Source organism: Rhopalosiphum maidis, chromosome 1 (assembly GCF_003676215.2).
Source record: "Rhopalosiphum maidis isolate BTI-1 chromosome 1, ASM367621v3, whole genome shotgun sequence".
In the NCBI taxonomy this organism is placed as follows: Eukaryota; Metazoa; Arthropoda; class Insecta; order Hemiptera; family Aphididae; genus Rhopalosiphum; species Rhopalosiphum maidis.
In genome coordinates this window covers 58,523,313-58,595,401 of record NC_040877.1, presented here as the reverse complement: position 1 = coordinate 58,595,401, position 72,089 = coordinate 58,523,313, and the positions used below count along the sequence as shown (strand labels likewise).

The following is a 72,089-nucleotide window of genomic DNA, read 5'->3' as shown; positions in this document are numbered from 1 at the left end:
TATTAATTAACATTAGAAATTTAAATATTGATTAATTTTTCTTTTTTTTTTAAAATACTAATATATTATTAAATGAGTAAATATATACATTTTCATCATAATCCCGATACGTTGTAAATATATTTGTGTGTAATTGAATAGTGTTGATATAATTATGTAAGTTATGTTTATCAAAATCAAATTTAAGTGATTTTTATATATAGTTATTTATTGGACACATATCACCTCGATGCTGAGTAGTCATAGAGTATCAGAATTCAGAGTATGTAAAAATAACAATTTTAAAATATTCATAACTCACTTAAAATTTAAAATATAGTTTATAAAACTTACTTACGACCAAAGATAATGTTTTTACCTTCGAGATTAATCATAGGTCTATTCACTTTATTTTTTAAACTAACTAAATAAAATTGATTCTTTTGAATGCAAATTTGTTATGTTGTCGATTTGTAAGTCGAAGACAACACATTACTATGTAACGTCCTCTTAACACACCCATATAGTGACCTATAATGAGTATAATGTACAGCAGAGCGGTACCCACTTGTCTAACTCTTTTTTAATTGTCTAATTATTCATGTAAATAATAAAGCTTTAGCTTATCTTAAAAAAATATATCAAAATCCTGCTTATATATTTGCTTCCATTAAAAAATTTCTTCACTATTAGGCTTTTAAATTTCGGTAGGTTAAGTAGGTACCTATATAGCTATATCTATTTTTATTTGTAATATATAATATAATATATAGTGAGCCAGTCATAGTAGAATATTATGAAATAACATTATTCTGTGATACTACTTCTTGATTTTTTTCTTTTTGTCCCAAAAATCAACCGAATTAAAATAAGTTTACTTATGCATGTTATAAATGAATAATTATACTATAACTTTCCAGAACATTTCAGCTGCCTACGTGAACAAAATGAACATATATGTAAACTGTAAAGACGTGTAGTTAGCCCATCCTAACATTAATACGTTACATATATATTAACACTATAAACTCCAATTTTTCACGGTAATTTTACAAATTATATATTTGCAAAAATGTGTGAGTAACCTTTTAATATTTGGAAATTTATTATCTCCCACCGCAAAAAATAAATTAATATTCTACTTTGAACCCAAAGTGTTTACAATCAATATAATCCAATTATTTGACATAAAAATTTCAAAAATTACATAGAGAATATTATTTTGTAATAAGTTGCTATACTTTATACTTAATATTTGAGAGTAGTCTAAATTAATAATATCAATATTTGGGCCAACTTCATATGGCCCGCCTAGTTTTCACTAGGACATCAAAATTATTAATTGGTATCATATAATATAAATGATTGAACATACTTTGATCAATGACAAAATTTGAATCAAAAAACCACATTTTATATTTTACTATATTTTTAACAAACTATATATTTTTTCTACTTCGGAATAATGGTTATTTTTTTTAATTTTTACAATAATAATAATAATTGATCATTTTACTTTTTAAATTATAATAATCAAAAATGCACCATTGGAGTATAATTTATTATAGGTACATATATTATTAAAGTTATTAGTTTTCAATGTTATTATACTACAGTGAAAACTCTGTTTAAAAAACTTCTATTTAACAAAATATTTTAGGGAACCATAAAATGTTCATTCAATAACGTTTCTATCCAACAAAAAAAATGTCTATTTAACGAATTAATTTTTTCAATAACAAAATATAAAAACTATATATCTATTTATATATAGTACAGTGGTACACACTCGTCAAGAGTATAGATCGTATGCCATCGTACCTACCTCATTAAATTTTATTACCTTAGATTATTGCTATCGATGTTGGTATATACCAGACAATTTATTATAAAACCTACTATAAAATCAAATGTCACCAACTAGTCGTCGCTGGTCGTTCAACATCATCTTTTGTGTTTTTTATTTTATAAGTTAATTGATTAATACTTATTAGTTATTATACAACAATATTATATACATATAATTAAATACATATTTGCATACATTTCGTATAGTAAAAATAGATTTTTTTAACTAAAAAAAACATTATTTATTTTTAACGAATTTTTTTTTTAAAGAACCATCAAGTTTGTTAAATAGACGTTCGTCTGTAAATACTGTAATATATAATATATCCGTTCCAAATTTGTATATAGTTATTAATTATATAATTATATATATATATATTAACTAGATTAACCTATTTAACCTACGTTAAATTGACCCTTATATTGAAATTTATAACTTCAAAGACTGAACAGTGTATACTTCTATAGTATTTAACTTAGTATATACAATAGATAAAATTAATTCATTTAATAGTAGTAGTAGTAGTCCAGTATTGTTAACGTTCCTTTTATGTAGGAATCCGTTTAATTCATCATTCCTACAAAAAGAAACTCAATCTTTTCGTCATTCCTCTAAAAAGTATCCGGTTCCTTGCTTAAATTGACCTTACAAGATAAAACTTTATAAAATTATTTTATTAAATAACCTACTATTTACCAAACTTGATAAACGAAACTGTTCTTTCAAAATATGTTTCAAAACTCATTTCCGAGAAGAACAAAAGAATTACACTATTAACGTTCCTATTCGTAAAAAAATAAGGAGGTAATTCCTTCATTCATTCCTCTAAAAAGGAATCAATTCCAGTAATAATTGTTTCTTAACAACACTGAGTTGTACTATTTGTGGTATAATTATATATGTAAAACATAACAATATAAAATATAGATACGGATATATAATATATGTATATATAATTTCAATTCATATTTACCAAGGTATTATTAATTTAGCACTACTTATACTAAAATAGTGCACGTTACGTTATTATAAACGTTAAACATTACTACAAATATTCATATACATAATAAATATTATATATCAATGTCTATGATATAAACCAATTAACATTCCATGTAGGATATGGATGCATCAAACAAATGAAATCTAATACCTACATAAATTATTTATACATTATATATTATATATATATATATATATATATATAGGTTGATACGGTATGTCATAATTGGTGTGAGATTATAGCGTTTTTGAAATAAAATTATAATAATAGGTACACGTAAACACCGCGATAATTTTTCATTGATAAAACATCGACTATGTATAGTGTTTATACCTAAGTCTATAATAGGTATACCTGCATAAATTATTTTTTAAGGCGAGTCATTAAATACCGATATGAGTTTTCATGTATGTCAATACAAGTAAAATTCCTCTTTTGGGAGATAAAAAAAAAACTAAGAATAAAAAGTTGCAATTGATCTATGTATTTACGTGGCATATTTATCGTTACGCCCCCAGATCGCGTGATGTTATATTCAAAAAATATATTATATTTTTATGGTGTACCTACATAATATTATAGTTATTATACAATAGCATATGTTATGCATTTATATATATGTATGTATATATAATATATATTATATTCAAGAACTCGTCTTAATAATATTTAGGCAAGTCTGCGATTTTAACTGTGCGAGTTACTATGTGTACCTAATACATACAATAATATATACACAAATTATATTTAATTTATTGTGTCTAAAGATTCGGATCCGCGGTTGCACGCATGTATATATACATCTGTGTCTCTCATCGCTCATCTTATATGATATCTCCTCCACCCAACCCACCTATTTATACACTTATGAAGACACGAAGTCATACTATTAATAGTGGTATATATATAATAATATATTATATGGAATACTTAATACGTTGTATATATTTCAAAATAAATATCAACTTCAGTTTCATATTTAAATATCATAATATAGTTCCGGATGACTAAATAAAAATAAAAACCAGCTGTTTCAAATATTTCAAGGTAAGTATATCACAAAACAAAAAGAATAACATAACTATAGCAATTATATATAATTGAAGAATAACTACTATTGATATTTTGAATTACATTATTAAAAAAAAAAAAAAAAACCAAAATCAATTCGATTTTATCAAAAATATGTGTCGTAAACTTAAAGCAACGGGCATACAAAATATTCTTTTAATGAATACATTCAAAATAAATGTCAAAAAATAAAATAAAAACTGTTTATAAAAAAATAACAAAATATAATAAACTCATAATAAATGTATACTTGATAAAAATATAATAAAGATAGTAAATTATTAAAAATATGAGTAATAAACAATGTAGTTCAATAGATTACCTGATTATTAAATTATATTCACTAATTAATAATATTAACATATTCAATTAGATAACTAGGTAACTTAGATACCTACTAAATATAAATTAGCTACCTATGTATTTATCCTATTTACATAAGGTAACAACTAACAATACTCGTATTTTATATTAGGTGTATCGGTGTATGGTATATAAAGTAATAAAATATATAATATTCAATAACGCTTAAAATCTGTTACTGCTGTGGTATTGTAACAAATATAATAAACTGTTGTTTAAATAATTTATAGTTGTGTAATAAAATATCATATAATTGTTTTGATAGTCTAATATATATATTTTTTTTAATTGTACACAATTTTTTACAGCCATAAAACTCCTAAAGAGTATATAGCAAATAAATTAACTAAAATTCCAGATATGCATAAGTCGTAAACTAGAGATTTTACGTGATGATTTATCATTTTGCATATTTATGTACAAATAAACGTAGGAAAATCAAAAAATTACCACTCTCAATCAAGTACAGTTTGTATATAGGTATATCATCCGATTTTCCATCTAACAAAAACGGTTTATAAGCATATGATTGCATAATGAGTATCTACCTACTTAAGTGATCGAGTAACTCCTTCTGGTCGAAAAAAAAAGATCGCATACTACAGTACCGTTACACTCAGAATCTAAAAGGTTTCATACTAATACTACATATAGTATAATATTATAATATAATAAATGGCATTTTAACACTGCAGGACAATAGTGTATAGATAGTTATTATTCTCAAAAATTATCTTATTGAACGAGACACCCTGTATGCGGCCCGCTGCAGCACGTGCATTGTGATCGTCCCGGGTGTAACAGCGATATAATATTTACAATATTTTATCGCTATTACCTTCAAAGCGCGTGGGATGGGCGGTCGCAGTGCAGCGCGTACTTCGTCTTGTCGCAGCCGCGCACCTGAATCGGATAGCGAGCGACGACGCTGCTAACAGCCGCGGCTGCGGCAACATACGAATATACGATATAATATAATAATAATAATATCACCTCCGCAATAATGCGCGACCGCCTCCGCATGGCCACGGCCCACGGAGGACCGGTGCGTTGCCCACTTGGCGCCCTCCGAAAACGGCATCCGCTGCGGCACCGGCAGCCGCCGCGCACAATTCACGAGCGCATACGGAAAGCGGCCCGCGGACAAGTTGCGCAGTGTGAACGAACCTGCGCGCGGAGGTGTTTATCCCACACACGGTCACATCTGACACATGGCAAATCGCTTAAACGCGTGCAGTGCACTCCCCGTTAAATTATTATCTGCACGAATGCACCAAAGGGGTGTTTTCGGCAACCCTTTCCCATTGAAAAAAAAAACAAAAGATTATATCTACATTATTATAACAGTATTACAACAGTTGAAGTATAATCTTAAATCCTAAGGACCTATTTACTTTTAGTGTTAAACTAGATATGTTACCTACAATCTACATTTTGTTTTTTTAATAATTACCTATATTCCAGCAGTTATTTGAGAAAGTATATTTAATATTTTAAATGCTTCTCGAAAATAATTACCCACTAAAAACAACCTGGTTTTTATAAAATACATTTGCTAGCTTTTTTCATACATAAAACATTATTAAAACTGTATTAGTGATCTGTAGGTTGTGAAGTAAACTTCACACTCGCATGTGGAGAACTGCAAATCGAGATTAAAATAATTATTACATGTCAAACCCTTCCCCCTACGCTTTCTCACTCACTCTCTCTCTCTCATACACACACATACATACTTTACAAATTTCTAGATATGCTGCTAATCCGCACCATATTATTATTATTATTATTATTACCAATGTCATACCTATTATTATAATTTATATTATGATACGCATTACGCGTACTTTAATATCGTGCGGTGTGCGAAGATGATTCTGGTAGCCCGGCGGTCGTTGGTGGCGCGAACACGTTATTGTAAATATTATTATGGACGAAATCGCGCGTGTAACGACTGGTAAACGATATTATACGACGAACGTGACGCGCAGAGGTTACGCACGGCGACAGACGCCCACGTAGATTTCAACTAGTCCGTCGCGACGCGTGTTCTAGCAACGGTCTGGGCGATTGATTATAAAAAAAATATTTTACTATGAAAATTAGATGAAAAAAATAACAATATATTTTTCACGCGGATGTAGGTATTTTTATCAAAATACTTTTCAAAAACGATATTGTAGTTATACTGGCTATTCCTACAATAAGAGAAATTACCTAAGGCCACTTAACGCCTCAACTAGCAATTATATATGTTATAGAAATATTAGAAGAACAATTCGTGTTTAATATGAGTTATGTCATTTGAGCACTACCTACTGTGTATACCTGTTACTTATGCTTTTATAATATCCGCGATGTATACACGAGATAAATTCATGCGAGGCTGTGCAGTTTTTTAGACTGCAGTGTATAGTAATCAATATAATATAAAACTCAGCTTCGATAGCCTAAAAAATTGATTTTATTCGTTTATACGCATATAAAAACCCACGCACGCTACACGACCGCACATTATATATTATAATAAATATATTCCCTTTCGGCTTTCTAGCCTGCAGTTCACTGCACGCATGTAAAAAAAAATATTCCCATATTATGTTCAACGATTTTCACTGCTGTGGTTGTAGGTAACTAATTGTAGTATAATAATATAATAAGAGATTCAAATTAATAACTTACACAATATTGCACTTCCGGTAATATATACACGTTTATATATAGACATAAATATATACTAATATTATATATATTCATTATTAATTAATATAAAAGGATATAATACGTTATATATTATACATAGTGTGCATCTAGTCAAGCATACATGCAATATTAGAACGTTAATATACATAAATATATATATATATATTATATTACATACGTGACCATATAGGTATGTACGTTTAAAATATCCCTTGGATTCCAGTTATCCCATACATTAATAACTTAAATCTTCTTCGGACGTCCATTAATTTTATATGTATGATATACACCCATACAAAATGTCAATGACAGCTTATGTATATATACAACTGTGTACACAGATAGTTGTCAAAATGTATAGATTACAACGTTTTCTGAGAATAAAAATTTAAGAAAAGTAACTACATATTTTTTTTTAATATCACTGTATCACATTAAACTGTCTATGATTTATACATAATAGATTCATCTTAGTGAAACATTGGTAATTATCAATTGGTATTTAATTTAGATTAATTAGATTGTCTCTAGATTTTAGCCCTTCATATATTTGTATTACATACTATATTATATAAATAAATATAGACATATTATACTTTTACATTAAAAGCTATATCTAAATATCTAATATATATTATATTGTAGAATGCATATATTGTTTAATCGTATTGAAAAGAAACTAATAATTTGAATTGTATAACAATGCTACTAATTTATAAGTAATAATACTTGTATTTTTTTCTGCGATCAAGTTTACTAAGACATAATTTCCAATTATTTGTTAGCATAGATTTTATATTTCTGCAAATACAAAATTAAGTACGATATTATGATATTCATCTGCAGGGACACAGGGTTCTTGATAAATTTCACTGAGAACTTTTGTGTTTTGTCCATACACCTTCTTCAATAATTTTTTTTAATTGGACATTATTAACTATACATGATACTATTATAAACATAGTTATATAAAACTCGCTGAATAAAAAAAATAAGCCATCACAAATACGAAAACAGTAAAAACCTTATATTATTATAAGTGGGATTGTTCATTTACTACTAAAATCTGCTAACTAAATATAACATTATATAACAATAGTTAAGGGGCCACTACATCAGCATTTGTTTTCTCTGTCTATCTCCCACATAAAATAAAAATAAAAAATAATACTAAAAAAAAAAAGTATTAGTATTAGTATTTTATACTAAATAATACTCCGTATTTCCACAATTACGAGTCTCTGGTTCAGTTTAGGGCAAAAGCACCTATTATATATTTTATATAGAAGAGTAATATTTCCTATGCATTGGCCGGATAGATTTTTAATATTTACATTTTTTATAAATCTAAGTATGTTTTAATTTAAAATAATTCCGATTATTTTTAACCATTAATAATTTATTCAAAATTGTAAATATTAAAAATCTACCCGGTCAATGCACAGGAAATACTTTTCTTTATAAAATATATTATAGGTGCTTTTGCCCTAAACTGAACCAGAGTCGTAATCGTGGAAATACGGAGTATCTTTATTCCTATATTATATGAGAGATAGACAGAGAAAACAAATGCTGGTGTAGCGGCCCCTTAAATAAAAATGAATTTAAATCAGAATTATAATTCATTTTGTTTTGAATAATGTTTTTTTTCAATCGTAGCTTCGAATAAATAAATAAAAATTATAAAAATTATATATATAATATATTATACCTATGTTTTGAGATACTCTATACGCCTTGTATAATAGTATAGTATATGTAAAATAGTAGATTAGTCATCAGTTCATCGGATATGCAGAACGTAATATTTACTTATTTTACTCATTAATAAATCCTGAAATTAAGAATTGGCTATTTGAGAAAATAAAAATAAAAAAATTAATTTATCTGTAATTTTTCAATAAACTCATTGTATTATAAATTATAATTCATAATAATATAGTTGTATAAGTATAAAATATAAATAGTAAAAGCATTATGCAAATTTTAAAAATTAGGATAAATAATATTTTTTAATCTAAAATTATGTCAACGAGGACCGAATTTATTTTATTTAGTATATGCAATGATAAATTTAACTCATTATTTAAGTAACATTATAAGTGTCTTATATCAAATTGATCACTTTGTACACATATCCTGAATTTTAAGAAAAACGCTTAGGAAAGATAAAAATGATTATTAATTTAATAATACATTATTATTTTAAGTAGCTCAATTTGAATGTACCTAAACGTACGATATGTTGGCAATTAATACTGTACGATCTGTATACGATATACATATAGGATATAGATACACATTACACGCCCATTTTGGATCTTTAAACAAGTTATTTCTACACTATTAGTTAATTTAGTTTATTATATAAGGTGTGGACAATAGATTGAGTTTTGGTAGTTTCGTGGCATGTTCTTTTGTGTTTGTGTGTTAGGTTCATGGATTGCAAGTGTACTAAATTTCTGTATTTATAACGACTACTTACAGCAATTACTATGACATAAAATCTCATAAGACATAAGTTATCAAAGTTAACGTTGCTACATGAATTTTTATACCTACAAAAAATAATATCTTATTATTAGACGAAAATGAGGAAACAACTTACAGTACCAATGAATAAATGATGCCATACCAAAGTACTTATTATAGGTAACAATGGTACCATAGTATAATTGTGAAGAGTGTGAATAAGTAAACGATTTTTCTTAGCATATTAATATTGATTTACAGCTTTGAAAATATAGGAAATAATATATATGTAAAGTTAAGGAAAATCTGCTGATTATTAATGTTCTTTACACAATCCTGTAAATATCATGACTTATTGTTTCGTTTTTTAATAAATTAATAGACTTTTTTTTAATATCATGAGCATCTACGTGCATTTTGCAGTAGCTATATAGGTAATATAGCTACGCTGTATAACAATGGTTAGATCAACTATTCTATGTTAATTAGTATAATAAAACACACCGCATGTATACCATAATTTTATACAAATCTATTAGATTTGCCAAACATCTTCGAAATACTATATTGCTGTAATAAAATATCTTCCTACGCGCAACTAATTTAAACTATGCAATCGGGATGCCCGATTCGGGCAACCACCTGTTTGGTTTTTTAATAAATCTCGGATGTGAAAGATGACCATATGCTTAATAAAACTCACATAAAATGTTTCAAAAAGAATTAATATAAACTGATTTAAGCCTCATCGAGAACTAAACTCCGCAATCATGTATAAGAGATTGTATTATATAACTTCCGCTGCAATACTATAATAGTACTAAAATATAACTTAATAACTAACTATATAACTATTAACTAATATTAAAATTAATATCTAACACTTAATACTATAAATGTGAAAATTCTAGAACTTACAAGTTAAAAATATATCATTATACTACCTAATATTATAAAATGTAATAGATGTATTTACTATAAGTCTATAATATTAAAACAAGTATATAAAATAATGTAAAACATTCAAAATTAATATAGCATGAATATCATGACGGTTATATAGTCATTAAAAATTATAAATTATAAGTAAGAATTTATTTGTTTAAACCTGCAAATATGTCTTCGTGTTCAATGGACAATAACATAGTAAGACATTATAAGTATGTGTAATCTTAATTTATTTATTTATCAAGATATGAATGATAATATTATGTTGAATACATAATAAAGTAACTTAATAATTGAAATTTTAAATAAATTTTAACTTTGAATAAATGACTATTTTTCGTATTAACAGTATAAGTATAATTTACATTAAATTATTATTTAATATTTATTTGTTATTACTTGCGTTGTATAAAATATTATAAATATTAAATAATATATAAAATAGTATGTATTGCTATAGACATTTAAGTATAGTCAATAATTTATTTATTTATGTAACTTCTTCAATTAATAATTATGTCATACTGTTGGGAATAAAATATAGAAATTAACGAGTTAATTTATGATATAATTAAATAATAAGGTATTTAAGAAAATACAATTAGTTCATAGTTGTAAATACATGACCGATGACTCATCACATAATTTGGCCTCATATATACCGGACAAGATATTTTAAGTTTATTTTTTTTAGAGTTAAATAATGATAACACTTAGCATCCAGTCTTAAATATTAACATAATAAAGAGTGAGCTTCCTCTGGAATATTTTAAAATAAATTCAGAATGGATATTAAAAATTATTACAAAATCTATGGTTAGAAATACGTATAGTACCTAATAAACATAAAGCAAAATGTTAAATTTATGAAAAATTATTATAAAAAACTGTATCTGTATAGAAAAGTGCTGCCTACGTTAATTTAATTGTTTCGAGAATCGTTTAAATAACCACTATTTTTAATTGTAAAAATAATTAAATATTCTTTTATTATACTAGGTATTATGCTGCAGCTGCACAGGACAGTGTTGCCTGTGACAAATTAAATACCCGATTTACCGCTTCTTAAATTCTTTTAAATGTAAACTACATATATTTTTATAAAATTATTTAATCGTATGTATTATTTTGTTCAAATATAAAAAACAGATCTAAAATTATATCCAATTATTTTAATGTATATTTTATTTTCTGTAACCAATAACAACAAAAAGTATTTATTTTACGTGAGCCAACAAATTCTTGTCTCTGTGTGAGCCTTCCTTTAATGCAAAATTTAAATAATTGAGATTCGTATCCTTGGGTAAGTACCAAATTTTAAGAAACATAAATACGATAGATTTGACTGTGGATCGCTTACACAGATACACAGCACATACAAATACACACCAACAAACAGTTTTATTAAGATAGAAGATCAATTATAGACAGCTGAGTAGTAGGGATAGCTACTTTACAGTCGTAAATTCGTAATGAAATTATTAATGAGTTTTAAATTCAATGTTTGTCGTAAAAAGAATCTTTTAAGTTTTTTTTTTATTATATACGTTAAAAAATTTAAATAAACTCTGTTATATAATAACATAAGTACTCCAAATTCACGCATATTATATGTATTTATGGCTAAGAAAAAGTATAAACTATAATTTAATTTTTTATAGATTATATTTTTTTTTTTAATGAATTTACATTTTTAGAAACGACATCGCGTATTTCTGTCTATTGGTTTGATAAATACTTATTTTATTGAATACAAAAATAAACAAGACGCCATTATAATATTATAAACCAGTGATAATATGACTGTTGCAATTGTGTATGCTGCACGTATGTGTAATTATTTCAATGACCGGTCCCAAGACAAAAATTGGTTAACATAAGTATTATACTTCATACAAGTCACAGCTAGAGCAAGCATAAAAATTAGAAAATAATTCGTTCAGAACCATATTTTGTTGAAATTGAATTTTTATTTAATCATATTATTTTGTAATTATTATCCGTTTATTATAATTTATAGTAGGTAGGTACCTGTGTCGGAAACGTAATTTTATGGAAAATATTCTGCCGGAAACATACATGTTGTTGGAATTGTAATATGCTGAACAATATTATTTTGTCGGAATCAAATTTTCAGAGCAAATTATTTTCATGGAAAATATTTTGTTGGAAATATGTATTATTGGATAACTATATATACGGTTCCAAAAATACTTATTCGACAAAATATATTTTCGAATAAATACAATATAGAAAAAATATTTCCAAATATTCTGGCTAATTATTTTCTAACAAAATATAGTCCTCCGCGTCGCAAATGTTTAATATAAAGCGTATACACTAAACATACATAATATAATAGTACAAACGTAATAGGTACGATGCTAGTTAGTATGTACATGCTTAGGTACGCATAATACATTTACCTATTTATGGTATAGGGTTGCATTTTTTACCAATTCCCTTTATTATTGTGTTAACACTGCCACCGTAGCCGAACTCTGACTAGGATTTTCTATATAAGCCCATAAACGACTAATAACTTGAGCGCGTGACGCAACAGAGCGGTTTTTGACAACCCAAAGAAATTCGCTTTCTCCGTGCACGGCGGCACATCAACAATCGCTGCTGACGATGGACAGCAGTCGAATGACTGCTAAAGCCAACCTGCAACATATGAATAACTCGGAAGTGTAATTGACTGCTGAATAATAGACTTAATATACAATTTTTTGATGAGTACATAATAATAATAATATATTGTTTTGTCGTTTTGAAAGAATAGTGACAAATGCAATCTATTTAGTATAAAAAAGGATAACCGTCACATGCAAAAAACGACAAAAATTGCTGCGTGAGTATATTATATTGTGCCTATATATATTATATAAATTACAATAATGATGGTTAAATGCGTGCACCATCGTATAGGGTCTCTACAATAATGGTATAATGCAGTCAGTGCATTGACTGCATCGTGTAGGTATATTATACAATATTGGATATACTAATACCATATTATACTATATTGTACATAACTACATATTATATAATACACATACACACACACACACACATACATACATATATACATAAAGAGTATTTATTATTTATACGTGCCATCGTGAAATGCTAGACTTACATCGAAGATAAGTAAAAACAAATACTAAAGAAGGAAAAATACTTGAAAAATGAGTCAGTTAGACGACATTATATAGTATTATAATTCGAATTTCGCGTGGTACCTACACACGAAATCGGCGGCGGCGGCGAGCAGCTTTAAGAGCGTATATATTATTCCATGCAGTGGGAATATATTATAATAAAAAAAAGTAATAATAATAATGAAATTGGCGTGGCGAGGGGATCGGACTATGCGCGTGCTCTGTAGGCGTGACAATGATGTGGGCACGAACGGATTATCTCTCTCTTGTAGTCGCGCAACAAATACGAAAACAATATTATGATATAGATTTAGAAACGAGTATTTAGAGAAGGATGATTGCCTAAGGTAACACTTTTGTGTATGAAAAAACATACGTTTATTATTATTATAATTTGAAATATTAAAATATTAATATAACATAATTTTTAATTATATTATTAAAGTATTAATAACACCCTTATTACTTATAGTAAGTTATTTTCTTATCAACTTATCATTAATTTAGTCGTTGTAACGTATTAATAACTACTGTCTGTTGCTATAGCCTACAAGGAACCCATGAATTGTGAATTATATAAGTGACATAATGTACACACTATGTATATATAATGTACATATATTTTCTTACCTTGACGCGCTGCCTTCAGCTTGTAAGTCGTAATCCTCGAGAAACGGGCGATGACGATGACTCGAACGGAAATGAATAGACGAACATACGTAAACTCGTTTCGCTGGAATTTCGTCACTCTGCACTCAACATGTTAATTATTGATTAACGCACTCGTGTACTACAATGCTAAAACTGTTAGAATTAAACGGTAGGTATGATAAATGTAGTTTTTCTCTATTTCTTAAATGGTATAATGAGCGTATTTTCTTAAATAGGTACCACTAAATACAAATCCTGCTACTTAAGTACATAACCCTGTTCAATATACAGGCATACAGCTTTCATCTATTGAGGATGTCTGGTTCCACTGTCTTAATAAATTTCTTATACAATCTTTCCACCTTAACTTTAGTTTCCCCGAAAGCATTTTTCTTTGATAAATATTTCCTTGCTTATACACTTTTCGTAAAAAATATTGAATATAATTGATCATTTGAAATGGTTTTTTAAAATTTTAAGGGAGGGTCCATATCTGAATTCCTACTACTGCTCTTTGTTAATATAATTATTATAAAACTTGATTATTATATTTCACATAAAGTAACATATTACTATATAAATATTTTATATAAATATATTATTTATCAAATACTTAGATGAGTTTTAATTGTTTTAAAGTAAAAGTGTTATTAGCTATTTATTACACATATAAGTAAGTTGGTAAGCCACGCTGTATAATAGGTGGTATCAAAAATATTTAGTAGATATACAAGGACAAACACTGCGAGAGTGTGAGACATACTTCCTAAATAATATAGCATAATAGCCCCATAAGTATATACTTATTAATATTACGTGCAAATATTTGTATCGATTTTAATATCATATAAACTGTGGTGATTTTCTGTTAATGTAAAAACATTTTATCAAATATGACGTTTTATTTTTATTTTTTTATTTTATTATAAAAACCGTTATTTACAATCTATACAAGAAGCTTAATAAGTAAATGTAAATGTGATAACATTATAACAATGAGTAAATGGGGAAAATGTTCATCAATAGATATAACTTTCTATAAATCAAAAGTTCTTTTTTAAATAAAATTTGAGAGTATCCCATGGCCATTTTCTTTTAGGTCTTCTCACTTCTCAATGTTTATAAGGGATGATTCATAGAGAGATAAGCGTATTTTTTTGGAATGGAATTGTTTGTAGTGTCAAGTTTCCAATATACATTAATTTCTAGTATTTGTATGTCTTTACTTCCAATGGAGTGAATTAATTAGTCATATATCATAAGGCTCCAGCTATTTGTCAAAGGCATTTTATATACTGTATTATGACTTGTATAGGTAATTCGAATTTTTAATGTATTAGTTACTAGTTGGTGCTGGATGCGTACTTTTAACAAAACGTTTTTATTCTGTGTCGGGTTATAATGAAAGTGTATTGTATCTATAATGTAAGTATGTAACTATGTAAGTGTATTGTATCTATAATGTACGAGTATATGTATAATAAATATGTACCTTTACGTGTGTGTATTACGTCAACGTGTACACACTGGGAATGTTTATTAAACTGATACTGTTTATCGTAAAAAAAAAATTAATATTTTACGATATTTTGAACTACAAAACATTAACTATATCTATAAATATACCTATAATACCTATGTACATAAATATAATATTCATATAAGTGATATTCAAAAATAACATTTAAATTAACAGAAGTAGTAAGACTTCATAGTCTACACTATATAGGTGCCTATAATATATTATAACAAATAAATGGAAAATTTATACCTGAAGTATTGCCATTTGTAGGTTGCTTAGTCAGCTGTAGTTCAATGTATAGAAATATTATTGTGGGAATGACTCATTATATTTGGTCGTTCAATACGTAATCAACTGTACATAAATTCCGTTGTGATTTTTTAACTCATGTAAAAATAAAAATCCTATAATTAACTTAAATATTAAAAAATGTTCAGGGCTATATACAAGATGATAAACCTTGCTTGGGACATTTCATCTACTTAAGATTATAACTTACGAATAATACAAAATTGCTTGTACAAAGTACTCTTGTTACATTAAATTTAATCAACCAACAACAGTTTTCTTTCTATTTTACACAGACTGACAAATTTAGGACCCTATAGAATACCTATAGGTATGGTTAAAAATGTTGTTAATCTAGTTGAAATAACCAAAATAGGTAAATAATAATATTTTTACCAGATATAAATAACTAATTAATTCATTTGATATAAATTGAAGAAAAAAAATATGGTATAAATTTACAACATACATTTTTAAGGAATTCTTAATTCTATATTGGGTCGTTATTTAATTGTTTAATGTTTTCACTGATGAACTTTTTTCCTGTTTAGCATTTTTTTTTTTAAATTAAAATTTAGTAAGTGAGCTTCATGCTTTATATACATTTCTATCAGATCCCTTTTAATTATTCAATCAATAAAAACATATTAGGGTGGGCCGAATAAAATCGTGAACTTTATAATGATTAGTAATTTTCAATTTGTACACTTTATTTGACCCAAGAACCAACTCTGTATTACCCCAATATACCTACTGCATCATGTTGAATTTCCCACGGATAAAGGTCGACATGTTACGACGATAGCAATGTTACCGGTATTTTTCACGAATGCCATTTTTTGCGAAAGTCCGTAAACCCTTTACCCGAATTGATATTAAAAACGATAAATTATAAAGCATATAAAAATAAAGGTATAAAATATAACGTATAGTAATAATAATAATCTTATAGTGAAATAGTAGTTAATGTTTAATTATTATAGAACTATTTATATCCGTGCAGACGACAGTTCACTCCTATAGCTGCAGGAACACCCATAATATGATTATTATACGCATTATATTCTTTATCGAAAGTCATGCCTTGGATGAGTTGGACGACTGTACGTGTATCGTGTATGGATCAAGTATGAAATATAACCGACACTAACTACAGAGTCAAGCCCCGTAGTATGACGCGTTATAGTCCTATGGACAACGTGACTTATTTTAGTAACAGCAACGAGTCCCAGACGAAAATTACGTATCGCCTGTATAGAACAAATCGGTGCAGCGATAGTTATTTGAATTTTCGTTATGGGAAACTTCAAAGTTAAGATTATTGGTATAATACGTGCCTTCTACACCGACGCACCACTTATGTCTACATGCTAAACCTCAATCCACTCGAGACTTCGCAATGATAACGTCCTTGTCGTCCTTTAGAAAATCCTTCAAAGATTTCTGAGGAAATCAGCATCTGTTGTATTTTGACACACCCGGTGAAATCATCCTCATCCATTTCAGTGGACTTTACACCAGGTATCACTGCCAATTGCTAATATAGCAGCAGCCCGCAAAAGTCCAGGGCTCTACAACGTGTATACAAATCAGGCCGTTGCTTCGTTGTTGTCCATAGTTTGCAAGTGATGTTATGATTCCATCGTACTCGATCCCAGTCACAGTCATAATCGTTCGACACTTTTTCGACAACACAAAACACAGAAAACAATGATATATCGCGGACGAACCGGTGTGTCCTGCAACGTTGTTCGTTCAATATTATGTCATCAAGCCATCCTCCTCTCCACTCTTGGAATGTTGGTCCTGTCAAATTTTGTTTATAATAATAAGTCTTTTTTTAAACTTCATTATTTTTTACGTTTATTAATTAATAATTATTAATTTTTATGTGTACACGAAAAAATATCATTATTTTGTTTAATCACTTATTTCGTATTGTTAAATGTGTATATTTTATCAGAGTTTATGAATAATATTGAAATAATTCGTTAAAACGCAACTTATGAAACTTGTTCTACTGTTTGTTATAGGTGGTAGCTTATAAGTTTAACGTTTATTTACATCGAGTAGGTAGGTCACTGTAAAGGGTAAAGTGTAAATTCAAATTGGTTAATTTTTTTTAAATAAGTATAAATAGTCGTAAATTTAACAATTATTTAATTGTATTTCAATAATTGCTTCAATATTTATTTCCAATATCAATTAAAGAAAATAGTGCTAACAGGAGCATCAGTTGGAAAAAACAGAATTATCATTGTACATTCATACCTACTTTTTTTTAAATGCTTTTTTTGGCCAGTATTTCAGAGGCACTGTGAGCGTGGATAATGGATATGGAAATTAATTTTAATGTAAAGAAAAGAAGAAAAATACCGAAAGAAAGGTAGTTAGATAGAATAGAGAATGACACGAAAATAGCTGATGCGAATAAAGGTGAGATGGAAGACAGAGCACTACAGGGATGTAGAACAACGGTGGCCGACTTTAATAAATGTCACTTTATGATAGAAGGTAAGAAAAAGAAGACAGAGCACGTTTGTCTACCCTTGACCCGCTATCATCTCATAAAAAAGGTTAGGTTTTAATATTTTTAAAATATTGTAAATTTAACTTACAAAGATAATTTAATATACTACATTTTTAACTGTTCAAGCTTATTTCTTGAAAAATATTTAATTTTTAACCACTAGGTATAATTGTTAAATTTTTATAATGATAATTTGATTTCAAACATTAATAAAGAAATTGCATGTGTCTACGAATTTTTGGTATTTTTAAATTAATATTAAAGAGTATTATTGAATATTATAAAGTGGCTAACCTGTAAAATAAAATCTTATGCGAATTGATAAGTAAGATTAGTTGATAACGAAAAAAAGAATGACTATCATTATTTACTATTAAATGTTATTTACAGTTGTAGATACTATAGTTATTTGTGTTTTGTGTAGTAAATACAGTAATAACTACTAGTAAGTTGAAGTTGTATTATTTTAATTGTGTTAACATTAACCTATATAGGTTGTATTGTTGTAATATCTAATCTAATGCTTGTTTTCGTCTTTTCAATTTCAATACAATTTAGATTTTAGATTACTTGACCTCGTGCTTTCAAAATCACTTTATTGTAAAAAGCTGACTATCAATATAATTCGCGATCAAAATATTTTCAGTTTCAATCTAAAATGGTTAGTAAATTGTTGTGGTTGTTTATTTTATTTAACTTTTAGTAGTAAAACATAATTTAAATAACAGTATTTTATTGTTTAGGACGCTTTCATGATGATACAACGAAAAAAGCTAACCATATTTACTGATGCTAAAGACAATATACTGGTTAATGAACTCAAAAAGATTATTGGATGTATGTACAATTATTAATTATAGTTTTTGAGTGTTAAATGAAGTGCCTAAGTGAGAATAGTAGGAAAACCAAACATACATTTATGTGTTAATTATTTATTGATCAAATTCTTTGTTACAAAATAAATATAAATATTATAATATAAAAAGATAATAATAATATCAATAATCATTTTTGCGACTAAATGTAATGCTTAATATAGGTTGTGTTTAAAAAAAAAATCTGTATAATAGTTAATAAGAGAACTGGAAAGATATTATTGATATATATTTGCATATTTTGGTAAATAAAATGCATTTTGTACAATTTTTTACTGCGTAGAAATTCTAGCCCTATTTATGACTGTAACTATTACTCATTAACTTGATTATTAAAGCATAATAAATAACAAAAAAAAGCACAACATTTTATTAAAGCAAAAAAAGAAGAATATTTATTTTTTAAAAATGCATGATCAAAAATGAACATAAACTAGGTATAACATTTTGTTTAAATCAAACCTATTATAATTAATTTTGTTTGATGTATATTAATAATATCTAGTAATTGTTTCCAGTCTTTATTTTTTTTAAAAACACATTTTAGTTTATCTGAAATTGCAGTTGTAATATCTTCATTAGCTTCATTCAACTTCTTTTTCTATCCAAGACATTAATTATACATTTTGTCGGCGATTCTATAAATTATACATATAATTTAGTATTGTTATATAAAATTGTTAGAATACTCAGTCAGGGCCATCCCAATGATTTTCAGGGCTCGGGCAGAGTAAAATTGCGGGGCCTAAAATGTCTAAAATATCATCACTAATGCGCGCCAGTTGCATATACAGGGTGATTCTTTTATCATTGAACACTTATTATATCAAAAAATATTAACTTTTTACAATTTTTTTTTTCAAAATTTTTAGTTTTGTGCTTTTCTATAACTGTATACATCATTTTTATTTTTTTCACCCTTATATTTAAAAGTGAAATCACTATCAACTTTTGATTTCTAAATAGCAACCTATATTTAAAGTGTCATAAAATAGTAGGGCTATTTTTTTAATGAATTTTAACGTTAAAATTATTATTTTTCATTTTATCCATAACTTATAGCTACTCAGAGTTGGGTGTTTAGAAGTTTCTAGGTGTATTTCCTACAGATTATTACGGTTGTGAGGCATTGATAACTACAGGTAAAAACGAGTTTATTACATATGAGATATGAAACAAAAAGTATTATAAAATTCGAAAACCAACAAACTTTAAAAAGCTTTATCTCGCTAAAAACTTAACGAAAAATAATAATTTGAAAGTTAAAATTCATTGAAAAAAAAAAGCCCTATTAATTTAGTAAATTTAAAATATAGGTTGCCTTTTTAAAATAAAAAATTTCATACAGTTTAAGAAAAGTATGAAACAAAATATTTTGAAAAAAAATAATGAGTGTTTAACAAATATAGTACCTTACACCTACTGTCCAACAACAATATAAATAAGTAAATAAATTAATAATGCAACATGTCATAATATAATAAATATAAAATATAGTAATAGGTACAATATAAAAATGTATTAAAAATAAAAATTAACTTTTCTACTTTTTAAATCCGCGAATTGATCAATAATATCATCATATATTAATTGGTCAGCAATTTCTTTTTCTATAGAGATTATAGCTGAGTTAGTGACGTTTTCTTTTACAATTTTACATAAAAAAAAAATAATAATTAAATATTTTTTTGCTCATCAACTTGATTTTTTTTATTGTATCTATGAAGTGGGGCCTTCCCATTTGTGACGCGAGTGCCCCCTTGTCCTGCCCTAGGGACAGCCCTGTACTCCGTTGAAAATTACCTTTTCGCTGATGTAATAATATCTTGTAAAAATCTAAAGTTTGTTGAAATATACATAAGATTTTATTGAAGAGATACTTTTTTAATAGTGATGGGTCGAACCCTGATTTTTTAACTTAAACCAAACCTAGAATTATTTTAAGTTGAACTCGAACTCAATACTTTTTATCATTATTATTATAAATGGTATATGAAGTACCCGTTACAGTTTATAACTTTCTATTGCCAATTGTCTAATCATTTCTAAATAATGATAATCAATTTTTATTTTTTAAAAATAACTTTTGAAGAATTGTACAAATATTTGATCTTTGAACTATCGCGGCCAGTAAGTCTGGTTCGACAAATATTTTCAAGTTTGATTTTCGATCAGTAAAAGATGTTTGATAGTTCGGTTTGAAATTTTTTCATGACAAGTTCTAATTTTGAACTAAACCGAACATCAAGGATTTGGTTTGGTTCGGTTTGAGATTTGAACAATTCGACCCATCACTAATTTTTAAATAAGTAGTTCTTTCACTACTTTAATACCCTTAGATTTTTCTTCAAAGTCTTTATTTATGCTTTTTAATTCATTAAACTATTTTTAATAATACTGAACAGCTTATGAAAATAATAATAATCCAATATAACCGTTTAGTCCATATTCCATGTTTTTACATTTCTTATTAATTAAATTAAATATTTTTATTACTATAGCATAATAAACATAAAAATGCCACAGCTGTAATAATTGAAATAAAACCGAAAAAGCAAAAATAAATTAGTTTATTTAGAATCAGATTGACATAAAACAAATCAATGTATAAAAATGTGATTTCTATCTTTATAAAAAATAAGCTTTAAATTTCCAAGCCCTACTCGTTAGTATAATAAATAAAAAAAATTTTAAAAAAAATTTATATAAGTAAAATATTTTATATTCTAAAAAAATTATGATAATAAGAAATTTTAAATTCCCATTCCCTTTATTTATGCATAAAACATTTGTATTTCGGCTTAAAATCCCTCCATAGAAAATAATGTGTTTTCACTTGTAGAAAGAGTCATCCAAAAATTACCAAAAATATTATACCTATCTTTTCCTACAATATTACCTCAAAGATGAGTGAGTTTAAATCCTTAACATATTGATCAACAATTTGTACTACAAAAATGGTGCTAATATCATGCAATTTGTAATACAAAATTCCGATAACCCCATTATATAAACAACAAATTTTAAAAACAATTTAGACTAAAATTTATTTATTGGATTTTTTTAATTTACAACATTATTAATTGTTATTTTAGGTATCATTAAAGTAGCACCATCAAATCAACAACTTTACTACAAAGATGAAATTATGGATGGGTCAAAAACGTTGTCAGAATGTGGTTTAAATTCTAGTATTGCTAAGGCACAAAGTCCAGCTACTATTGGCTTAGCATTGAAGTAAAAACAAATAAATATTAAAACATTTGTTGATTATTAATTTTGTATGATATTTGTAGGATGGATAATGGAGAATTTGAGCCATTAGAAATGGTCCCATATTCATTGCCACCTGAATTGCCATATGTGATGAAAAACCAAGAAACTAATGGTCAAGAACCACCCATGTAAACAGCAATCACTAAATAACATGTTCCAAAATGAGTTTTTTTTTTTAATGGTATATAAACAAGTGAAAAATAGCATCTCAGCTTAAACTAAGGATTTTTTTTTATGATTGCCAATTGGTTATAGTTTTTTTTTTTTTTATTATATAACCTTATTTTATATTTTATTTATAATCAATAAACATGTCATAACTATGAAAATGGTAACATATACACTACAAATATTAAATAATTTACCAAGTCATTAAATTTGTTAATTTAAACATAATTGTTAAAAAAATTTGTGTTAAAATTTAAAGTATTCAATATAAATGTCTAAAATATAATTATTTAGTTTTTATATTATTTTCAAAAGAATAAAAAAAAAAATACCATAACTTAAACAAAAAATATTATGTACCTAAATATAATAAATGTTTAAATGTCTGTTGGTCATATGTATCATTGAGTGGAAAGCACTGAAAATTAAAAATATTTAATTATTTACAAGTTTACCTATTTAAAAAAAAAAACAATGTAAATATAAAAATTTAACTAAAACTATAATTTTTATGATTTGATATTCAAATAATATTTTAGTTTAAGAATTAGTTTTAGGTTAGGAAATTAGACATATTATTGTACCAGTTGCGTAATCTGGATTTTTTCAAGGGGGGTGGTCTGCCAGTAGCGTTTACAGTAGTTTTCCAATACATTTCTAAATTTGTTAGTATACTATAGACAAAAGTTACAGTTGAAAGGGGGTGTCCAGACACCCAAAACACCTTCCTTGGTTGTGTCACTATATTGTACAGCTGAGAGTCTCCTATACCCTGCGAGTTTCCTCAATGCTAACATTGTTGAACAGCACCGTGTACTCAATATCATAGTCATCAAAATGAGTTAATTTAAAACTCGCAATTTAATGGTGTAAATAGAAGTGTATTTATCTTTTTATGGCTATAGGCACCAAATTTGCTGCTCCTATAGTAGGTTAACGAGTTACAATATCCCTCCAAAATACTAAATATTAAATATATAGAGTATAGACAATAGTAGTGACTAGTGGACATCCATTTGAATTTTTAGACTAGGTTTTTATTTTGAATATTTTATTTAGCCCACTTTGAAAAAAATGTTAATAGATGTCCACTGAATTTTAATAAAAACCTACAATGATAATTTTTATTAATTATAAACATCAATAATAAAACAAAACTATAACCATTGTTAGGAACATTAAGTATAATATTACAATTAACAATATTTTTTATAACAAAAAACTATTTTTATAATACAAATTAAAAGGTATACAAAACAGATGTTTAACTTTAATATCTTAACTAATCTATACTATACTACATCTACACTTAACTATTTTAACTTAAAAAGCTGACAAACCAATGTGTTAAATATAGTATTATCAAAAACTGTTTTCTATACAGTTGCTTACTATATTTATAATATATCAAAATAGATAGGTATACCGTGTACCATACACAATTTACAAAAATATAAAAAAGTATGCACATTATTAATTATTTTTAATAAATATAAAATAATTAATTTTCCAATTTTTTTTTATACATTTAATGTTTTAAAACACTACAAAGTTTGCTGGCCTCCCCAAATTTTGAAGTCCTAGGCAGCTGCCTACAGTGCCTAATAGGAAATCCGCTTCTGGGTGTTAACATTTATTTAGGTTAGATAAAGGATAAAGTGAATTAAACAATGATTTTTTCAATGACATTGGTCCATCCAAAATTCTATTCTACTACCTAACATTCTTATGTAACCACTTTTATTCTTTTGTTATATATTAATTAGGTACCAATATAAATCTACTTATTATTGTAACTTTGTGACAAAATGTTTTGGGTGATTAAATCTCTGTCAAAAGATGTTAATTCTTCTTCCCCCCCACCCCCAAGTTGTGCCATTTAATGTAGCCAAATATAAATTTAAGTAAAATAAGAAATGTGGTACCTTTTAAAGTTTAACAAGTATGACTTACGAGTTAATAGTAATTGTGAATTTATATTCATACATAAATTACAAAACATAGTTTTTAACCACCCAATCATCACTGCACTCAATTAGTACAATTTTTGTAATTCAATTCAGTAGGTATTAGAAATTTGGTAACTCGTGTCTCATAGTTTCTAACAATATTTACTTTTTAATTATTGTTAATTTACATGCCTAATTATACATATACTTACCTCTCATTTAGATTATTCTTTTTAATAATAAATCTAGATTCTAGGTCTAAATATCCAACTGATAAAAAATTTGAATAATTTGTTTATAATTAGGTATTTAAAAAAAATATTTTATTTTAAAATAGCTTGTTAAAAAAAAATTATGAATATATAAATAATATTTGATATTTCATTTATAATATATCTGAGTACTGAATACAATTGTCAATAACATTATAAATAATCATAAAATATAAATTTACTGCTTTAATTAAGTATTATATAATATTATCTAGTTTGCTACTGCATTTAAAAATAGCTATCTCAATGTATTTTTCCCCATCAAGAAGCGTATTTCTTATGATAAATTAGTATAAGTTTTTTTATCCCTTTAATTATTTTTTCTTTTTTTGTGGTTGATTCAACGTTTAAGATTATGGAACAAATGCAGTTTAGTTCCCACACGATTTTTTCGATTTTTTTCTTCCAAAATAATACTTTATTTAACATATATTATATGTTTTAAAGCACTGAATAAATAAGTCTAATTCAAAAATTCTCGCAAGTCATTATTTTGGAAGTTATATCTTTCTAAAGTTTATGATTTTACGCATTTACGCATGCATGCGTGAAACGCAATAAAACTGATAAATAATAATGTTTTATTTTCGTGAATAAATCCTTCATAATAATAAAACAAATTAACAAATTATACTTTACAAAAGTTGATCAGCTCTCCCCGAAAAAAAACCCTGGCTAGGCCACTGTAATATCCCTAAGCAGTGACTACTGACTACGCGTATATCGGCACTCGTCGATACGCTCCTCCACAGAGCTTGATTTACCAAATATATGGCCCAGGACAAAATAAAACATTATAATGCTAATAAAGAATAAATATATACAAATACAATATGAATATCAAAATTATATTTAATTCTTTAAAGCACTTGTCAATAAATAAAATCAAAAAATTATAAAATACAATTGTTTGTAATAAATTATTGAAAACTTTTTTCTGGCCTTTTGTTTGGATAATACATCTATAATTTCATCAAAATCAATACTTGCCGTGATATCTCTTTCTATTGAAAATATTCCTAAGCCATCCACTTTTTCTTAACTCATTGATGACCTATAATGTATCACAAATTACATAATGAGTATCAGTAATGAAATTTTGTCTCAAGTTTTGTCGTCTGTTGTCTCTCTTCAACATTTTTTTTTTATTATTTTCTATTTGTAATCAATTTGTTTTTCTATTGTTAAATAGGATTTATTTTTGTATATTTCAAAATTTTCTCAGACATTTTGTATAAAATCAAATAGAGAATTGTATAATGGCACTATTATCGATATATTTGTTGTTGAACTTTGTATAGTTTTTAAAGTTAAATTTATTCGCTGTAATATACAATTCTAAGTAACAACCATAATCGCCATTTCTCTTGTTTTTAGTTGATTTAAAATATGCTTTGCTTCATTACGAGTATTTGTATTTTCATTCATATCATTAGAAATTTCAAAAAGAATTTTGGTAATTTCAGAATAGCCAAGGCTCAAAGCCTTAATAGCATTAGCATTCGCTGACCAACGTGTCTGTGATGATGATTTTAAAGAAAGCATTCCCTTTGATTTAATCTATCCCAACGATGAATTGATATAGAAAAAAAATTATATAATGTTTGAATAATACCGAAATATTTAATTGTATGATTACAACTTACAACAACACAAACACCTACTAAATTTAATTTTTTTCTATCTGCTCGTTTCTTAATTCTTGAACTATTGTATATTAAATTATCATTGTATTTTTGTTTTATGTATATATTTTATTAGGTAATTTGCTTTATTATTATGTCTTAAACAAAAACAATAAAAAAAAAAATGTTTGTTTCAACAAAATAATATGTTACATAGTTAGTGTTAGTCACCGGTAGGCCCAGGACAAATGTCTATTTTGTCCGTGCGTAAATATGGCCCTGCTTTTCGGCGCCGTCGCTCCGTTCGGTAAATTGAAAATATCCCTGGACTTGTTATGCAAACCACCTCATGTAGGTCACAGGGTAAAAACTAAATATGTATTAATAATCATTAATATTAATACGAAAACGTAGGAAAGCTAAGTAAACAGCGTTTCACGCATGCATGCGTAAATGCGTAAAATCGTAAACTTTGGAAAGAACTTCCAAAATAATGATTTGCGAGAATTTTTGAATTAGACTTTTGTATTCAGTGCTTTAAAACACTCATTTTGGAAAGAAAAAAATCGAAAAATCGAATGGGAACTAAACTGCATTTATACCTAAAATTTTTAGATAAAATTTAATTAGTACCTATTCAAAATGTTAGTTCAAGAAATTGTTGTCCGACCATTTACCATTTATTGATTGTTCTGTCTATATATATAAAAATGGAGCCAAAAATGTATAACAATTCATCGACTGAGAACGGCTGGGCCGATTTGGATTAAATTTTTTTTTTTAGTTGTTTGTAATTGTCAGGTTTTTGATGATTGATTTTTTTAGTTCCGGAATGTTTTTTCGAATTGAAAAAGCTACAGCAAGCATTAGCTTATAAAATTGTCCATATGACATAATTAATTGTTAAAACGTGGCCCCCGGCCAACATCAAAAAAATGGATCAACATGTAAAAACGATTTTAACGTGGGTTACTACATGGGCTTAACAACCTTATTACACTCATATAATTCCGACAGCAGTAGTGGCTGAATGGGTTAAGGTGTCATTTAAAGAGTATTAAAGGTATCAAAACATTTTTGCTGTTTTTTTTTTAAGAGTATTTTCTTTTTGGCAAAACAACGTTTGCCGAGTCAGCTAGTTACTTCTATTTATTGATTTCAAATATTTTAATTTGTTGACGGGACAATAATATCTTTATTTTACAGTATGATTAAAGATTGTAGTAAGCCGGTACTCAAGTAAACGTAGAATTCATCATAAACTTAATAATAAATTTTGATTCGTTTAGAATGAATAATTCAGATACAAAAGTGATGTTTTACGCCGATTAACTCTTAAAAACCAACACCGACGCATCGATTAAAATTGTTTAGATCCTTCGTAATAATATTATAAATTAATAATATAAAAATGTTAAAAAATTGAGGTTTTTTTTATTTTTAATCAAACACCGAATCCTAATTTAAATTTTTGTTATCATCACTATAATGTCATTATCAATGTCTGTTTTTCTTCCACAGTCACGTATCTTGTCCATGACGCAAAACAATGGCGGACAGTGCCTAAACACAAAATATTGCGACAGTGCACAGATCTGCGACTACTAATATCAATACGGTTAACAATAAGTTAAATCGAGAATTCGAGAAGACAAGAACCCATTACCCGACGGGAATTTGGTAATCCGATCCCGCGAACGCCGTACCTGTAAATCTGTTGGCCTTTGCGCAAAAACAAAAAGTCAATAATGAAACAAATTGTACTCTAGATAAGCGCAGTAGCGCAAGTAGAACAGGGCAATACCTACACTTCCACAGACCGCTGCGATGAGTTCAGACGAACGCGTCGGATCGTGTTGGCTAGCCAGCCAGCAGTGATAACGGCGCCGAACCGTCGGCGGTAGCGTTGAAGACTCCCAAGTCTCGATTATATTCAATACCTGCGACCGAACCGGTGAGTACATAATATTATTATTATCGTCGTGCCTTTTCGCGTTAATATTAAATATTAAATTGCAATATTACAATATTAGACTTGGTTGCGCGCACATCGATTTTCGCGCGCCTATTTGTTGTGTGATAATATCGCTATACGTAATATTTTCACCGGGATGCGTTTAGTATTGTGAATTTTTTTTTCTCTCTGTCACTACTCTTCTACACACATACCATCTCCCTCCAACCACCACATCAAGCTGTGTCCTTCGCCCGGGTTTCTGTGGCCCCGCGTCACCCACACTGTAGCCGTTGGAGGGAAAAATTTTCTGTTCACCTACCCGTTAGTAACAGTCGGTGTAACTTACGCATCGTAAACATTATAATTATTATTATTATTATTATTATTATATACGTAATACAATAATAATAACAGTATAACACTAAGATTGTTTATTTTGTTTTCATGCTGATATCAACATCAAGTTGTAAATTGTTATACAAATTACCAGTGGATTTTTATTTTTTAACATAACACATTTTTACCGTCTTAGACAGGTTGATAATTATTTATTTATTATTATAAATTATTTTTTTGAGAGATAATTCTCTCAATACATTACAAAGTATATTGTGATTTTAAAATATATTTCACTGATCATTTTGGAATAATTATAGTAGTAACAATATTGTAGAATCAAGTTTAAAAAACTTAATCATGTTTTTTGTTAACATTTTATTTGTATTTTAAATGTTATACAATTTTATATATTACATTTTTTTGAGTGTATGATAGGTAGTGTATATAGTATATTTATTTATTGAAATTTTATGTTATTAAATTTATATTTTGTTCAATTTTTTTTTAATGTACTTCATGATATTTTTAGGTGATATTTTATTATGTCGTGTTCAAGAATAACTGAGGTAGCAGATGAAGAACAAGAAGATGAAGAGGCTGATGATACTTTAGTAGTAGTTGTTAAGCCCGATGGTACAGTTACTATAGATCAAGAAATATTCAATAGAGTTTTGGGTAAGTCATTATACATTTATAAGTATTTTACAACTCAAGGGTAAACCATTTCATACATTACATATATCTAGTTGTTGTTTTATTTTCATGTAATATACTGTGTTTGCAGAAACCAGGTTCACTTTATCATTCATTACCCGTAATTATTTTTCAATTTTGTTTGTGGTACGTTAAAGTAGACTAATGGATCTTAAATTCCTATGACTTACAATTTTTTTACTCATGTATTTTGTGCATACTTAACACGACCTCGTTTTTTTAATGGCAACCTCTATTTTAAATATAATTTTGAATTGATCAATTTTTTCCAAGTAATTTTGATCTATCAATATATTCTAACCCCAAAATTAGTGAAATTAGAGCTAGATAATTTTAAAAATATGTATGAAATTTTATTTTTATTTTTTTAATTGTGCATATATTTTGTGCAAAATTTAGAATTTTATTCACTGAAAATAACTGTTTTTATAATATTTTTATATTAAATTATGTAATTTCTGTAATTTCATAATGTGTAATAATAAAATGAAGTAATAATTCATAAATAGTAAATAATTAATTACTTGAATAATTAGGAATGGACTGGTTCTCAGAAAATTATCGGTTCCGGTTCTTGTCCGGTACCTAAATATTCCCCTTTGATTTTTAATACCAGAACCAGCACCATCCTATTCCTATTAATAATTAATGTATAATGTATAATACGGTGTTTAGAATAAAAAAATATGTTAAACATAAAAAAAATTGAATAAATTCCGTTTCTGGAGCATACAATATATTATATATATTTAAAATTAAATAATACAAACATTTTATTTTTTCATTATTATATTTATATTAGTTGAGATATTTTATGTACTTATAATTTATACTGAATTAAAATCTTATATTATTAATTACATATTTCAATTATTTTGACTCGTAACTTATATTTTCAAAATTATTCCTGCTTCAAGTCTAGTCATATAATATAATCTTATATTGTTGAACTGTTTAGAAAATAAAAAGGAAACCATGAATATTATCCATTTTGAAAACAGCAGCAATACAGGCATTACTACCAATCCAGAAAACGGAGAGCCTGAAATCAATTTGACTGTGCAAGGTTTTTATCCTTCTATTTCTACCCAAACATTCTTATCCCAAGGTAAGATAATATAAAATTTAATCTAGATGCAAAATAATTGTCTGGGGCATGTTATAAATAAAAAACAAATATCAAATTAATTATTTACTGTGGGTTTACTGAGTATTTAAAGTTAGATAGCTGGATAAATGTACCAACATTTTGAGTAAATCACTTGAATCTTATAAACTTTAAATTCCTTTAAATTATTAGTTCAATAACTTCTGGTTCAATATTTATTTTTTACATTAGTATCCACATAGTACTATATCTAAACATAAGCATTTATATTACTATTATACTATGTTATTTTACTTTAGTTCATGTCTGAGGAAAAACAAAATACCAGTCATTAGATTTGTTTTATTATTTAAAATATTTTTATTTTAAATTAGTTCCATGTAAAGCATAATAAATAATTAAATCGGTTTAATATAATTGAATGCTAAACATTTTTTTTTAAATTAAAGGCTTCTTAAAATTATTAAAATATTTGGTCAAGATACATTTAATTATCTAGGTATTAGTAATATGCTAGATTTAATTAATTTTAACACATGTATACTATGATATAACTACATCCAAAGTAACTAATTTATTTTGATTATTTTTAGCCAATGAAAATAGTGATATGGCAACAGCTAATACTATTTATTTGGATCATTGTTACTACAAGGATTGCCCACCAAACACATCAGAGAACATTTCTGATTCTCAGAATACACTCTCTACTGGAACACAACATATTACAAGTAATCAATATAATGATTAACTTATAAGTACCTAATACATTTTAAATTTAAATTAATATTTTAGATAAATTAAAAAAATCAAATACTGTAAACAAAAATGAAGAAATTGAAGAAATTACTGTTTCAATGGATGATTGTAATTTTAATAATTCATTGTGTGTAGTTTTAGAAGGTATTTATTAAATATTATAGTAATATATATTAATATTTTGTAAAGTTATTAAAACATTTTTTTTTTTTTTTTTAGATATAAAATCAGCCATGCCATCAATAATACCCAATAATATCCCAGAAAGTAATTTACCAAACAACAAAAGAATGCTAAATTTAAGAGTTGGAAAAGTACTTACAAATATTAATTATTAAAAAGACTAAAATAGATTTTTTAATGAATGTGAATACTAATAATTTATATTAATTTAGAATGAAAAACCAAGAAATAAGGGTCCTATATCATTAAAAAATACAATAACTAAAAAGAAACCTGTTGAAATACAAAGTAGTCAATCCGGTGATAAAGCAAGAATTACAAAAACAGTTAAACGTCTGTTACCAACGGTAAGATTAATATTTATATACTTAGTATTATAACAGTAAAAACAATTTTAGTTGCACCTATCTAAGACAAAGCATAATGTAATTTAAAAGCATAAAATTATATTTTTTAGTATAGTATGCAATCAGTATTTATTTTTATTAAATAAACATTATTTATTAGGTGTGCACATTTATTTTAATTATTATTTTTATTGGCAATTGTTTTAGTTATTTTATAAAATTTATGGTTGATTAATTAAAAAATTAAAATTAATATTCTATTTTATCATTGAATTTGACAATTAATTAATATTAAATAATTTGATTATTGCTGTTAACAAAATAATTCAATTTTGTACTTTTAAGTTATGTTATTAATGAACCTTTTGATGATTATGTACTTATTATTAATTAAATAAATAATTTGGAGGTACAAAATTATATTTAAAACTTAGTAATATTTATTGGATTAATTTAGATTTTAGATATCTAACATGAGTCACAATTTAATAATTATATATACCAGCAGTTTCCAATCTTTTTTGTTGTGTAGACCACAGATTTTGTAAAAAAATCTTTGAGGTCCACTAATGACTAATAGTAGACTTATATACATATGTATATAATATTATTAGCTACCTATATTCAGTGGTGGATTAACTTGGCGCCCTGAGGCACGCTCAGTGTTTATAGTCCCCCTTTTTTAAATACTATCCAAGTAACGTAGTTTTAATGGGCTAACATCGAAGAGTGATAGGTTATCAGGTTTAGCCACTCCGAGAGTGAAAAATAGTAATGATTCAATTTTTTGAGAATAAAAATAAAATAACATAACAAATTTGCCGCTCTAGGCTCGAGCCTCACAAGCCTAGTGATTAATCCTTCACTCCCTATATTATAAAAAATAAAATATATAATAATATTATTGCAAATATCAGTGGCGTATTTAGGATTTGTTTAAGGTAGGAGATATGACTAAAATTTTCAATACAAAACGTCTTGAAATTTTATTAATTACTGATAAAAGTGATAAATGTAAAAAATATAATTATAACTGTGTAAAAATTGCTAAAAAAAGAGATGCTATTAAATCAGCTTTTTTATTTCTCTCAATCCAAAGATAACAAGGCGCTGAAAGAAACTTAAACAAATAGAGATTTCAAACGTATATGATGGCAGAGTGAAATGAGATGAGTTTCTTGAATTTAAAGAAATAAATTGTAAGCAAGCTTGAGAATCAGAAACACTTAAAATTTTCTCTTAGACCCTAAATAAATAGTACAAAAAACAAATTTAAGAACATTGGAAGGTCATTGATAATTTAATGACTAAGCAAAATAATTGTATTTTATTTTAAAAACAATTTTAAATTTAGGTTTGAAAAAATAAAAATCTGCTGGGTTGAAGGTGACAAATTTGTCAGTAAATATAAATAGCAAGTAGGAAATTAAATTATTTAAAAGGTTGCTAAAAAAGTCTTTGAAAGGTATTGTTAATATTTATGGGCAAATCCCAAAATATTGATGACAAATTAATAGGATTAATATATTAGGAGAATTAAAGTTTGAGATGCCTTTTGTCTTGAAAGTTGTCAAGTAGTTGGATTGTTATGTTAATTTTTTGTCTGAATTGTCACTGTTAATTTTAATTTTCCAACATTAGTGGCCGTTTGCTGGTTTTCACTAGTTGCCAATATTGCTTTGTCATCGGCAAACATATTTGTCATTGTTATTAATTTAATTTAATACTAGATTAGAAATAGTACTACCCATAAATTAACTCTCTGATAAGCATTGTAAATTTAAATTTAAATATTTTCCCATGTGTATATTTTAGTCGAAAATTAATATTTTTTTACTAAAATTTGTTTCTATTTTAATAATTTAAAATTATATACTTTTCTAGAAGACTTATCAAGTTCGTCCTCCTGTTCAAATAAAAAATAATCGACAAAAAAAATCCGATGTTATTGTAGACAATGTTTTCTTGCAAGCCAATGAATTAATTCGTCAGTCGAGTATTGAACCAAAAAAATACATACAAAATCAGTTGATGTTCAAAAAGAATAAAGATAAAATTGGAATTGAAAGTTCTTTAGATTCTTCAACAACTCTACACAAACATGTCTCAAAATTATTAGATGTACCTGAATTATTTTCTTCTCCAGATGTTATTTTAGATGATAACAAAACATCTATTCAAACAGAAAATGTAGAATTAGATCCTAAAATAATTGTTATTGATAAAATTGATGAAATAACATCTAAAGATAACCTTGTTTCCGACTCAAAGGATTTAGATCAAATGATTGTAAATAAAGAAGAAACTGGAAGAGTACGAAAAGTTTCAAATCGAACGAAAGATAATCCAGTTGAAATTACTGTAACTAAAACAGTAGAAGACATACTAAATGATATTAGTTCCAAAATAGCTAATCAAACAGAAATTATTGATGAGGAAAATTTAATCGATGAACTAGCTGATCTCAATGAAGACCTTAACTCTGTATGTAAACTTAAACGTGTATATAATTGAATTAAACTAATTTCTGCATAATTTTTCTAGTCAAATTTTGTTGCTCCATCTAACTCTAGTCATGACTTGATGAACAAACTATTATCCGATGATAGTCTTAATCAAAGTGACAATAATGACTCTATAACATTAGGAACTGATGACAAATCTAAAGGTCCTACGGTAGTTGTTTATGGAAAATCTGGTAGAATAGTTACACTACCTCCAATCGAGATTCCTAAAACTCGGTCTTTAGTAAAAAAAGAAGTATGTTTTATCAATAATATATATAAAATTATACTTTTTATAACTTTTATTGTTATTCTTTAGAATCTGGATGCTAGTATAAAAGAACAAGGTAGACAAAGACGTTCATCAGAAAAGTAAGTATAAATAAACAATATTTAAGATATATTCAATCATAACTTCTCATGTGATGTATATATATTTATTTTTTAGTTCCAGAAGTATAAATGATTATAGTGAAGAATCAGATACCGATAGAGAAGGAAACATGACTTCAGAAGATGATCCAAATAGACTATGGTGTGTTTGTAGAAAACCTCACAATAACAGGTAATAGTTTCAGATTAAAATTACAAAATTCTAATTAAAATAAATATATATGACTTAAAATTTGGTTTAGATTTATGATATGTTGTGATACGTGTGAAGATTGGTTCCATGGAAAATGCGTGGGTATCACGAAAGCCTTGGGTGAACAAATGGAAGCTCGTGGTGTTGAATGGAACTGTCCACCGTGTAAAAAAAAAAGGACTGAAGATGCGCGTAAAAAATCTGAAGAAGATAAAGTGAATAAAAAATTGGAAGAAGAAAAGAAAAAACTACTTAGTTCAAAATCTTCTGTCAAAAAAAATGAAGTTATTAAAATTCAACCTCAATTACAACAAAAATGTGCTCAATGTGATAAAATAATTGAAGGTGTAGCAGTAGGTTTATTTTGTAATGAAGTATGTTTGGATCAGCATATTGAAGAAAGTGTAGCTGCTATAAAAGCATGTTGTACGTCAGATTCACCAGATATTATTTTCTTGGATAAAAAAAACAGCAGATTAATCACTGGTATGTATTAATTATCTTATACAATATATCAAAATTTTTTGGCCGCGATCTACTAAAATTATACTTCACCTTTGAGGATCGACTTCCATAAAAAACCTAACCACCCTGATTAATTTTCGTGTGCGTAGCCTAAAAATAAATTCTAACACGGTAACTTTGAAATTGTTTGTGATCGATCGTTTGGCCGCCCCTGCAATATATATACAGGATGATTTTTTTTTTTATCATGAACCACTTATTATTTCAAAAAGTATTACCAACTAAATTTATTTTCCTTTTCAAAAAGGGACTGAAGTCAAAAATCAAAGAACTATTTTATTACTCCAAAACGTGATCACAAAACAAAAAAAACATACATCATTGTAAAATCAATACATTCATCATTCCGTTCAGAATCTAAAATGTATAGTACTTATATAATGAGGAAGGGGCCTCTCACGTCAGCAGATTTCCGGTGGATTTCTCCCACTCTTCATTGAGGCCAGTCCGCTACTGGTTTCTGATAGTACTCTGGGGAGTCAATTTCTAGTACTTTTCATAGTAATTGGGAAAAACCCGAATAACTAATTAACAAACCAAGAAAAATGGGGAATTTTTTATTCAAAACTGATTATCTACCTATCATCAATCACAGTCTTCACTGAGTATCAATACTGTGGCTATTTTTGAAAATTTCTTCTGTATTCCCTTTTATTTTTGTTATGTACCTATTTTTTCTTACAATTGCAGAATCAACATTCAATTGAATGACAAAAATGTCATCCCAAAAAATAATTTTACATTTCATAAAAAATGTTTTCATTTTTATCAAAATTTGTTGTTGAATAAAATTGATCATGATAAAAACTCCAAACAAAAAATCTGTATATATTTAATAGTAAACTGAGATAAGATAAATACCAGCTATGAGTAAATACTTATTTTAAGAATGTCTTAATTTAATACCAGACCTTATCAAATGTAGATTTGTCATTAAACATATTTCATAAATAACTTTTTATAAATTTAAATTATGTTACAGGTGAACAAGCTCCAAAAATTGCAAATATAAAACAATGGATGAAAGAAAATCCAGCATTCGAAATTTTAAAACCAGGATCTAAATATAACCTTAATAAAACATCTATTAAATCTCAAAGTAATTCGAAACCAATCCCTAATCCATTTAAAAATCCTAAAAGAGATAACGAAAATTGCCTTAAAAGACCGGCGACAAGTCCAGATAAACATAAGGCAAAAGAAATTAAAAAAGATTTTGATGTCTCAGAATTATTGCAACCAGATAAAATTAAACTTGTATTCGTTAAAAAAGATTTGTCAAAACCAATATTACCTCAAAAGGAACCTATTAAACATACTACTCCTCAAAAAGAACCCATTAAACACACTACTCCTCAAAAAGAACCCATTAAACACACTACTCCTCTAAAAGAACCTATTAAACATATTATTCCTAAAAAAGAACCAATAAAACATACTATTCCACAAAAGGAAGTATCAAAATGTGTACAACCAGTAACACAGATAAAAACAACATCCATTTCAAAAACAAATGTTGTGCAAAAAGTTGTAAAGAAAAAACCAGAACTGGTTAAAAAAATTGAATCTATAAAAGAAATTTTCAATGAGAAGAAGGGTGAAGCACAATTGCGTACTAATGTTCGTAAATCTTTATTAGAATCATTAAGTAGTAGAATATCTGAAGAACCAGAATTAAAAACAGCTGAACAAAACTTGGAGGAATTAATCTCAAAAATTGAAGAAGAACTTTATAATCAGTTTAGTAAGGTTGATCAGAAATATAAAACAAAATACAGAAGCTTATTATTCAATATAAAAGATCCAAAAAATTTAAATTTCTTTAAGAAAATTATATTTAAGTGGGTTACTCCGTATCAATTAGTACGTATGACTGCTGATGAAATGGCATCTCAGGAACTCGCTGAATGGAGAGAACGAGAAAATAAACATCAAATAGAAATGATCCGAAAAACTGAATTAGATATGATGAATCAGCCTAAAGCTTTACTTATGAAGACTCATAAAGGAGAAGAAATCATTGAGTCCAAGGATAATAAGGAGACTATAGTATCAGAACTTAATCCTGATATTAAGGTCGAGGAAAAAAAACCACAGATTTTATTAAAATTAACCAAAGAAAAGAAAAAGAGCAAATATAAAGATAGTAGTAGTAATGTTGAACGTGAACGTAGACATCATAAGTCTAGTAGAAATCGTCATAAAACACACAAGGACAAAAAACGTAGAAGTCGTGACCGCAGCAAAAGTAGAGACACAAAGAATAAAAAAGTTGAAAAAAATAAAGTAATTGAATCTGCTGTTGAACTAGTTACTAATAATATTAAAGTGCGTAAAGATGAAGATATTAGTGATAGGGAACCAAGTTCAACTGTTGTCATAGCAACTCCACCTCGGGTGGAAGAAGAAGTTGGTCCTATATGGAAAGGTACCATCAATTTCACTGATGTTGCACGTTGTAGTGTAACAATGTCTCGATTATCTGGTAATGTAATTGGATTGGAGGCAGAACTTAATTTAACAGTTCTGGAATGTGTTGGTCGCATCAAACAACAAACTGTTTGGGAATATATGGGTAAATTGAAAAAAACTGGAACCAAAGATATTATTGTAACAAAATTAGTATCAAGTGGAATGGAACAACAAATGTCTTATCTGAGTTTATATCAATACTTAAGTGCTAAAAACCGCATAGCAGTTATTGACAGTAAACCATTTCCAAACATAAAAGATTTTTATCTATTTCCTCTTGGCTGTCATAGTCCTATTCCTCAAGTACTATTGCCATTAGATGGACCTGGCATTGATGACTATAGAACACATTTGTTGTTGGGAATAATTGTACGAAATTCTAAAAAACATTGGGTTCCGTCTTGGAAATCATCTGAAAATAATTACGTGTTACCTGATATCAATGATACTTTGGCGTTACCCCATCTTAAACCCGCTTTTCAAAAATCTAGTCAAGACAGTTATTCACCGAAAGAAAGTTATACTCCGCCAAGATCACCAACTAACAAAATTCTCAGTTTACCAACACCAGTTTTACCAATATCTTCAGGTAAACGTTTTAAGTATTGATAATTATGCATATACAATAGACAGTAATTAGTGTGTAACATTGTAGCTATACCCTGTCTCAAAAGAGAATAATCATTTTTTGCACATACTAACTGACCACCTCCAGCAGTGTGCAGTGTCGAGTTCACCATTTCCTCTACCTTGCTAACAAGTGTCGTTTCCTAAAAATAACGTTGGTAAATTTATGACTAATATTACTAATATTCCTAATTAGTAATATTATATTTAATTTGGAGACTTTTCAATAGTATGGGTCGTTGGTAGGAGATGTGCTGAAATGGACAACAATCTATTGGCCGACTGATTATTCTTTTTGAGACATAGTACCACTAATTCATAATATGATTGATAATAAATTAATTAGTGAATAACTATTTTTTTACATACAATATAATATGCATTTTATTTGTTTTTTTTTTTTTAGTTTTGACTGATGATGACTTGCCTTATATACCCGGAGAAGAAGAACCATACTCACCTGTCGATGAAGATGTACCTAGCTTATCTGATGATATAAATGCAACTTCAAGTATTCACCAACAAATGGAAGAATTGACCAGAAAAATTGAAAAAGAAAAATTAGTTATACAGATGATGACTGCTGGTTCTCAAAATTCAGTTCTTATTGATGACGAAGTATGTATATTATATTATGTTATAAAAATGTTTTCTTAACTTATTTACCATTATTGTTATACATAGTCACTAGATCCAGATGAAGAAGTCTATAGTCCTACAAGTGAGCTGGTCCCATTAACATCTGAAATTCAATTGCCTAGTAATATTAAAGATATACTTTCTTCCATTAACACAAAAGAATTACTTTCAAATGAAGCAGAAAACTCTAAAACTACAGCAGATGTTGAAAAGAAGTGCAGAGACCCTAGACAACGAACTTCAACAGCTGAACCTCCACCTCCTGGCTTAGAAGATGAGTTTACACCTCCTTGTAATCCTGACATAAGTTTACCTCCACCTCATTTCTCAACTCCATACATGCAACCTATAAATTACATTGCACCTATTCCTTACCCTTATCCTCCACCTGGGTATATACCTGATGCTTACCCAAATCAATATGGACCTCAGCAACCACCTCCACCTCCTCCACCTATGGTCTTAGACCAAGGAAAATACAACAATTATAATCAACCTGGTTATGCGTACAATACAGTACAATATCAACCACCCCTTCCACCACCTTATCCTAAAAATAAAAAAGGATCAGGATTTTGGGGCCATGGTAGTTCTAAAAATGAACCTAAAAAGAAAAAATTTAAAAAATCAGGTGATCGGAGAGATAAAGGTTCTTGGAGACGTATGTAGTTGTTTCCTAAATGATTTTTATGTTCTTGGGTCATGTTTTTATTAATTTTATGTTTTATATGTACAACTAATTTTATTTATCTTGATATTGTTAAGATTTTTTTTTAAATATATTTTACACAATTTCTTATATCTAATGTAAACTTGACATGTATTTATGTTATTCATAAAATATTGTTATAAATTTTATTGTATTTATTTATAGTTTAAATATTATCAGAATTAATAAATATAAATGTACAAAACTAAAATGAATTTGTTGTGCAGGCACGTTACAAATGAAACATGATGTTACATAATTTTTTACAAATAAAATGTACAACTTTTATACAATAAAATAACACCGACACTTATTCATGTTTTTGAAACACAGTTATAATTATCGATGTTAATTTTTCTCAATAAAATTAGATTACGCGGACGTGTGGCTTCATAACATCTTGTCATTAGATTTTATTTTTGGACTACTACAACTTTTAATAAAGACATTTCAGTAAATTAAATCATAATTTAACACCTTAGACATTTAGAGTCTATTGTCTATTGATGAAAACAAAATCATTTATGTTTTTTTTTCATTGTCTTAATATAAGTAAGTATGTATACAACATATATAGTATTTGTAAACACTAAACATAGACTTGTAGGTATTATTGTAATAGATACGACGTAGCATAATAATATTTTTTAATAAGTTTGGTGTACCATTAGTTTAGCTATTGAAATAAAATCGATTAATTCAATATAATTTATGTTGCATAATTTTATTTCATAATCTAATCTAATAAATTGTAAATATATATTGTAATTTTAAATGTATGTTAAATTGATTTATCATTGAAATCATATTTAACGTTTACATTGAAGTGACCTATTCACAGTGTTGTAAAAAATACTTTTAAAAAGTATTTGAGTAATTACTCAATACTATGTATAGACTATAGTAAAGTATTTGTAATAACCTTTAAATGCAAAAAAAAATTATTCAATTAAATTCTATGTATTTAGGTTTATTAATCAAAAATTTGAGTCTTACATTTTAAAAACATAAATTAAAGTACCGACATACCGTTTCAATCGTCGTCGACAATAAACTGTTTTCTAGAAAAAAAAATATAATTGAGCTATCAATAGACGAAAACTAAAACCGATATCGAATTGTCCATTAATGAATAATGATTATTGATTAATAAAAGGTATAAGCATGACGACGACGATAAGGTATTTTTATTTAACAAAGATTACAAGTAGAAATAAATTAAGGACTAAAGGAATAAAATAGTATTCAATACAGAAAAAAGTATTTAAATACTTTACAACACTGCCTGTTCAATAACGAGGTTCACAGTACACTCGATACCTAGGTACTGTTCTGAGTGGACAGTCTGCCTACGACAGGGGCGGCCAAACTTTTTTTGGCCGCGATCTACTAAAAATATACTTCACTTTTGAGAATTGACTTCCATAAAAAAAGTTTTATGTGGTTAACTACTATCATGATTAATTTTCGTGTGCGTGGCCTAAAAATAAATTCTAACACGATCGACTTTGAACTCGTTTGCGATCAACGGTGTGGCCGCCCCTGGTCTATTATCATCTAATTATATCAAACAGTATTTATTAGCGATTTTTATTGGTAATTTGGTAAGTTAAATTAATTTTTTAAGAAAACATTACATTTATTATCTATATTATTATTCACTTTTGAGTTAAATACTATTACCAGTTATCAAAAAGCAAATGAAAATCAGTGCGCTTAGCATAGAACTATTGATTATATTAAGTACTATTAATTATTATATAGTACCTTTTTATAATCAATGCTATAATTTATGATTCTGATTTCTATATTTGCACACAATGACGAGCTGAAGGATAGCTTGTTGACCATGTTGTTAGTTGTTACTGTGGAACAAAGCTTATGGTTCTCAAAAACCAAAGTGTAAATTATGATATTTTGCGATAACCCGATAACGTACCTAAACAGTTTGGAATTATATACAGATACAATGTCGCTGTCGACGATACAGTAGATGACGAACCGATGACTTACGTAAAATTGTGGTTCTCAGGTGAAGCCGTCGCATAGGACGACGGGACGACTACAACGGTACAGGATCGGGTATACGAGTTCACGGGTGTCGCACGTTCGGTTATATTATATAGACGCGTATACGCCTCTGACTATGTAGAGGTCCCTCTGCATGGCGGCCAGCCGAACGACACCCGCCTTTTACAATCGCGCGCGGCCCGCGGCACGGTGGCTAGCGGTACCGGAGTGGACAACGATGCTGCCTTAACGACGACACCAATAGCAGTTATGGCCAATTGTCACTAATTTACGAGAGCTCGACAATAAATCGTTACGGAACAATGCGGCCGACCGCTTGATGGACACGAAACGTCATATATAACGGTATGTATAGTTGGAGCGAAACAGCGTGTACTGCACTGCGCGTACAGAAGTAACGACAAACGGTAGAGAATATTTGGCGTGCGGCGATGGAACAACCGGCGAAAAAGCCGGGTAACAATGATACAAATATACCGAATAGGTTGCCATGAAGTGGCGGCACACTCGGACGCACGTCAACATAAAAACGGCGGCTCGGTGTACGACGTTTATACGCGTCGGTCGCAACGCGGGCGGGAAGCTGACGAACGGCCGAACGCAACCGGAGACGCATAAAAATAATACGGCGACCGATCCAAATCGCAAATGGCATTTTGCTATCGTACAAAAACACAATGTCGGTGTCGGAGACGTCTCACCAAGATATTGTAAAAGTAAAAAAATAAATCAAATATCGTGTTATGGGATTACAGAAACTCGCAAAACCAATGGTCAGCATGTCTTTGAATGACGACGTCTGGTTTGAGTGGCACGACGGTACTGAACGAGATCCATACATATTGTCTATATCATGACTGTGGCTGTGATGACGATATATATTTATTTGATATATGTCAAAGTATTGTAGTGGCATGATTACATCACTGACATCGTGTCACGGACTAAACGCGACTCATTAATTTGCATCGGCATGCGCTCGGAATGCTGCATATATATACATATCAATCTGGCGCTTGCCTTACCGGTCGGTAACGTGATTGGGATTGCCGTTGACCACCGCAATATACTAACCTGTGAAAAATTATTATTATTGTAAAAGTAAAAATCAATCAAATATCGCGTAATAGTAAACTCAGAATCTGCAATGGTCAGCAAATTTTTTTATACGTTGACGCCGCTTATAAGACTCACTTTGGGACTAGCACAAAGTGAGTCTTATAACCGAATGAATGTTATAGGCGAAGGGGGTAAAAAATTAATGACATTTTTATGGACTTTATTTTACTACATATTTCGCTTTAATTTTAATTTACATTAATACCTACATAATATTACATATTGTTTACTTATTATTGAATAAATTTAAAAATGTTGATAAAAAAAAATTAAAGTTATTAAATATTATAATAATAATATTTTATGAAAAAAAATTGTCATTTTGGTTTGTTTTGAGTTATAAACCAATATTCCGAAAATATATTTCTCGTAATTATATTAAAATAATAATAATTGCAAAAAATGTGAAATGCGATAAGATTCGTTGTACATTCACACATAGTAAAACATGAATCAAAACCACAAATAACCCCCAAAAAGATATGTAATTTTTGAAAACCAAAAATGTTTTTTTTTCCACATTAGTTTTTTACGGAATTTGAGTGTTATAAACGAAATTATGAGTCTTATAAACGAATTTTTTATAATGTATTTGAATACGTTCCAGACGATTTTGAGTCTAATAAGCGACTAAACCTTATATCCGTGAGTCTTGTAAACGGCGTGCATTGTATCCTACGTATTATTATCATTAATGTGTTGCTCTACGCATAACTGTAGTGAAATTGTCTGTACGATGCGCCGGACAAGCCGAGTAATGCGATACACATAGACATGATGTATATATTATTATAAGATATATTTATTTTATTTGATCGTTTTAGCTTTAAATGCAGGCATTATTAGTTATAGATAGTTATTTGTTACTTTATAATATAAATTATTTTATTAATCATTCATTACCATTTACCATGGTTATTTAACAATTGTTGACGTTTTTTTAAATATTATTTTATATTAAATTATTATGCACCGAATTTCTTATACTATAGGTACAACATTTATTTTATTAATAAGGTATCTATAAAAAAAATTACATCTAAATATCTAATAATACTTTATTATATTTATATGGTTATAGATAAGTTAAAAAATGTTATATAATTATTGAAATAAAAGTTTATTGCTTAAAAATTTAAAATTATAAATGTACAATATAATAAAAATAAAATTTTGACATTACAATATATTCTGTCGATACGTGACTTTTTTTACCGTATATTTATGTCGGAGATTTTTTTGGGGGGCTTTTTTCCGACTACCCAATTGATAATAGATCGATATAGTGTTTACACAATACATAATAATGTAATAGTATATTTCAGATACTACACCGTACTTTACCGTACACCCTTGTCTTTACGGTTTTGTTTTTTTTTTCATTTTTTAAAAACAACACAGAAAACTTTTAGTTTTGTTTTAAATTTTATAGGTATTATATTAGTATTTAATATATTTTAACAAAACCCTGTAGAGGAAAAATGTCTATAAAGTAGCATGCTATTACTACTATTACTTTTTTTTATCGTGTTTACTCTTCAGGGATGTTATTATCTTTTTAAACAAGTAAAATAATAATGAATAATAAAAATATAATATTAAAAAAAAAAAATTACCACACCTTGTCATGTTGTGGAACACCGATGAGATTTTGTTCAAATCATACAGCCACTGGTCACATTGATACATATTTATAAATATTTTTCTCCTTTGTTGAAAATTACAACGTGCACGTTTAATTATACGTGCATCTTGACCTTATAACGTACGGGTACGGCGAACGGGGTGTACATATAGTTTGCGACGACGGTGAATGCACGTGGGTAGGACGGACAGGACTCTGCCGTCCAGATTCAAAAAAGAGGAAAAATAGGTACAGTAGTCTACGGACAGCCAGCGCCAGGTTCTGATATTGTGTAACCATCGTCCTGTCGGTAACGCTGTCTCTGTTCAGTCGCCGCCGATCTTGGGCACCTGCACCGGCTGCACCGTACCCGGAAATAATGTCAGCTGAGTCGACACTGCTGACATTTATATTCCAAGCAACTCACCCCGTACCGTCTTTGCCTTCAATGGGTCGTCGTTAACGCAGTCATCATAATTGGGGCCGAGTCATGGACCACGTGTGAACCAATAGCCGCTGTATGGTCCGTCACGCTGCAATAGCGATAGCCACCTTCATAGCGTCGCAGTAATCCAAACATAGGCAAATCCAAAGGACGAGAGAAGAAGAGTACATCGCCACCATTCTATTAATGTACTTATGTGTGACCAATAAAATAATAACCATAACGATTATTACGACTGTATATCACACAATATGTGCGACGTTACATTCCAAATGTCGATAACGATTGTTAACTACGTGTTATACTTAATAGTAATCGTTAGTTTATTATAATTATTTTATTTTTGTTGTATATTTGCATATTTCTTTATCAACGGTGACAGATCTGTTCCGTACGCGAATTGTTGAAGTTTATCACGAGGTCTGCTTATGCGCACAGTCAACACGAACAATCTATATTCGGTTCATCCCATTATCATTTATTTTGTGTATAATATAAATAAACGATGCCATCAGATATACTTGTATAATCATAGACATGCACACGGCGTGACTCGACCGGAAATGTTTAGGGACATAGTACAATCCAGTGTATATTAGTTGCGGTCATCCAAAAAAAAGGTTAGGTTCTAGTTTTTCTAATCATTTTTGAACAATTCATTTCAAATAATTATTAGTTTGAATTTCATTTATGGCCTCGAGAAATATATAAATATTAGGATGAGAGTGGTAATAAACATGCTATTGAGCTTTGAATGAAAACTTTTGCATGCATTGGTTGTTCATGTTATGATAAAAGAACATTCAGCCCATAATGATGGCGGGTATCTTGAATCTTCCCTTATATACACTTCTAAAATATAGTCTTTAAATGTAGTTAATTTTGCATTATTAGATAAAAGAAGAGCCATTATATTCGTGACAAAACAACCGTCAACTTCGTTTGGTGGTAAAAATGGAAGGCCGAAAAAAAGTTTTGAATATTCGGAACTTTCACCAATTTTTATGGATGCTTTTTCCAGACCTAATGACTGCATTTTGCGCAACCAAACTTGCGCTAGGTGAAAGCGACATCCATTCAAATTTATAGTAGGCCAAACCTCTTTAACTGTAGTGTGGATAGCTTGTTCGAAGTCACTGTAGACTATACTTGGAATATAGTCAAACAAATAAACTTTGAGATGGTCTAATACAGTCTTATACGCACTATAACTTTTACTAGGTAACAACGAAAAAACAAAGGTACGTATGAACTGCTTTTGTTTTTATATCCATGTATTACAAACAATTGTTTAAAAGAAAAAGGACAACTTGAAAAATACCGTCCTTAAACATTGAATATCATTTTTTGTAAAAATCTAGGTTCATCTGGGTCGTAAAACATATTACATTGTTCCGAACATCGTTTATAGAAATCCATTTTTCATTATTTTTGGTTCGCATTTTATTAGTTACGTTAGGAAGCTTCAAATGTAATTATGGAAAGTCACGTGGCAACTTCGGGTGAATATTCATTCTTGCAGTGTGCATATATTTTCTAATCAATGTGGTGTCATTTGAGTCCAGTACATTGAGTACTGTACTTGACATCTCAGAATGAATAATTTTGGAGGGACGCTCGCTCAACAGCTCCACTGCCTTACGTTTGACACTGTTACTAATCCTTTTGCCGTAGCATTGATTGGTAATCATCTGGTTCGTGATTATATGTGTTGTATTCTGTTCACAAATGGCACCGTTAGCATCATATTTTATAGCTGCATTACATGATTTTTTACAACATACCCATCATTGCACGTTATCCACTAATGTACGATAAAAGCAAAATCTATAACCATTTATAATCCGAAGTCCTTTTAATTTTTCACTCAACATATTATTATTGTGCGAACTCATTTTTACCGCATTGAATGGCGTAGGTAAACTGAATGCAATATTCAAAATTACGATCGGACTATAGACTTGTATAATATATATATATGTATAATCAAAAAATAAGTTTATCGTAAAATCGGCGAGACCGCAACTGTTATCTGCTTATCTGAAAAATCTTCAATGACCGCAACTAGTATACAATCTCGTAAACTTATAATTTATAAATGTTTAACTTAATCCTATTGGTTTTTGTTTGTTGAGTACTCTACAATTTTTTAATTTATATAATTGTATTTTTCGGCATGTTTTTGTTTATGTGTGAATTATTAGTTCTTATTTTTATGTATACGTATTTACTTATAATAATTTGAAAATTTCAATAACTACGCATAAAAAATGATGATATAAACATTTTGTAAAAATACAGTTATTTATTTTTTAATAACAATAAAATAATAAAAATTGTTTGATTTTCTGGCTGGTAGTACCTATTAGATTTTCAAGTCTTTGGTAAGCATTTTTATTAATAATTTGCTAATTTTCGAGATTTTGATGAAATTCCCTAATATTTTAACAATTTAACCTGGGATGATTAAAATTATTTTTGTGGATTTATGCTTAAAAATGTTTTAAATTAATATTAATTACAATTTATGTATTAAACATAACCTTGTATTACATTTTTAAAGTCTTAACTAAGTAAAAAATTGTTTATAAACAACTATAAAAAAAGTCAAAATCTTTGAACTTTTTTAACTCAGTGACGTGTTTATTTTTAAATTACAACAGAACAGATAAATAATTTTAATTTTACTAAAAACTGATTTACTGGTCGTAGGGGTGACTACTTTTATTATTTTACTATTTACTGGTAGGTTAGGATAACCTGTTAGGTTTCAGATTGCCCGAAATGCAGATATACTCCCCATAGGTTGGGTATTTAAGACCTGGGGGGAGGGTTGGGGGCTGAGCTCCCATCTAACTCGAAGTCCGGAAGACCTAGTCTGCCGACCGAAGTCGGTAAACAACTAAGGAAGCCACTATACTTGACATTTAACTGTTAGCAGGTTTTTACTTTGAAACTTAAGTGAAATTGTTTTAACATGATAGTACTGGAGATATATACAATCACAAAATATTGGGAATTACGATAATTACGGTTTAATTTATACTTATTGTCTTACCGATATAGTAAGCACGTAGCAGTACAGCCCGTACAGCAGGCATGTCAAACACGCGGTCCGCTGCTTATTTTTTTGTGGCCCGCGGCTACCAATATTAATGGACAAAAATAATAATAATAATAATAAAATATTAATGTTTTGTCACAACTATATTAGATTCTTAGAAAATGGTTTATTTGGTAAAAAGATTTGGAGAAAGAGATGTCAAGTATCGTCTAAAAAGAATTATTAATATGTTATTTTATGTAATTTATACACCTATTTTCATAAAAAATTAGTATGATTTATATTTTATTAAAATGTTAATATTCATTTTTTTTCATTTTTTAATTTAGTTGTAATTGCTGTATTCGTGAACATAAAGAATAAAATTGAAAAATTTGTACAAAACATTTATTTTTTCGCTAAATTTTTATGTGTGGCTCAAATAGTAAACTATTCAATATATTTAGTCCACTTGATACTTTGATTTTGACATGCCTGCCGTACAGGGTTGTGCCTGGTGCGCATACGTAAAAACGTACAATCGCAAAGTTTCGTAAAGATATAGGTAACTTCCAAAATAATGATTTGCGCAAATTTATTTTAATACCATCGTTCTTAATTCGTTGAAATACGTGTTTCAAAAAAAGAAATCGAAAAAAACGTATGGTACCTAAACTGTAATTGCAAATTGTTTCCAAAATTGGTACCTAATTTTGTTTTATTTTTAAATAATAAAGAATTGTTTACATTAAATTATACCATCACGGACTACAGAATAAGTAGTATATAACTTAATTTAACTATATAACCATAGCTACTATTATATTATTATTATTGCTTGAAAATTTTAACTTTATTCATATTCTCACTCCCAGTCTCAGAGGTTAGTCGAAAATCCAGTGGCGTCAATCTATATTACATGTTATGGGGAAAAAATGCTGGTGTTAGACCCACCTACTAAAAAAATGTTTAGTTAGTTACGTTCGAATGGTACTATATTATTTATTTCTAACTATATACATACAAGATAATGCATAACAAACTATTTTTGTTATCACCCACCCACCCATAAATATTTCTGGGGAATTTTCCCCAGTTCATACCCGTATTCGGCGCTACAGTTAATACATATCAAATTTAAAAAATTGACAAAACTGGATATTTTAACGAAAAATAACGATTATAGGTATAGTTATCTATTTCGTTTTAAGTTATTATAAAAATATTATTTAAAGACACCAATTCGTGTATTATTATTTAACACTAACAGAGAAGTATTCAAAGTATTATGTAGATTAGTTTTAAGCTGTTTATGCCATAAACGTATTAACACCTGCAGTGGCGGCTCGTCAGGAGTCTTTGAGACCATAAAAAAAAGTAGTAAAGCAATAAAAAAATTTGAAGAAAATTGTAATACAATTTAATATTTTTATCTATTTTGAAAATAATTATGATGGTTTTCAATATTAATATTGATTAATGATAATATTATAATCTGCACATTAGTTGAAGTTTTATAAGAACCGAACATTTGGCTGGATTATGGACTATCCACCGACGAAGAATTTATCATTGAATGGAAAATGTGCCGACTGTGTTTATATATAATATATATGCCTTAGTATAAGTATAAGGACTTAGTACATAGACTTATTAAATTATTTTTAATATGTATTGTAGTTGTAATGATGTAGTATATAATATATAATTATTTTATTACTTTTTATTTAATATTTAATATTTTTATTTTTTTTCTATAATTCAATATTTTTTTTATCTTATATTATATTATAATAATTTTTATTTAGTTGTCCCCTTACGCGTCAGCGCTCATCTCTCATCCACTCATCTAACACATTGACTATCGCCGGCCGGCAACACACATATTATTCACATTACCCGTTTTTATAGCTTATACAATAGCGAAAATCGTATTTTTATTCCTAGGTTTCCTTATTGAAATAAATTATATAGTATTATTGATATCTACATAGTTTAAGTTGTATATTTTTTTGTATTATTTGAATGCATTCATGTGATCAGTAGCGTATTTAGGAATTTTAGAATATAGGCAACACATATTTTGCCGCCTCCCCCCCCCCAGTAAAAAAAAACTAAAAAATTTCTATGCTGCGCAATGGTGAAACTATTAATACCATAGAACACCATGTTATATAAATACTACAGTATTCTATGCCTCTATGGCACACATTTGTTGTGACGGTACCCAAAGCCCCTACCTAAATACGCCCCTGCATATGATGCGTTCTTGCTTACGATGTGGATTAGGCCTACTGGGGACACCACAATAAAAAAAACGCGCCTTGTGTAATACCTCATAAAGTTATCAAACAATACGGACAATGTTATTGTACGTCGTTTAATAATAAAGGCGGTGTGGAAAATTACCTAACACTGTTATTCTTATCTTATAGTTAGCTTGCATACATTTTTTTATTAAATAACAATTAAATAATTATTTATATCAAGAAACGAAAAATATTAACGTTTTATAAAGTATTTATATTATCATTTTTTCTATATATGGTAGAATTAATAATTTCTTAATAAGTTGTTAATTTACTCATTAAAAATATAAAAAAATGTATATTCACTATATTTTTATAAACGTATACAGTGGCGTAGCTAGGGAATTTTAGTCGGGGGGGGGGCAAAATTTCAAAATTGTTCATAATAATCATGGATTATATAACGTCAAATACACAAGTGTAATATAGCGATATAGCCATAAAGGTAATAATTAGTAATTAATTTTAGTTAATGAAAATAATAAAATAATACATCCTTATAACTATAAAAGAACAGGCCATTTTTATGTACCCTTTTTGTGACGACGCTTTTAACTTTTTTCCAATTTTTTTTCACAGAGTTGTTCCAAATACCTGTCTGAGTGTCACCGCGTCGCCCGATTTTCAAAATTTTGATTTTAAAGGGTTGAAATCGGTGAAAATAAATGTTTACGTGTAATTTCTATATCTATATTCATATAATAATAACAATAGCAGTCGGCCGATAACGGGAATACGATACGGCACGGCGTCCCAAGGGTTTCCAGCTACCTGTAACCTGGTCTTTTTTTTGTGTGTATTTTATCTGCGTGTAAATATGAATTGTTTTGATGCGTAAAACACTGGTCACCGATTAGCTCAATTTTATATATTATAAAATAAATGTTTTTCGTCTTTAAAACACAACAATATGTGTTGATTTAAGAATTTCATTTTGAGAAAGCAAAAACTATACACAGGCGAAACCGGGTAATTGAGCTAGTATAATATAATATAATGATACAATATAGAACAATAGTATGCAACATCTTATACAACTTTTATATACAGTTTTTTTAAAATACCAAATTTTGTTTAAAAGTTAATTTTCAGGAGAGGTTGGAGGGGCAAGCACCCCCTTTGTGCCCCTCCCCCCGTAACTACGCAACAGAACGTATATAATATACCATCTCCGCTTAGAATAGTTTTCTGTTTAAAAAGAATTATATCTTTAAAATTAGATTTAAATTCAAATTCAATACACATATAAAAGTGACCTACTCGTCAACAAATGTATCGGTGTATAGCAGAGCATTACCACTTTATACCTTTTTATTATAATTATTTATTAGGACACCTGTTTTAGAGCTGAATAAAAAAAAAATTATAATTAAATTAATATTATTTTAAATAAAATACCAATACAAATATACCTACTTATATTACTAAATATATATTAACTAGTTGTCAATGAAGCTGGCAGTTTATTTTCTGAACTCAGATGAGATTTAATTACTAATTAATCAATATATATATATATATTAATGTATCGTATCGTATTTCAATTATGAGTTAGCTATCAAGCCGCATAAATTGTAAATACAATTAGATATTTCTTAGCAGTTTGGCACGTACCTATCGATAATAATACATAATACATTTCCATCGCGTGTTAAACAGAAATAGATACTCCTAATGTATTCGTCATCAAGTCATCTCATTTTAACATGCTAGCTTGGGCTACAATAATTACAATAGGTGGTAAGCATTCCACTTATTGTATTCTAACTTCTAACCTAACCTATTATGTTCAATGCGACAATTCATCGATTATATACAATATACGTACCTATACGGCTATACATTACATTAAATTATTGAGATACAACCTACCTACATATGTATATGCTATAGGTATATAAATTATAAATGTATAAAATTCAAAAGTATGTTCTAATGCAATAACATCGCCATAGTCGCACATGCAGTCCACGGGGGTGCTACTTCTGTAGCTTAGGCGCTTAGCACCCCCAGTTTATTTTGAGCTAAAAATATTGTTAAAAGTGTAATTTTGCGTTTATAAAAATAAGTTTAATATGTTTGTATTATTGCATTGGTAATGCACTAATACCATGGACGATGTAGGTACTTTATATATATAATTTACATATTATATATGTACAATATTGGGTATTTGGGTTTGCGATGTTAATATGTTACCTATTTATAATTATAACGCATTTGAATTTTGGAAACGAGACCTTAACATTATAAGCTATCGGCTTGTCAATATTTAATTTATAGGTAATTTTGTTTTACAATTTGGTTTTTACGAATTAAATGTTAAGTACCTAAATAAATCTTATAACAATTTGGTCAATGAAAAAGGTCTTTTAATGATGTACTGATGTCTTATGATGTTTTAGGAGCTTAATATAAAAGTTTAATAGCATAGAAGTCAGAATATAGTAAAATTAAAATTAAATGTACTGGAAACGAGAAACACACCCCCGGGCCAATGATTTGAATTTTAAATATAGCCTTATGCCAGTCGTGAGGGGAAATTCTATAAACGTTATGTGATAATGTGATAGGTAGTGATAAAACGATCCTTCAGCGTTTTGCGTGGATTGCGGCCTTAGAAGAAAAAAAGAAGATAAGCACAATGAATAATAATAATAATAAGTACTTTAAAAACATAACCTCAAATCCTAATACGGTGCATTGATGCACAGTCGCACAGAATGTCCGTAGACTATACATTATTACACTCTAAATTGTAATTGTAGACTGAAGAGGTCTAGAAGTATATGCATAAACGTTAGCAAGTTTTTTTGTTAATTAATTTGATTTGTTGTGTAAAAAGTAAAAACAAGTCATGTCTGTAAGTGCATTGACGGTGGCCGGTTCTAGGACGTCTGGAACACCCATCCGTACACAAAATGTGATGGCAGCAAATGCTATTGCAAACATTGTTAAAAGCTCATTAGGACCAGTGGGTCTGGATAAAATGTTGGTTGATGACATCGGAGTAAGTTTAAATAATTGTTTAATGCTTCAAAAATATTGTGTGAAAAACTTAATTAATGGTTTTAGGATGTCACTGTAACCAACGACGGTGCTACTATTTTGAAATTGTTGGATGTCGAACATCCAGCTGCTCGAGTCCTTGTTGAATTGGCTCAGTTACAAGATGAAGAAGTCGGTGATGGCACAACATCAGTTGTAAGCATACTATCAAGCATGTTGAAGCTATTAATTTTTAATTTTATACTAGACTGAGCATTAAGAACAGCAGTTTATTTGGTGTTAAGTTAACACCTCAAACAAAATTATTAATGTCTTTAATTTAAATTTTTTCTTTTTTATAATTATTTAAACATGCAATTTAATGCAACCAAAAAAATTTAATTTTGATTTTTTGATTTCATTTAAGTGATATGCTTAGTTCATTATATTGTAGTTCACTTTTGTGTTTAGTTTAAATATTAGAGTGAAATGCCTTACTATCAAACATAAAGGTGAGAATATAATCTGTATTCTCACATTAGTGTTTTATGATATTTTAATTTTTAAATATAAATATTTTATATACTTACAACTTGCTTAAAAATTAAAAAGTTAACAAGAAAACACAGATAATATTATTACCTATAAGTTTAATAGATCATTTCACTTAAATATTTAAGCTAAACAGAAAATTATTGAATCTACTGAACAAAAATTTACCATATTATACATTTATAAGATGAAGACAATACATGCGGGAGTGGCGTCCTCTTAAAGGCTTAGATTTTAAAGGTTTAAGCCTTGTTGAAAGAAAAAACATAATGATTGCTATAACTTAAAAATAAATATGATATTAGTTTTGAAATTAATTAATTCAACTAAAGTATATTGTTATAATGACTGAAAGGGACCTCAAAAGTTGAATTATTCATATTTTTCAACACAACAACACTTATGATTTCTTATAAATTAAATAAAAAACCTGCTATCTCAGTGCTATCAAATTCTTTTTTTCCATTATACATGTATGTATCATGTTAAATTTATTTTCAGGTTATAATAGCTGCAGAATTACTGAAAAATGCAGATGAGTTGGTTAAACAAAAAATACATCCAACTTCTATCATAAGCGGATATCGATTGGCATGCAAAGAATCTTGTAAATATATACAGAACAATTTAACTGTAAATGTTGATGATTTACGTCGTGATTGGTTGGAAAATGCTGCTACTACATCTATGTCTAGCAAATTAATCATGGCTGATTCAGAATTTTTTTCCAAAATGGTTGTAGATGCATGCATGCTTGTGAAACGACCATCTGATAAACGTGGTGGAGTGTCTGTACCTATTAAGACTATTAATGTTCTTAAAGCACATGGTAAAAGCGCACGAGAAAGTTTACTCATTCAAGGATATGCTTTGAATTGTACCGTTGCTTCTGAAGCAATGCCAAAAAAAATCTTAAATGCCAAAATTGCATGTTTAGATTTTTCTCTACAAAAGACTAAAATGAAATTAGGTGTACAAGTTTTGGTGAATGATGTTGATCAGCTTGAAGCGATACGTCAACGTGAGTCAGATATAACTAAAGAGCGAGTTCAAAAAATTTTGGCAACGGGAGCTAATGTTATATTATGCACTGGTGGTATTGATGACATTTGCTTGAAATATTTCATCGAAGCAAAAGCTTTGGCTGTACGCCGTGTTAAGAAGGTTGATTTAAAAAGAATTGCAAAAGCTACTGGTGCATCTTTTTTGACTTCTTTAACAAATATGGAAGGAGAAGAGACTTTTGAAAGTTCTAGTCTTGGTGAAGCTGCTGAAGTAGTACAAGACCAAATATCTGATGATGAATTAATAATTGTTAAAGGACCAAAAGCTCAAAGCGCTGCATCAATTATACTACGTGGACCAAATGATTTTTATTGTGATGAAATGGAACGATCCATTCATGATGCCTTGTGTGCTGTTCAGCGTGTACTTGAATCCAAATCTGCTGTAGCTGGTGGTGGAGCAGTTGAAGCAGCTTTATCTATTTATTTAGAAAATTTTGCCACATCTTTGAGTTCCCGGGAACAGCTGGCTATTGCAGAATTTGCACGCTCTTTGTTAGTTATCCCTAAAACCTTAGCAATTAACGCTGCACAGGACGCTACAGAGTTAGTGGCTAAACTCAGATCTTACCATAATGAAAGTCAAACAAGTAGTGAAAATGATGTTTATAAATGGTACGGATTAGATTTAGAAGAAGGTGAAATACGTGACAATTTAAAAGCTGGTGTCTTAGAACCTGCTATATCTAAAATTAAGTCATTGAAATTTGCAACAGAGGCTGCAATAACTATTCTCAGAATAGATGATATGATTAAATTAGATCCTGAACAAAAAGCTGGCCGTGGATATCAGCAAGCCTATGATGCTGGAGAACTTTAATTAATAAACAATATTCATGAAAAATTAACACTAGGTTACTAATATTTTTTAATACATTTTGTATGCTATGTGCAAAAAAAGCATATTTTACTTTGTTATTATTTAAACTATTTTCATGCTTTATAAGCTTACATAATAATAATAACATTCACTTTCAGGTACATTTATAAATGAAAAAGTATTATCTTTTTTTTTTATACATATACACTTATGTTTAATAAAATTCATAATTTTTACTAATTTAAAGTGTTAATTAATGTATCAAGTGCAATTTTGAGTACTTGATATTTCCTAGGTAAGACATCTATTTATTAAACAACACAGAAAGTGTTTGAGTCTCAATATTTTTATGAGTAAATATGTTATTGATGTTTTTTATAATTTGACATTCTAACATATGTGTTAAAAACGAAAAAAAAATATGTACTTATAATCTATTTTAAATTTTGTTTGGAAAAATGAATCTATTGATTTTACAATATATAGTATGATAATGTTTCGATCTGAAACTTTTTAGAGTGTATTCTAATATCAAATTGGATCTAGTCACCTAGCCAACCTAAGATTTAAAAATGTATTGCAAGGTCCTCCTAAGTTGTTATAAATACATTTAATAAAGACAGGTCCACAAATATTTACTATACACATTTAAAATTTTAACAAAATATATTCACTTAAGAGGACGTTGTCTCCGTAATGTTTTTCATACTCATGTCATAACTCGCCTAAAAATTAAAATATAAAAAACCAACGAGAGAACACATATATAATAATGTTCTTATCTAAACGTTTTATAGGCCAATTCACTCTAATATTAAAACTAAAAGCACTTGATTGAAACTGGTGAATTGAAATTTACTATGTCGTACGTGTGTAAGACAGACAACACATCCGCGGGTGTAACTTTTAAAAACTAACATTTTTCTTATTTTGTCATAACTTAAAAACGAAAAGTCAAAGATAAAATATTTCGACTTTGATCTAATAATACATTAACAATTTTTTCTATAAATTTTAATTTATACAAAAACATTTCCACTTTTAAAATAGTTTGAAAATGTATTGCAACATTCTTGTTTTCATAGCTATTTTAGTATATTAAATATACCCTTTATTGGCCTATATTTAATAGGCTTGATTATTCCTTTAAAATTTGTAAATATTTTGTAGTTACTGATTTATATTATCTTGAATTTCTTATTTTAAATTCTGAACAAAATGAGGAAGTAAAAAATCAAAAATCGTTAGTCATAATTTTTGTCTATAACATTTTAAGTTCATTATGGTTGCGAAATGTGTCAAAATTGTGATAATTTGTAAGAAATTTTGAAGTTGAAAATTTGTCACATTTTTGTGATTTATACCTAAGGTTATATCCAATATAAGGTTATCCATAAGTTTTCCTTCAAGTAACTAAAAATATTCTATCGCCAATATGGAAAAAATTTAATGAGCGTATGAAATTTAATTTTTTACGAAATCGCGTAAAATAACGATATATTACAATTTAAATAGAATATATCCTACTAACAATTCTAGAGTCTAGACTGACAAATCATCTCCGTTCAGAATCGATCTTTGTATACAATGATACCTGTCATTGCATTCAAATTTACATATCCATTATAGTGACCTACTCCCCATCTCTATAATACAGCATAGCGATACCCACTTACCCACTTTTTTTTATAGTTATAACTTTAACATTAAATACAAGTTTGCTCATAAGTAATTGATACTGTAAGAAAAGATTATATAAGCACAGTTTTATTACAACCATTTTAATTTTAATTTTGAATGAAGAATAAGGATTTTAATCAGATATTTGTATTATAATTTAAAAATAATGTTTATGGGTACTTAAAACGTTTAGCTGATGTTATTAGATTTTATGCACACAATAAAATCTTAATCATATTATAAAATGTTTTTTGAAAAATTAATTTAATCTAGGTATTGATAGTAATAGTAAAATTAATTAGTTAAATAACATTTTAGCAGTAGAAACATCATAAAATTAATGAATTATTTTATAGTTTAAAATGTATAAATTTATACATTCTTATCACCAAAAAATCAGGTACTTAGATGTTAGGCTTTTCTTATAAATGTGCATAATTAAGTATATAAGTATAAATAAATTCAATATTTTTCTTTAAATATATTGTCTTGATTTATTTTATTAGTTATTGACTAGTTATGTCAGACATAGTTATTTTATAACATGTTTTTGAGATATACTTTTTTAGATTTTGTACTGTAATTGATATTCTTCAGGTCTCACATTTGATAGGTTTTTTTTTGTCATAAGATGGTTGTAATAGTTGTGGTAGTAAAAGATTGACCAATTTTGTGTTTATTTAATATTCCCTTGTACTTAATTTTTCCTGTTGACCTGAAATATTAGTTTTTTGCTCTTTTCCTCATATAATATTTATATATATTTCTAATCAATAAAAAAATCCCCACTTATACTAAAAAAAATTATTTAGAGCATATTAAATAAAATACATTCCAATTTATCAGAATCCATTAAATTATAAATATGGATGCGAATGATTTCTGTTAAACTTATATGTAATAGAAATATATTTTTAATCATAGTATACACATAAATAATTTAATGAAAAAAATATATAAATTAAAACAAAACATTTTAACTCTTAAAAGCTTTCAGGCTAAAAACAAGTTAAAAAAAAAAAATATATGGGTTGGTAGAGAGCAGTATGGTTATTATGGTGGGAGCACAATTATAACAAATACTTAATTTAATAGATATATTAATTTACAAAACTAAAAATATAATAAAATAGCTTAGTGAGAAATAAAGCAATATCATATTTACACACTTAAAAACAAAAACGTAATAATATATGTATTCCATTTTGTAAGCTATCATCATAAATCTGTACAAAATAACATCATATTTATTGTTTTCTATAGTTATATAATTTAAAATAATCAAAAAATATTCCAAGTACACATTATTATAATGCCGATCTGACTTTTTTGAGTATACAATTTACAATTATAAGGTTTATTAAATCTTGACCATAACAGACACTAAGATATAAGTTTATTGAATAAAAAATAAAATAAAATAATAATTATTGGGAAAAAAAAACTATACAATACAAAATAATAATAAATTTAATATTGTTAATTGAAAAATACTCTGTAAAAAAACAAGCCGCTTTTGCATTTACAACTAAAACTGTTAATATTCATTTAAAACATAATGCCTCCAAGAATAGCCTTTTAAAAGTATCATTATATATAACATATAAACTATGTACAATATTAAGTAGTATAAAATATTTAATAGTAAATTGTACTGTTATTTATCATCTAGGCTACTCTGTTTTTTTTCTTCTTAATTTGAGCACTAACAAAATTATTTCTGCCCTTAAGTATATAAATAATGTACACATGATCTCATATCTAACATCATTAAGCCCAACTTAACATTAATTAGGTAATTATACATACTATTTACATTGCGTCTCAAAAATATTCAGATATTATTATGTTGTTACAAAAATGTATAAAATCAGTTGTCATTTGGAAATCAATTTCATATTATTATTCAAAGTATTTTACTAATGAAACTTTAAAAAATAATTAAAATCTTCGATTATAAGAAATTGAGACACTCCGGTATATTTATATACAAAAATTTATGTTTTAATTTAACTTAATATACATAAAATTATCTTGAATATTATTATAAACTGTATGTAGGTAAACACAAAGAAAGAAAATATAAAACATTTTAACAGTTAACATAAATTCTAATTATGAGCAAATAATTATGACATATCATATAATTATATAAACTAGAGTTATATTTCGACTCGAGTTGAATTTAATCAATAAAAACTGGAGCACGAATATTTAGTTTACAGTCGTATTACAAGGTTATAATTAAAAATAAATTTAGTGCATATTATACTTCATAATCAATATAAAATTATTTTATTTGTTTATTCAAACTGATTTTCAATGTATAAAATAGTTTTAATTTATAAAATTATTTTTAAATAAGATTAAATCGGAAGTAAATATATGACAATTACCATTTTTATATATATAATATTTTAGTGTTTTCACAAAGAAACAAGATTCTTAGACTAAAAAGGAGGGAATCAAAGTGTTAATTAATAGTTATGTATTATGGAAAGCTACATTAATGAGATCCTAGTGGTGAACATAGGTTTTTTTCCAAAAATTTTTGAAAATTTTTATTTAAAAAAGAAATACGGGAATAATATAAAAATATGGTTAATAACCATGCAAAAAATACTCATTTTATATAGTTGTTTACATGCAAATATAAAATATCTATTGTCCAGAATATATTATTTTTTTTATAGAAATTTCAAATTCGCAACAATTCCAATAAAATTTTTTTAAAGTTATTTTGAGTTTAAATAAATTATTAATAAAGTGAAATAATTTTCAACACTCAAAAATTTTGTTATGGTAACCAAATATGATGATTACAAAAACACACAGTTAATAAGTACGTATTAGTTAATAAATATAAAATAGTTCCTATACCATGACATTTTCGAAGAATAAAATGGCACATACAATGTTTTAGGAGACTTCAAAAACTATGAAACTTAAATTACATATCCAGAAGTTGTAAACATTATGTTTGTAGATAACCTATTGGCAGCTAGAGGTTTATTTTTTATGAGGTCATTAAGTCCTTAAATATTAATATTAATATTATGACTTTGCATGGCACCCAAAGTGGCTAGAGTTTTTTTAATGCGCAGTGCTGTCAGGCGAGCAGATGCAGTATGGTACCAACATTCTTGCATTAATTTGCTCATAGTTTGTAAACACTAAAATAAAATAATAAAATATCAGATTTTAATTAAGAAAATCTCATAATAATTTGTTTGAATTACTGGGTATGCATTCCATCTCGGTGGAATAGGAGGTCGTTTCATTTCTAAACAAACAACTTTGCGCATTTCATCAATAGTAGGATCAGATGGTACACTATCATAGTACGGTAATTGATATTCTTCATGTATATTATCAACATAGCATCTTCGTGTTACTTCCCAAAGTATTAAACCCAAAGCATAAATATCACCCCTTTTAAACGAATCAAAATGGTTCATGTTGATTGTTTCTTCCAAAACCTTTTTAAACAAAATTTAACATTAAACATTATAATATTCAATTATAAATTATGCAAGTCAACTTTTTTTAAATATTACCTCTGGAGCCATATATCGTTTAGTGCCTACTCTGTGGTTTAATGGTATATCAACTGTATCCATAGAAGTATCATATCGAACAGCAAGTCCTAAATCACCAATAGCACAAGTTCCATTGGATTTGACTAAAATGTTTTTTGATTTGAGATCTCGATGTGCAATGGCAGGTTTACCTGAAATTCAGTGTTGAAATATGAAATGTGAAAATGTAATTATAAATGTATTATTACCTTGAGTTCCAACAATTTCCATGTGTAAATGAGCAAGACCAGTTGCTATAGATAGTGCTATACGAATCATTCCATTTGTATCCACTGTACTTCGATTCAAAAAATCAAATAGTGATCCATTTTCATGATAATCAGTTATCAGCCATAATTGAGTCCATGTACCATTATCTAAAATTATTAATGGTTACAATACAAACAAATGTTATGATTAAGTAGATCAGTGTTTACCTTTATTATCAGCAGCAATAAATCCTAAAATATTATCATGTCTCAGCATAACTGTTTGGTATATCTCAGCTTCTCTAAACCATGACCGTTCCTCTCTAGATGAAAATATTTTTACAGCTACTTGTTCTCCTCGCCATTTTCCTTGCCATACTTCACCAAAACGACCTTTACCAATAGGTACACCAAGTTGAATTTGACGAGCAATGCTTCTTTGTACCAAAAGTGGTAATCCTAAAGAATAGAATAAAAATTAAGCAATTTAAAATACATGAAATGATTATTTTGTGAATATAAACCTGATCCTGATCCACTAGTAGTCATTTCAATCATGTCTCTCAAAGAAACAGCAGCAGTTAAAATAGGCTGTTGATCAGCAGCTATGATTCGAGGAGTTCGTAGATATCTAATATTGTGACGTTTGGTTGATCCAGCCCAAAAATTCATTATGAGCATGACTACAAGGCATACAACACCTATTGGACCAGCTATTATAATAGCTAGTTCCCATGTACCCAATCTTTCCTTTTTAGAGTCATTCAATGAATCATCTGTATTTACACAACATTCATATATGAATAATGTGAATATAGTATAATAAAATAATGTGTAATGCATACAAATTTTAAGCCAAAGATTATAAATTATAAATAAGCATTATATAGTTAAGTGTATTATATATTTGGATACATATGATAATATTAACTATTTCATTTCTTTAAAATAAAAAAATAAAAAACAATTAACAAATTTATTTTTGCCAGTTGAGATTTTTTTCAACATAATATTAATTTTGAAAAAAAAACACTTTACCTATATATATAAATATATTAATTAAAATCCATGCAATAATTAGAAAAATATATTATTTTAGAAAATAAAATAACAAATTCTACCTGGAAGCTTAATATGTAGTGTCGGCTTAAGATCTCTGTTACAAAAGTCATAGTCTTTACAACATTCGGTTACAAATGAATCATTATGTTTTTTAGGGTAATGACATATCAAAGGTTTTTCTCGTGGGATCACTATGTTATTCTCCAAACACCTAAAACGAGCACAGTTATCAAAGTTCAAACACGTTAATTAACACACAGTGCCTAAATGTTAGCCTACATTTATTATTAGTTTAGTTGACAAAAATTATTTTAAAATAACAATAATAAAACCGAACAAACAAACATAAAAAAAAAATAATGTTAAAATAGTGATTTAAAAATGAATTTCTACCTTTAAATATTATTAATATTAGTCGAGAAAACCAAATAAACTCAACAACAGTTACAAAGGGCACACATAAATTATATATAGACCTGTAGGTTTAACTTCAACAAGTTTTGGGTATAGCCAACGATTGCAATAATCTCGATCTTGGCAACATGACACTGAGATTTCATCCAGAAACTTTCTTCGAAAACAAATATTTGGCTTTTCTGGTGGGAAAAACTGGTACTTGTGCAAACAACTTAAAGCCAATTCCCAATATAAATTATTTAAAATATGCCTAATTTTAAATATATTATATACAATATGATCATGATTTCAAGTACTCATAAATATTTAATCTAAATAATTTTAAATTGTAATGGGGTTTTTGGGGAATGAAAAAGAGTACCAAAATATACATTTTCAGACAAATTTCAAATGTTTAACTTTTTCAGCATATGGGCAATAATACAACTTACTTTTTTTAAATAGCAATCCTTTTTTTTTGTAGATTCAGGTAGAGTATTTATTTCAAAAACAATTTTGCTATGGTGAGTTTTTTTCTAATTACAAAATTAACCAAGTGTCCAAGTTAGAATAACTTTAAATTTCAGTTTATAACCACTTCAGTGCATATTTTAAGGTTCTAGGGTAGCAACTGGTGTTGCTACCCCTAAATATTTTGGCTTGACAGTTCAATATTACTTTTGTATGAAAATGATATTCAAATTGACATAGATTACTGTAGTTAATACATTTGCCAATAATAGCAGCATATTAAGAAAAACATTGTACTAATTTCCATTTATTTATTATATAGCAGTATGTTGTAACAGTGTCCAAGGTGAACACAAATTTACTTATTAAGTCAGAAAATAATCATAATTAAAAATAAAATATTAATGTATATTATTGCCTAGGTTTTATTTATAGTAAAACATTTATATTTTATATATTTAAATATAATTATAAACTGAGTACTTATATTTTATTTAAATGTACATTTAATATTTCAATATCAAGTTAAATAAAAAAAATTGAGTATAATTTGTGGTTTTAAATTTAATATACTATAGTTATAATTATTAATAAGGCTTAGTTAGATGTTAGCTAGAGTTAGGGGGTATGGGAGTGAAACCCTCACAGGTCTGTTTTTGAAAGCGATTTGGAGATGCTACTCCTATTTATACTTGAATAAACGCCATTAACCACTATAAATAATAAAATAAGTGTTTAATTATTAACACATTCACTGCAGATGACGCCAATTGGTGTCATTCGCGACTTTATTTTCAATGCACTATAAATCAGTCAGCATTATGATTAAATAAATAATATTTTTTCAGCGTTATCTTTGAATATTACAATATGTACGTGCAAACCGCACATCAACATTTCTATTTTTAGTCAGAATATTATTCAAAGTATTTGGAGAAATTTCAACATTGTTATTTTATTAAAATGCATTATTTTAGTAGTCATTTTGCAATTGTCGATTGTTGGTGATACACTGATGATGACATCTAACTGATTCTGGTAGCGAGTATGAGTATGAAAATGTGGAAGGTGATTTGCAGATGATTTCGAGAGTGAAAATGAAACCATAAATACTGCACAAAGAGATAATTCTCAATCTTCAATAGATATTGATAATAGTGAAACAGGCTTTAATTGGCAAGAAGAATAAATTGAGATGTCTAATTTTCCTTTTACAAAACAAAATGAATTGTTAGACAAACAATGGTTTTCAAAATGGAAGACAAACAAAATCTTATAGATTATTTTTTTTTGCTTTTTGATGACAATTTTATAAATCTATTGGTTTATGAAACCAATAATTATGCTAAAACAGAGTTTTTATGTGTTTGTGGTGCACCATGTTCTCGTATATCAGCATGGAAACCAACAGATAACGAAGAAATGTTGACATTTATTGCATTGATTATTCACACTGGCACCATACAAATTAACAGATTGAATGACTATTGGAAAACACACCACCTTCTCAACCTTTCCTGTTTCTTGAATTATATGAGTCGTGATAGATTTTTAAATTTAATGAGATGCTTTCATTTTGCTCCAAATTTGAAACTTATGTTCAAAATCCATCTGATGATCACTTATACAAAATAAGACCATTAATTACATATTTCAATAACAAAATGAATACCATAAAAAAGAGCTCTCGCTTGATGAGTCCATGGTATTATAGAGGGGCCGTTTACAATTTTGTCAATACATTCAAAACAAGTTTCATAAAATGTATGGAATTAAATTGAATATGCTTACGGAACCTCAAGGTTTGATTATAAAATTGTCCATTTACGTAGGAGTACTTAATGATTTAGGAAGAAAAGGCCACGCAGCTAATGTGGTCTTACATTTAATATCAGAAAAGTTAAATAACGGTCATGCCCTATATATGGACAATTGCTACAGTAGTTATGATTTAGCATCTTAATTAATTGAGAACAATACGTTTTGTACCAGTACTTTAAGATTAAATAGAAAAAAAAAACTAAAAGATGTTGTTATGTCAAAATTAAAAAAAGGTGAAACAGTTGCAAGGTACTCTCTCAAGGTGTTATGATAGGAAAATGGAGAGATAAGAGAGATGTTGCTTAGATTTCCACAGAATTTAAAAATAATGTGATTCTTTCTAAAAATCAAAATGGTAAAGAACAACTGAAACCTGAACCTATTTCAAATTATAATTGTTTTATGAATGAAATAAATAGGCAAGATCAAATGAATAGCTATTACTCATTTACTAGAATGGTTGGTATAAGAAAATTGGTATTTATACAATTCAAATGTTATTGATGAATTCATTTCATTTATATAATCAATATCACATTGGAACTAAATTATCATTATATGATTATCGTCTTTTGCCTAAACATCCAAAACCAAGAAATTTATCATCAAACATTTTTCATATCCCAAAAATCCATGGTGAAGGAAAAAATGGAAGAACTATTCAAAAAAGATGTCAGTTATGTTATTCAAAGAAATTGAGAAAAGATACATCATACTTCCTGTCCAAAATGCCTAAATCAGCCTTTTAGTCTTTGTCATGAACCTTGTTTTAAAAACTTCCATCAAAAGAAGCCATAATTTTAATTTTTTTTTATAAAAATACATAATAAATGTATTGTATTAAAACATGTATTGATTTTTTATTTTCATTGTAAAATTATAAATATAACCTAAAAAGTTAATTAAAAAGCAATAATTTGGTATAATATATCTGCGTTACTGTGTGTGAATAAATATCAATATTTTGTTATGATATGAAAATTATTTAAGTCATGATGCCAAACAGCATCTGATCAAAAAATGTGTATAAGGTGCGGATGACGTAAAAAAAAAAACACCCAATTTTTTTCTGCACATGCAAACATACTAATATGATACGCAGCGAACGTGTTAATTATCTGTTTACAAATAATAATATAATAATATCATAGACCAGCCCAAAAAATATCTTGAGTATGTGTTAATTTGTTTTTAGTTTACTGCAATAATATGATTACAATAGAATTATTTTTATAGTGGAATTTTATTTTTTTCTTCAATAGTTCTAATAATGATAATATAATCAAATAATGTAAGTATTTAATTTGAACAAAAGTTTTGCTATTATTCTTTAACTAAATCCGTTAGTGCATTATTATTGCATTTATTTGCATTATTATCCATGTAATATAACTGTTAAGTATTTTTATAATTATATAACATGAATAACACTGAAAAAGTTGGGTTGATTTTAATTTATGGTGCATACCAACGTAATGTATGCTAGATACCATCCAGCTCATAATTATGTTGTACAACTTTTATAAGGATTAAATCAAGAAGGAAAATTTAAACTAACCTTTTTGTTTTTAATTTAATTAATACAGTTAACAAAATAAAAATAACATCACACACTACAAATAATGTTTAATTATTTATAATGGTTATAAATTAAAATTTCAACTTAGTCAATTTTATAATAAGAAAAAAACTATTTTTACAAATCTTTAAAAAAAAATACTTTACCTATAATGTAAAAAGAAATGCTAAAACAAATTTTAAAAAACAAAGTCTTATTGTGCATATGCATACCAAAAGAGTTAACTTTGAAATTTGTCTGAAAAAATATATTTGAATATTCCCTTTCATTCTCAGAAAAACGCTAATTCAATACAAGATTATCCAGATAGGATATATAACAGAACCTAAAATTGTGATCACAGTGTACAGATTGTAATAATAAAAACAGCACTAATAAAAAAAGAGATTAAAAATTAAATTATGATCCCTTATTTTTTATATATACTTGAGCTGCATATACATGCAAATCAAACAATACTTCAAGAACTATCTGACTAAAAGTAAAAATAAATATAAATGGAATAATACAGAAATAAATTCACTAGAGATAGATTTTAAACATTTAAATAAGGTTTAAAGTATTCTTTAAAGTTACAATACTAGATATATGCTATCAGTAATTCAAATCAGATTAGCTCATTAGAATGTTTTAAAATATGAAAACAAAGCTAAATTATAGGAAGAAAAAAATGAATGCGCAATTAGAAAAATTACCCATCTAAAGAAAAATATTTTTAATTTTCAATCATATAATACTGGGATATATTTAAGGGTGACTATTTTTTTTTTATTGATAAGTCTGAAATATGGCCATAAAAAAAAATATATCACTAATATTTAAACAACCAAAACGTCCATTACGTACTAAAATAAATAGGTTAAGCAAAAACACTGTAAATATTATTGAAGACACAGCACTTCATCTAAATCTGTAATACAAAACATAATTTTGGGTATTTTTGTCATAATAATCTAGACTGGGTTTGTCTCTAATAAAGCCAGTATTTTCTGAAAGAATTTATTAATTTGCTTTTTAAATTGACTTCCAATAATTATAAATAATAAAAATAATAAATGTTTTTAAATATAATATTGTATCAAATATTATATTATAATTTTTAAATTTATAAATAATTTTATTATACCAGAAATTGTTACTTATAGCATTCTTGCTTGTAAACCAAGTATATCATAAGCTTATACCAATACCTTATATATTGTTAATAATTAATTAAACTATAATAATTATTATTTCATTGGATTTTTCAGGTACAATTAAATAAGAAAACATTAATCATATTTAAATAATTAAAAAGAACATGGTATAATGATTTTTTTTTTAAAAAAAAAAACATGTTTTTCTCAAAAATGTTGTTTTGTGGCTTATGGAATTTTAACTTATGAAGACAATATAATAATTTATTACAAAAAATTATTGATAACATTAATCTAAGTTATTTAAAGAAATTTCATTTATGAGAATGTTTTGTTTGGTGTATATTTAAAATCTAATTCAGTTGCAATTTATCAAGAATTTACAATTTCTTTTATTATTATTTATTACAGCGTTTCCTAAACTTTTGTTTTTCCGGACCCCTTTATGATAGTAAAAATGGTCACAGACCCCTTAATAAAAGTAAAAATAAAAAACATAAATAAATAATAATGATTAACTAAATATACATAATTTATAATATAAAATTGACTTCATAATAAATAAATATATAATTTATATAATTAGTAAAAATAAAGTTCAATGCCAATGAGTGATGTAATTTCTTTGATATAATTCAAGTATATATGGGATATAAATTAGATTTTACTTTTAATTGGTTTTTATATGTAGTATTAGTATACATATGAGTAGGAAATACTTTTTCCCAGAAGTACATTGTTTAAAATAGCATCAATGGTTATTACTGCTTCTGATATTTCTGGATAGTCTTTGTCTTAAACTCAATGGTGTACTTATAATTAACAGTATATTTTCTAATGAGATATGATTACATTAGTATGTTCATTGTTATGCATAGAATTTTCAATTTACCTTATTCTTGTATACATGTGGACCAAAGTTTGGGAAACGCTGATTTATTAGATAATACAATAGAATATTTATAAATAAAAATTATTCATAATGAAATAGAAAAACATGCAGATAAAATATATAGCACAAGATAAATTGACCGTTTATTGGGCTATTGTCTCATCAAGCTTATGATGGTCTAAAATTTGGAGTATTAATGTTATGAATTTGCAAAGCAATGATAAATTATTGCATTTTAAAAATGAACTCAGTTATAATTAAATACTATGCTAAAATATGATTGGATTTCAGTATTTCATTTAAAAGATACATTTTCTAATAATGTATGATATATATCAATTTTTAAATGAATTATGGTAGATTTATGACATTACATTAAAAAATATTAATCAATGATAAAGGTAACAATGCCAACAAACAGTGGATGTTCATATAATTTATTCTATGTGAAAAATATAGATTGATAAAATGGCCATAAAAATAAATATATTAGCCTAAAATATACTGGTAGAAACAAAATATCACTTAAGAAAAAAATTTTAAATTGCAGATAGAGGACAAACTTTATCCACATATCATAATCTTTTATTATTTTTCACTCATAATTATATAAGGTATATAAGGTTGTTCACTCTTTTCCTACACATCCATAGGCTCTGTTTCCTACCTCTTCATTATTTATACTAGCTATTTTCATGTAATTCTGTATTCTGTTTACTTAAACAATGTCTCTTTTACAGACTTCTACTTTTCTTTCCTTCTGTTAATTTTCATATTCACTCTCACTGCCTTCAAGTCACCTATCTTCAAAATATCATCAAACCTTTTTAACCTATTATCCCTCATTTTTTAAACTATTGATGCCACTCATTTACTGCCTCAAATTAATTCATTTCTTATTCCTAGTCACTCTAATCATTAACTTAAGCATTTTTATTTCTACTCAAATCATTCTTTCAATTTTATCGACCTCTGCACAACAATCATACAAAATGACTAGTCTCACAACAGCTTTATATATTCTACTTTTTAATCATAACAACATTCCCTGTCATATTAATTACCTGATACTATTTTTAACTTTATCCATCCATACATAAACCTATTCATCTCACAAGCTTCTTTATTCCTTATCTTCATCATTAGTCTTGCAACCTTGTTTTCTTCATTATTTTCTCCAAATTCATACACACTTGTCAACTTTATTTCTATTTATACCTTGTCTATTTCATTCCACCTTTTAAACACTGTTTTCCAATCTTTTGCTCACTTTTTCTGACTTTTTGCTACTAACACAACATTATTTGTAAACAATATGTACCATGGCACTTCACATTGTACATCGTTAATTTCGTCCATGATTAGGATGAATAGGTAAGGACTAACACTGAATTCTGGTATGCACCTACGTTTACAATAAATTTTTCCATTTCTTTATGAAAACAATTATAGTTTTGCTCCTTCAAACATACCTTCTATTTCTTCTACATACATCCTCTGTACTCCTTTCCTACTTAATGTCTACCAAAATATATCTTGAAATTCTCGAAAAATATATCAAATATATTACCATTACAGTAAAATTAATAAATTGGAAGAATTACTTCGTTAATCAAACTAACAATTATTTACAAACAGAATATAAGAAATTAAATAACTTCAAACTTTGTGGCTAAATATAAAAGTAGAACAAGACAAAGAACTAAGTTTGTTGAAAATTATGAACAATATTTTAAAGGTTTGATCAAAAATATAATATTTATTAATATATTAAAAATTATATTTAATCTAATTACTTAGACACTTATTTATCATAAAATACCAGCGGTTATAATAAATATATATATTTATAAGTAACTAGATTAAATATAATTTTTAAAGCCAATGTAAGAAAAACTGGTACTGAAGAATAATGGCATAACTGTTAACAATTTTAATGATTACATTATCTTTACCTATTGTATTAATCAGATCTTAAACTAATTAATAACTTAATTTATTATTACTTATAAAAAATATTTATACATATTTTATGACAAACATATTACATTACAAAGTAAAGATGATTAAAAATCAACCTTACCGAGATGAATGACGAACAACACTTGTATCTTTAGATATACTCGTGAAACAATATCCATCAGTTATACAAGTATAGTTTGAATCAGCGCATATGTCACAATAACATGATAAACCTGTAACAACAAATAATCATAATTGTTATATTATTCACTATTAAATTATGTATTAAGCGGCAAAATTAATGACAATAATGAAAAATGATTATACCATTTACAGAGTGACAGAATATAAATAGAAAGCCTACAGCCAACAGCACACAAGTCCTTTTGGAAGACATTGAATATTGAAATATTAAATTCTTCGCCGTTTTTTTTTCTTTTGTAGTTTTCAACTTTGGTATAATGATTGACTACAAGAGTAAGTACCTACATTGACTACATTTTCTTCTAATCCGATAAGGACACATGGTTTAAAAATTAGACAGAAATCAACACATATCGGATTGCATATAAATGTACATAGATAATCAATTAATAAAGTCGCAATATACTATCAAACTAAATTATTAAAAAAAAAATCTGTTTATCGAGAACGTCACACTGTGTACACAGAACGAACAACACAGTTCACAGCAAACGAGTTTGTAGTGTTTGTACTATAGCTATACAAAAACAAAATGTTAATGAAATTATTGAAATTAGAAATATATAAGTACAAAACATACGACAGGAAATACTAAAACCACAACCGAAGTATACCGGATAACTGGTAAATGAAGTTCATTGAACAATCATGGAAGAAACAACCTTTTATCTGTAGTTATTTACATTGTATTAGACAAGATATCTTAGTCCGTAATTGTATTATTTATTATATCGTATCTATTAATTCCTATCTTTTTTTTTTTTTGATTATATTTAGAATTAGAAGTTAGGAGTTTAGGACAGAATAATTTATTCTGTGGTTACTGGTTAGGACTCTATCGATTATCGAAGGATTTCTTAAAAAACTGTATATTCTATAATATGTTAATCAAAAATTGATTCAACAAATAATTGTTTCATAACACAT

At 27.5% G+C, this 72,089-nt stretch overlaps 4 protein-coding genes across 10 annotated transcripts; 3 read left to right on the top strand and 1 right to left on the bottom strand.

Annotated features, from left to right (window-relative positions):
• The first annotated feature begins 18,875 nt into the window (after positions 1–18,875).
• LOC113548046 (elongin-B) lies at positions 18,876–23,148 on the top strand. The gene is made up of 5 exons (XM_026948699.1): positions 18,876–18,988; positions 19,102–19,204; positions 19,287–19,380; positions 22,514–22,655; positions 22,715–23,148. Exons 2-5 carry the CDS (start codon positions 19,202–19,204, stop codon positions 22,824–22,826), a joined length of 351 nt encoding a protein of 116 aa, XP_026804500.1. The 5' UTR covers positions 18,876–18,988; positions 19,102–19,201; the 3' UTR covers positions 22,827–23,148.
• A 5,117-nt stretch (positions 23,149–28,265) lies between these two features.
• Positions 28,266–40,223, top strand: LOC113554377 (PHD finger protein 3). 6 transcript variants are annotated; one of them, XM_026958195.1, is made up of 16 exons: positions 28,268–28,416; positions 28,478–28,662; positions 29,534–29,679; positions 30,677–30,826; positions 31,420–31,557; positions 31,622–31,729; positions 31,805–31,899; positions 31,981–32,115; positions 34,000–34,599; positions 34,660–34,875; positions 34,939–34,991; positions 35,068–35,184; positions 35,255–35,691; positions 36,713–38,791; positions 39,236–39,447; positions 39,514–40,223. In XM_026958195.1, exons 3-16 carry the CDS (start codon positions 29,547–29,549, stop codon positions 40,135–40,137), a joined length of 5,097 nt encoding a protein of 1,698 aa, XP_026813996.1. In that variant the 5' UTR covers positions 28,268–28,416; positions 28,478–28,662; positions 29,534–29,546; the 3' UTR covers positions 40,138–40,223. The 6 variants fall into 6 exon arrangements, with proteins under 6 accessions (XP_026814023.1, XP_026814031.1, XP_026813996.1 ...); XM_026958200.1 differs by having other exon boundaries at positions 28,298–28,388; XM_026958222.1 differs by having other exon boundaries at positions 28,266–28,662; positions 34,003–34,599.
• A 13,218-nt stretch (positions 40,224–53,441) lies between these two features.
• Positions 53,442–56,291, top strand: LOC113559809 (T-complex protein 1 subunit alpha). The gene is made up of 3 exons (XM_026965571.1): positions 53,442–53,758; positions 53,824–53,952; positions 54,790–56,291. The coding sequence occupies exons 1-3, from the start codon at positions 53,606–53,608 to the stop codon at positions 56,170–56,172; spliced, it is 1,665 nt and encodes a 554-aa protein (XP_026821372.1). The 5' UTR covers positions 53,442–53,605; the 3' UTR covers positions 56,173–56,291.
• A 2,470-nt stretch (positions 56,292–58,761) lies between these two features.
• On the bottom strand, positions 58,762–71,723 carry LOC113550486 (TGF-beta receptor type-1). 2 transcript variants are annotated; one of them, XM_026952361.1, is made up of 9 exons: positions 71,286–71,723; positions 71,080–71,191; positions 63,178–63,329; positions 62,164–62,415; positions 61,868–62,098; positions 61,640–61,807; positions 61,410–61,582; positions 61,092–61,331; positions 58,762–61,025 (listed from the first exon to the last, which is right to left on the bottom strand). In XM_026952361.1, the coding sequence occupies exons 1-9, from the start codon at positions 71,353–71,355 to the stop codon at positions 60,888–60,890; spliced, it is 1,536 nt and encodes a 511-aa protein (XP_026808162.1). In that variant the 5' UTR covers positions 71,356–71,723; the 3' UTR covers positions 58,762–60,887. The 2 variants fall into 2 exon arrangements, with proteins under 2 accessions (XP_026808162.1, XP_026808161.1); XM_026952360.1 differs by lacking the exon at positions 63,178–63,329 and adding an exon at positions 62,761–62,912 and having other exon boundaries at positions 71,286–71,718.
• Between the last annotated feature and the right edge of the window lie 366 nt (positions 71,724–72,089).

What these genes read in the sequence shown, in the direction of transcription:
- LOC113550486 (XM_026952361.1), bottom strand. Translation starts at nt 71,355, where the DNA reads ATGTCTTCCAAAAGGACTTGTGTGCTGTTGGCTGTAGGCTTTCTATTT. An exon ending in TATTGCTGCTGATAATAAAG is followed by an intron (nt 61,808 to 61,867) that starts GTAAACACTGAT and finishes TAATAATTTTAG; the next exon opens with ATAATGGTACATGGACTCAA. An exon ending in AACGATATATGGCTCCAGAG is followed by an intron (nt 61,332 to 61,409) that starts GTAATATTTAAA and finishes TTGTTTAAAAAG; the next exon opens with GTTTTGGAAGAAACAATCAA.
- LOC113559809 (XM_026965571.1), top strand. Translation starts at nt 53,606, where the DNA reads ATGTCTGTAAGTGCATTGACGGTGGCCGGTTCTAGGACGTCTGGAACA. An exon ending in TGTTGGTTGATGACATCGGA is followed by an intron (nt 53,759 to 53,823) that starts GTAAGTTTAAAT and finishes TAATGGTTTTAG; the next exon opens with GATGTCACTGTAACCAACGA. An exon ending in GTGATGGCACAACATCAGTT is followed by an intron (nt 53,953 to 54,789) that starts GTAAGCATACTA and finishes ATTTATTTTCAG; the next exon opens with GTTATAATAGCTGCAGAATT.
- LOC113554377 (XM_026958195.1), top strand. Translation starts at nt 29,547, where the DNA reads ATGTCGTGTTCAAGAATAACTGAGGTAGCAGATGAAGAACAAGAAGAT. An exon ending in TGGAACACAACATATTACAA is followed by an intron (nt 31,558 to 31,621) that starts GTAATCAATATA and finishes TTAATATTTTAG; the next exon opens with ATAAATTAAAAAAATCAAAT. An exon ending in TAAATTTAAGAGTTGGAAAA is followed by an intron (nt 31,900 to 31,980) that starts GTACTTACAAAT and finishes ATATTAATTTAG; the next exon opens with AATGAAAAACCAAGAAATAA.
- LOC113548046 (XM_026948699.1), top strand. An exon ending in ACTCAAAAAGATTATTGGAT is followed by an intron (nt 19,381 to 22,513) that starts GTATGTACAATT and finishes TTGTTATTTTAG; the next exon opens with GTATCATTAAAGTAGCACCA. An exon ending in ACTATTGGCTTAGCATTGAA is followed by an intron (nt 22,656 to 22,714) that starts GTAAAAACAAAT and finishes TGATATTTGTAG; the next exon opens with GATGGATAATGGAGAATTTG.